This window comes from Chinchilla lanigera, unplaced genomic scaffold (assembly GCF_000276665.1).
Source record: "Chinchilla lanigera isolate Chin_1 unplaced genomic scaffold, ChiLan1.0 scaffold00051, whole genome shotgun sequence".
NCBI classification, from domain to species: Eukaryota; Metazoa; Chordata; class Mammalia; order Rodentia; family Chinchillidae; genus Chinchilla; species Chinchilla lanigera.
In genome coordinates, this window is record NW_004955452.1 from 2,380,085 (window position 1) to 2,444,331 (window position 64,247).

The following is a 64,247-nucleotide window of genomic DNA, read 5'->3' on the forward strand; positions in this document are numbered from 1 at the left end:
AAAAAAAAAAAAAAAAAAAGAGAGAGTGCCCTGCACTCCTGAGCTGGCATGCAGCTCCAGGGAGAGGATGACAAGTACACATCCTGGGGGAGTTGTGGCAGGCCAGGTGCCAGAACCCCTGTGGATGCGTTCGATGCCTCCGGCACTGCGGCCTAGCCCAGAGCAAGGCACCAGAAATGTGCCTTGAGGGAAAGCAAAGCTGCTGTCAGAATCACAGACACCTTGGCCGGGCGCAGTGGCACACGCCTGTAATCTCAGCACTTGGGAGGCTGAAGCAGGAGGATCATTGCAAGTTCGAGGCCAGCCTGGGCTACAAAGTGAGCTCAAGGCCAGCCTGAACTGCATAGCGAGACCCTGTCTCAAAAAGACACACACACAAAAAAGAGTCATAGACACCTAGTCCCAATCTCTTTTACCCTGGCGAGTGTGGGAGCCCAGAATCTCATTTGATGCTCCCAAGTACTTTTAAGGTGGGAGCTACTTCCCCCATTTTCCAGCGGAGGACACCAAGAGAGAGAGGTGACTCAGAGAGGTGACTTGAGGCACCCGAGGTCATTCAGCTAGTAACCGAGGTCATTCAGCTAGTAACCCCTCCGCTTACTAGCTGAATGACCTCGGGTGCCTCCCTCGGTTCCTGGCAGCACAGCTTTCCCCTCTGCCTCGGCCTCCCCTCCCCACTCTTCCTCCTTTCCCCCTCCCCTCTCTCCTCCTCTGTCCCTCACCTCCTCCGCGTCCTCACCTGCCAGCCACTCCTTCCTCCCGATCGGTCTTCCCCACCCTCCCACCCCACCCAGGGCCTTCATGGGCATAGCCCGCTGTGCTGGACCTTGACGATGGAGGTGGCTGCTTCCTCCTAGCAGCCGCCCTCCTCTCAGACCTCACTTTCCTCCGTCACTCCTGGGTTTCCTTTGTTTCTGTATGTAAAGAAGTTTTAAAAGCCCCGACACCCATCAAGGCCCTGCCGTTTGCTGGTGCTGTGCCAAGTGGGGGAGGGGGACATGGTGGTCCTCATCTCCCTGAGTGTGGGCCACGGTGGCCAGTCCCCAGACTGCCGCTCCCATCCCTTCTCTTGGCCGGTGGGTGCCTGTGTCCCCAGCCTCGCCTCCCTGCTGCTGCTCCTCACTCGGCACACTTGCTCTTGATGGTCTCGTCTCTGCTGTAGCCGAAGGATGCCAGCCTCCAGTTTAGCACGCTCCGTAATAAGCTCCAGCCCACCCGACCCCACTGCCTGTGTCTAACTGTGCTCTGGGCTCCGGCTATCCCCCGTCCCTCCGCTTCAGAGTAGCCATGCTCTCCTCCAAGTCACACCACTCTTCTGGGCCTGCTCAGTGGCACAGGGAGGAATCCTTCCACCTGCACAATCCTGCTTATCCACTGAGGCTCTGCCCAGACACCGCTTCCTCCAGCAAGTCCTCCAGATTGATTCTGGGGTCTGCTCTGCTGCCCCCACAAGGGCTCCCCACTGCACTGCGGGGAGCGCCCAGGGCCTGGCACGGAGTGAGACATCGCTGACTGTCCTTGGAGGATGTCCAAGGGGTTGTGAGACTCACAATGTCTTGTTTTACTCACAGGGACATGGAGGCCCGAAGTCTCAGAAGGAATTAGCAGCCAAGCCAGGACTCAGTCGCAAGAGCCAGGATCCCGTTTCAGAGTGTGCCGTCGGAGCCCATGGCCAGGAGGGTGAGTGCAGGCGCCAGGAAAGTGGCCACCGGTGGGCCAGCTTTGGATGTCTGCATGACACCGAGGCTGTCATCTCAGATGCTTCCTCTGATGGGTGCGCTGGGCTCTAAGAGCTTGTCCAGCAAGATGTTCCTCACAGTAAGTAGGGGGGGGGTTCATGAAGGGCCCACTGTGTGCCACGCTTGGCCTGGGGCTTATGCACACCCTGGTGCTTCCCTGGTGTCGGGGGATGGAGGATTTCCTCACAGGAGAGGTCATGGTGGGGCGCTCGGCTCTCCTCCAGTGCGGGGTGCACAGCGTCTGCTCAGGGCAGCCTGCACTGCTCAGGGGCCTGCTAGGGGTGCCCCACGAGCTTGCAGAGCTGAGCCTGGTTAGAGAGCAGTTGGAACCCCTAAAATGTTGCACCCCAGAGCCCAGCCTCCTGCATCACTGGGGCCAGTTGTGCCCACTGCCTCAGCTTCCCCAGGGATCTCCTGACACCCAGGTGCCCTCATCCATGGTTGTTAAGGGACTGAACTGCCTATGCCACCTTGGAGGTGGCTATGTCATTTGAGTTCAGTCTCTTAGTGGCAGAATGAAGATCCTTTATCTCTCCAGCAAATATGACAAAAAGCTTTGAAGGGTCAGATTCATTGTATTCCAGGCCCTGTTCTAACATTTCACATGTGCAGACTCCATTTAATCTTCACAATTACCTTTTGCAGTTAGTACTATTGCAAGCCCCATTTTACAGGTAAGGAAATTGAGGCCCAGAAGGTCCTGGCAAAGTCCTGTAACATGTAGGTGGTAGAGCTAGGATTTGAACCCAGGCCACATGTCTGCACAGTTCATGCTCCTAACTGTCAGACCCTGTGGTCTTGTTGATTAGCTTTGATGGCCATGGGATGAAGTCCCACTTCCTTTCTGTGGCTTGGTAGGGGTCCCGTGTGACCTGGCCCCTGTGTGTCTGTACTGAGCCTCCCTGGTCTGTCCCCTATGTTGTTCCTATACAACTGGTATCCATCAGATACTATTTGCTGGATGAATTAATGAAATATCCAGAGATCTGAAGACATTAGTTTCAAAAATCATTTAGGCTTTATACCACGGCTACTTCTGAAGTTTTTTTGGATTGCATGTAAAAGAGAACATGGTGACAGTAGATAACTAAAGATGGAAAAGCTGCAAAATGCACTGATGTTAGCAGTGGCCTTGTTTGTTAGACATGGTCCCTTAGGACTGTGCAGACCAGTACTGAATTAACAGAGATCATCAACAGTGAGCTCAAAGAGTGACTCAGTTGCCTTATTTACAAAACGCGCATACAATCATGTTCATCCCATAGGGTTGTTGAGAGGATGAAAGGAGTGATCACATGGAAAGGGCTTCAAACAGCGCCTGGCACAGAGTTGCTGCTATGTGAGAAGCTGCTGGTGTTCTTGTTAGTATCAGAGGGCAATCCCACAGGTGTGACTGGCTAGGGCTAGGTATGGCTTGATTCAAGGAAGGAGTTCAAAAGAGGACAGGGGAACTATCTAGGTTTGACCAAAGACTAGCAGAAGGCAACTACATTCAAGACACGAGTTTTGTCCTGTCTTGTCCTTTGATTGGCAGTGAGCTCAGTTCCTGGCTGTTCTTCTGTGTGCCTCATCTCGGGGCGGTGGGAACTCGCCCTTCCCAGGAGGCTGGCTCCTGCTCACACTGGGGATCCTGGAAGCCTCTCCACTGTCTAGACAGGGTTCATTGCAGCCCCAGCCTTGACAGCTGGCCCGGGGACAGGTGGGGGCCAGGAGTTTTGCAGGGGAGAAGAGGCAGAGCTGATCCACAGTGGCTCTGCTCCTGTTCAGCTTCAGCCTGTTTGGTTGAGCAGGAGACCTGCTGGGCATCTGGGCAGGTTGAGGGTGGCCCTTCCACAGCCAGCAGTTTCTGTCAGGCTCTGTCTGTCCTGGTGTTTGGGGGGCTGCTGAGTCCTGGACAGTGGTGGACACTAGTGGGATGGGCTGTAGAAGATGGTTTTTTTGGTTTTTGGTTTTTTTTCCGGTACCGGGAATTGAACTCACAACCTTGCGCTTGCCAGGCAGGCGCTGTGCCGCTGAGCTAAATCCCCAGCCCCATGGGCGGTAGAAGATGGGATAAGGATGGCAGGAGGAGTTGGCCTGGCCAGAGCTGTACCTTTGGGAGTTGGGTTCTTCTCCAACTGTGCCCACTAACCTTGGGAAAATCACCTCCCCCCCTGAGCTGTTGCTTTGTCCCTAAAATGGAGATCATAGCCCTGTCCTCTTAGGATCCTTGTGAAATGCCACAGGAGCACAGAGGTGGGAGCAAGAGCAGCATCTAGACCACAGTAAGCCTGGGACAAGGCTACTGTTGCTATGGTTCATACTGAGGCTCTTGCTGAGTTACCCAGCATGCTGGATGTGCATCTCCAGGAAATGGGCACAAGACCAGGCCTGGCCAATCAGGGAACTCCATCCCTCTGACCACAGAGATTGGCTCAGTCTGTACATGACACCCAAGTTTGTCCAATAAAATTCCATTCTCAGAATTTTGTGGGAGGGGCTGGGGATTTAGCTCAGCAGCAAAGCGCCTGCCTGGCAAGCGCAAGGTCATGAGTTCAGTTCCCGGTACTGGAGAACCCCCCCCCCCCGCAAAAAAAAAGAATTTTGTGGGAACTCCTAGGAAAAGAAGCCTTTTTTTTTTTTTTTTTTTTTTTACTTGTTCTGAATTGGTCCTGAGTAATGAAGGTCAATTTAAGGTCACAATAAGGCTGGTAGATTTTGTCCAGAAATGCTTAGTTCTGGGGAGTGGAGAGACACACGTAGTAGGGGCTGGGGATTTAGCTCAGTGGCATAGCACCTGCCTGGCAAGTGTGAGGTTGTGAGTTCGATTCCTGGTACTGGAAAAAAAAAAACACCAAAAAGAAAAAGAGACACACTTAGTAGATGAGTCCAAAAATTTCCTTTTGAAGAGTGGGGTTAGGCTCCATGAGGGTCACATGAGACAGTAGACAATGACTGTGCACATAGCCATGGAATCCATCTGTTCATGTGACCTTCAAGAGTACTTATGGAACACCTGCTCCGTGGCAGATGGGGTGGAGCAAGTCTGTGTTGGCAAGGAGCCCAATATGGGGAAGTGTGTACAGGAGGTGAAGACAACAGTCCCTCCTAGGAGGTGAGGACAGTACAGAGTGTCACTGGGGAGAAAGGTGGGTGTCACAGGGTTGGGAGAGGATTTTCTGATGAAGCAATATTTAAACTGATACTGGAAAGAGAAGAGTTGTCTGGGGAGGGGTCTAGTGGTCAGAGAGCAAACACTGAGTCCATTAAGCTGTGCCCCTACAGCACTTCTGGTGGTGACAGCTCCCACGGCTTCTTTCTTGGGGTTGCTCTGCTCCCTTCTTGCGGTTTTCCTCAGACAATCCATATTCAGTACCAGAGAAATTCCTTGGGATTGGGTTCAGAGTGCTCAGCAATCCAGGCACTCAACTCCTACAGCCAAAAGACAGATAAACCTGGCTACTTCTCCAGCTCACAGCAGACCTTATGATGATCCACATGGCACTGGTTTTAGGCCCATGAAGAGTGCAATAGCTGTGGGGTCAGGAAGGCTTCTGCTGAGATTTCAGAAGGCCTGGGAGGCCAGGCAGTGTGCCCCTGGGAGGGCAGTGTGTGAAGCTGTGAGGGTGAAGCTCATTGGAGACCCCAGAAGTTTGGAGAAGACAGGAGTGTGGATCATCTGGCAGAGCCATTCAAGCCCTTTGGAGTTCACACCTTGCCACAGATTGACTTGGATGCTGTCCCTGGAATTATAGGATTTAATGTTTGCTCTGCTGGATTTTGGACTTGCTTTGGTCTCATTTCTTGCTATCCCCCTGTTTGTAACTTTTGAGATGGAAATGTCTATCTTGTGCCATTGAATGTTGGAAGTGTTTAACTTTCTTTTCATTTGTACAGGGGCTCACACATAAGAGTTTGCCTTAAATCTCAGAAAAGACTTTGGACTTGGACTTTGTAGCAATGCTGAAACTGTTAGGACTTTGGCAATTAGAGATGGACTAAATGCCTTATGCACAAAGGGATGTGCATGAGCCTTTGAGGGGCCAGAGGTGGAATGTTATGGCTTGTGTCTTGATGTCCCTCCAAAACTTCATGTGGGCCCAGGTGGTGCTTTTTCAGAGGTGGCTGGATCTAGAATGTGTGATGCTGGGATTGATTCATGGTGTGGTGCTAGGCTCAAGGGCACTAGGATTAAGGGTGTGAGTGCTACCTGCCCTAACTAGTCTGGATAAGATAGAAGGGACAGAAAGTGCTGTGGTCACCCTTTGTTACTTTGTTACCTTCTGTCCACCATCAACTGCTTCTCCTCTGTGATGCCTGTCTGCCATGCCACCCTGCCTTGGAACCAGCCAACTATTGACTGAAATCTCTACAAAGTGTGGGCCAAATAAACCTTCCCCCTTTAACTTTGAGTGTTGGGTATTTTGTCTCAGCATCAAGAAAAGCAACCAAGACACTGGTGGTTGTCAGTTTTGGGGTGTTTGAATGATACAGCTAAGAACATGCTTGCGGGTGACTTTGGCGGCACATGATTACTCATTTCTGTTGGGTTTAAACCTACAAATGGGATAACTGGGTCGTGGAGTAGGGATATTTTAGTAAATTCTGCCAGTTGTTCACACTGATTCTCCACCAACAGTGTAGGGGATTTCTGGTTGCTCCACATCCCTACCAGTACTTCACTGTCAGTGTTCTCATTTTAGTTATTATTGTGTACTTGAAACAGTATCCCACTGTGATTTTGATATGGCCATTGATTGCCTCTTAGGTGAAGTACTTGTCCATTTCGTCTGCCCATTTCTATATTGGGTTGTTTTTTTCTTATTGATTTGTAGAGTTCTTTGTATATTCTTGATATAAGCCCATTGCCAACTATATGTATTACAAATATTTTCACCCCACTCTTTTTTCTTTTTCTTTTTTTTTTTTTTAGGTCTTTTTGAGACAAGGTCTTGCTATGCAGTTCAGGCTGGCCTTGAGCTCACTTTGTAGCCCAGGCTGGTCTCAAACTTGCAATGATCCTCCTGCCTCAGCCTCCCAAGTGCTGGGATTACAGGTGTGCGCCACCAGGCCCAGCCACTCACCCCACTCTGTAGCTTGTCCTTCTATTTGCTTAATGTTACTGCTTAGTGAGTGGAAGTTCTAAATCTTCATGTGCCCAAATGGATTAATTCTTTTCCTTTATGGCTAGTGCTTTCTGCTTTCTGTTCAGGAGCTCTTTGCCAACCCAGAGGTCATGAAGATATTCTGTTGTATTTAGGGGCTTTGGTGCTTTACCTTTTGCATTCAGATCTACTCTTTACCTGGAATAATTTTGTGCATGGAGTGTGAAGTAGGGGTCAATTCCTTTTTCTCTCATGTTGATCTGCTTGTTACAAAGTCAACTTTTCCCTCAAAACACTATAATGTCACCTTGGGATACATAAATATGGCCCATGTGTGTCTATTCTTCACCTCTCCACACTGTTCTATTGGTCTGTCTTTCTGTGTACCAATACCAAACTCTTTTAATTGTTATAACCTTACAACTGTCTTGGTATCTAGAAGTATAAGTCCTTTAGTTTGTTCTTCAAGTGTAACTGGGCTGTATTCTTAGTTCCTCCAGGCATACTTTATAATCATCTTGTCATGCCCCCTCCCCCCACCAAAATGCTAGTTTTTCTTTTTTTTCTTTTTTCTTTCTTTCTTCCTTCTTTCTTTCTTTCTTTCTTTCTTTCTTTCTTTCTTTCTTTCTTTCTTTCTTTTTGTCTTTTTGAGATAGGGTCTCACTATGCAGTTCAGGCTGGCCTTGAGCTCACTTTGTAGCCTAGGCTGGTCTTGAACTCACAAAGATCCTCCTGTCTCAGCCTCCTGAGTGCTGGGATTATAGGCATGCACCACCATACCCGGCTTAGGAGTTTTTATATTGTGATTGCATTACATCAATTCAAGGAGAATTTGACAACTTTATGGCATTGAATCTTTTGACTCCATCTTATATTTTGTTTAGAAAAATAGCTTACTGTTTATATTTTCCTTTATAGAAGTAATAAGGAAGAAAAATTGGAAATGAAGATGTGTAGGACGAAGTCATTTTCTTTCACAATCAGTTAATGCTCACACCTCCCGGTGTGGATCATTTTCCTACAGGTTTTCCTTTACATAGCTGGGGGGTCACACCTAGCGGGAAGGTGGGCACTCCATCTTACACTTAACTTTGTTCATTTATGGTGCTGGCGATCTACTTCATGCTAAGTATGCACTCACCCATTGAGTTATATCCCAACCCTAACTTAATTTGAGCGGATACCTTTTCCTTGCTATTTCAATGACTAGAAAGTCACTTATGAGTTGGTACCCTAGAGTTCACCCATATTGTTGGACACTAAGGTTGTTTCCACACATTTGCTTGATGAGTGACAGTGGGGACACCTTGGCTCTGGAGCTGTCCTTTGCATTCTGACTATGCAAGACTCCCAGAAACACAACAATGGAGTCAAAGATGAGGACATTTTAAGGCTCTCGGTCCTTCTCCTAGCGCCAGCCAGTGGCAGTGCCAGGACCCTCAGGTCTCCTTCCTTCAGACCCCAGGCTTGTCCCACAGAGTGAACATGACAGCCAATATAACCACACCCAGGGCATAGGATAGAATTGCTTTCGCTCGCAGATTGGGAAGCTCACAGATCACAGTGAGCCCTGCAGGTCTGGGGCTCAAGGACAGCAGTCTTCCATGATTTCCTGAGCTCTCTCATGTGCTGGGCAGTGTGGGGTCAGAGGGCCGGGGATGAGTTCTTTTCATGGTATCCTCTCTAACTGCACCTGAGGTGATTTCAGCTCTGTGAACCTTGGTTGCCTCCTCTGTTAAAAGGGGGACACATGCACCCCCTTTAGAACTGTTAAGAGCTGAAGATGAATTGAAAGACAGTGGCTCAGGCCAGGAGCGTGGACATAGATATTCATGGGACAGAATGCTTACTTAGAGCTAAAGGACAGTCTTAGATGGTGTTCTCATTTTTCCCTGTTGCTTGGCCCTGCCCTCCTTGGGCTAGCACCAGGGTCTTCGGCCATGGTTCCTTCCACTTTTAGAATTCCTTGTGGTTTTCTAACCAGGAATCAGATGGCCATGTGTCCCCCAACCCCGGTGACTCACAACTCTTGGAAGAGTCTTAGGACCCCTGGTCAGCATCTTGGTGGGGCTCGACAGCCATCCTGAGGGTTTCCTGTCTTTTTCTCTAAGACCAGCTTCATGGTTAACCCTCAGGACAATGATCCTCTGTCCTGTACTGGTTTCTGCACAGAAGTGGTCTCGGCAATTCCCCTGGCAGATGTCAGCTCTCCACGAGTGGAGCCTTTGGTCCTGGCCAGGATGGAGGATGACGGTTGGGCTGATGCCATTGAGATCCCCCTCAGTCACAGGCTCTCAGGCTGGAGAAAGTGGGAGAGGCAATGTTTATGCTCACACTCCATCTTTTTGGTCTACTTGGTGCCATGGTAACTAGGGCAAAGCTCAAATCTCCCGCTCTAAGCTGCCTTTCTGTCCTACACATCAACTCATCTCTTGTGACAGAACCAACGGGACAGGGACAGACTTCTGCAGCCATCTCCTGGGTCTCCTGTGGGTGGAAGGTGAGCAGGGGTGAGCAGGAGGAGCTCCACAATGTCCTCCTGCAGAGCAGGCTGAGCATGGGCCACAGGCTCCTGCACTGGTCCACACAAGGACCCTGAGGCAGGCATGTGGGTGGGAGGTTGCTGAGCAGGGACTCAAATGTCTGCACCATTCCAAGGACGGTTAGGTTCTGGGCACCACACCCGGAGAGTTCTCTGGCCACCTGTCCACTAATCAAACTTGACCCTGTCTCTTGGCAGCTGTGTGACCTTGAACAGTGCATGCAACTTCCTTAAGCTTTCATTTCCTCTCCCATAAAAAGAGGACATAGAAAATATCCCTCCTTAAAATGAGGGTGACAATATCTCTATAAAATAAGGGTAATGCAAATCTGTCCCTATAGAGGGTTTTCTTTAAAATGAATAGGTTAGTCTTTGGAACTGTTTCAGGTTTGTAGAAAAATTGAGAAACAGTACAGAGAGTGCCCCTGCACCCTCCCAGCACACACACACACACACACACACACACACACACACACACACACACAGAGTTTCCTCTTTTATTAACATCTTGCATTAGTGTGGTACATTTGTTATAATTGATGGCAATGCTGATTTATTATTAACTAACATGGATAGTTGACGTTAGGCTTTGCTCTTTGTACTGTACGGTTATGTGGGTGTTGACGAATGTATCAGGTCATGCATCCTGTAGCACGTAGAATAATTTTACTGCCCCAAAGTCCCTGTGCTTTGTATTCATCCTCCTTACCCACCCCTAACATGAAAACCCTTCCAGCCACTGACTTTTTTTCCAGCGTTGGAGATTGAACCCAGGGCCTTATGCAGCCAGGCAACTGTCTACCCATGAGCTGCGTCTTCCTAGTTTTGCCTTTCCCAGAATGCCGTACACGCGGAATCATACAGTGTCCACACCGGCTCCTTTCACTTAGAAGCAGGCGTTTAAGGCTCCCCCATGTCTTTGGTGGCTTAATTGTCATTTCTTTTTATTGCTGAATGTTTTCATTCTTTGCTTATCCATCCACATTTTGAGGGGCACTGTTTGTTTCTAGTTTGGGAGTTATGAGTAACAGAGCCTCTGTAAACACTTGTGTGCAGGTTTTTTATGTGGCCGTGTTCTCAGCCCATTTGGGTAAATACCTGGGAACACAACTGTATGGTAGACTTTGGCTTTGTGAACAACTGCCATCTTCCATCGCTCCCAGCGGTGACGGGGAGCACCTGGCACTCTGCATTCTCACCAGCACTTAGTGTTGTCAGAGTTTTGGATTTTTGTGGTTCTAATGGGTGTATGGTGGGGGTATCTCATTGTTATTTTCATTTGTAATGCTGTAGTGGTGTCATACGGAGCATCTTTTCATATGACTATTTACTATCTGTCTCTACTCTTTGGTGAGGCGTCTTTCAGACCTTTTGTCTGTTTTTTAAAATTGGGTTTTGTTTTCTTACTGTTGGGTTTCAGAGTTCTTGAAATAATTTGGAGATCAGTCATCTAATTTGTATAAATAAATACATATATATTATATCTACATATTTTCTTCTAATCTGTGAGGTTTTTTCCCTCTTTTATTGGTGGGTTTTTTTTTTTGTTTGTTTGTTTGTTTTTTGTATTTTTGAGACAGGGTCTCACCATGCAGTTCAGGCTGGCCTTGAGGTCACTTTGTAGCCGAGACTGGTCTCAAACTCACAACGATCCTCCTACCTCAGCCTTCTGAGAGCTGGGATTATAGGCATGCACCACCATGCCCAGCTAGCTTATTAGTGTTTTCTATGGACTAGAAAAGTTTAACTTTTTTTGGGGACAGTGTCTTGCTATGTAGTTCAGGCTCGCCCTGAACTCATTATGTAGCATAGGCTGACCTTGAATGCACAGCAATCTTCCTGCCTCAGCCTTCGAGTGCTAGGATTATAGGTGGTGCCTCTATGCCTAGTGAAATGTTTATTTTATTTTATTTTTTTTTTTGGTTTTTCTCCGGTACTGGGAACCGAACTCACGACCTTGCGCTTGCCAAGCAGGCACTTTTGCCTCTGAGCTAAATCCCCAGCCCCGAAATGTTTAATTTTAATGATGTCCACCTTGTCAGTTTCTTCCCTAATGGGTCATGCTTCTGGTATGGCAACTAAAAACTCATCTCCAAGCTCAAGGTCATATGCAGGGCAGAAAGACGTTTGACAAAACCTAATATCCATTAAACTGGAGATAGAGGGAAACTTCTTCAATCTGATACAGCCTATAGCCAACATCATACAAAAAGCTGAGAAACTAGGTGCTTTCACACTAGGTGCTTTTCAAGACTGAGAGCAAAGCAAGCTGGCCTGTCTTGCGGCCCTACTTAATACTATACTGGAAGACCTAGCTCAGGTAATAAGATAAGAAAAGGAACTAAAATGTATGTAGATTGGGAAGAAAGAAATAAAAACTTTCTATTAATGACATGACTTTCTATTAATGACATGACTATTTTTGTAGAAAATTCCAAAGAACGGATATGAGAAAAACTCCTGGAACTAATTATAGCAAGAGAGTATAGCAAGATTGCAGGGTACAAAGTTAATATACAAAAGTCAATTGCCCTTATAAATGCCAGAGAACAAGCGGAATTTGAAGTTAAACACATAGTATCATTTACATTTGGCCCATAAAATGAAATGCTTAGGTATAAGAGTGTTATGGTTTGTGTCTGGATGTTCCCCCAAAGCCTCATGCAGTCATGGGGTGGGCTTCTAGAGTTTATGATTGATTCATGGTCCACTGCTGGGGTTATGGGTGTGAGTGCTACACCCACCCTGGGGCCGGGAGCCTGCATACAATATAAGGAAGGAAAAGAGGCTTGCTCTCTGCCCCTCCTCTATTTTGCTCTTGTTGCTTTGACTGTTTTGTACCACCTTGTTGGTTTTGCTGTTTTTCCACTGCCATGAAGGGTTGCCCTCTGCCATGTGCCACCCTGCCTTGGAGCCAGCTGAGTATGGACTGAAACCTCCACAAACTGTGAGGTAAATAAACCTTTTCTTCCTTAATTTTTGGTGTCAGTTATTTTGTCCCAGCAACAAGAGAAAAGTAATCAAGACAAAGAGCTATACGAAGAAAACTAAAGAGCTTATGAAAGAACTCTAAGAAGATCTAAACACATGGAGGGATAGTCTATGTTCATGAATAGGAATACTCAATAATGCTAAGTGTCAGGTTCTTTCCAAACTTGTCGTATAGATTCGATGCAATCCTGATTATAATCATAGCAAATTATTTTCTGGATATCAACAAACTGATTATGTAGTTTGTATGGAAAGGCAAATGATTCAGAGTAGTCAGCACAATAATAGCGGGAGAGCAAAATCAGAGGACTGATAGTACCCAACTTCAAGACCTAGCATAGTGCTACAGTAATCAAGACCAGGTGATATTTGTTGGAGAACAAATAGATCAATTGAACAGGATAGAGATCCCCCCCAGTTAACCCACACACATATAGTTAGTTAATTTTTGGTGAAAGAACAAAGCAATTCAATAGAGAAAGAGTGGTCTTTTTAACAAATGGTGCTGGAACAACTGGTCATCCACATACAAAAAAGGATAAAAATAAGTTTAGACACAGACCTTACTTACACTTTTCACAAAAATTAATTCAAAGTGGGTCATAGACATAAATGTAAACACAAAACTATAAAACTCCAGGGTCCAGTCCCTTTGTCTACCTCTTTTAGCATCCTGGTCATGAAGTGAGTGGCTATGCTCTATCACATGCTCCTACCATGATCTACTTAGTAGCTTAAAAGGCCCCAAGACAACAGGGCCAACGAATCATGAGCTGGAACCTGCCAAAGTGGGAACTAAACCTAACCTTTTCTCTTTGTAAGTTGATTGGCTGGGGTATTTTGTTATAGTGATGGAGTGCTGACTAACACAGAAGTTGCTGGAGTGTCTAGCTCCTAGGGCATAAGGCTGAACCAGGGCAGAGCTTATAGTATGGGTAAGAGGGAACAGTATGTAGCAAGAAGAATAGATAGGACCTGGTGACATATTAGAGGAAGGGGAGATGAGGAAGAATCAAAGACTTGATGAGGGCATGGTTCAACCAGAAGGGTTGGCCAAATCTGGCCCATAACTTATTTTGTAAATAACATTTTATTGGAAGACGGCCATGTCTGATAGATGGATGTGCTAACCACTGAGCCAAGCAGTTGCTCATTTCAGTAAATCTTTAAAAAATCAGTTAAAGTAGTATGATAGCTTAGGCTGTTGTTGCTATTCACTCATTCATTCATTCGGTTTCTTTTTCCTAGCCCTTGCTGGTGCCAGCCTGCCTGCTTGTGTGGTGAGGTTGATCTGGTTACTGTGGGCAGCAGCCTCAGGAGGCAGGTGCCTGCTTCCACACAATGATGGCGGTGGGATCTGCAGCACATCTGGCTGATGCTGTTACTGGCCCAGATGTGGAGACTGCTTGCGCCAAGCTGGCCTCTGGGGCTGGGCTGTTCGAGCTGATGGGTCTTCTGGGGTAATCACATTTACCCGAAGCTGCTCTCAGACATGGTGTCATTTACTCCGAATGGCAGTCCCTGGAGCTCAGCACTACTGCACCTCCATGCGCAGAACAAGACGGGGACCTGGAGAAGAGATTTGTTCCAGACAAAGGAAGAAGCAGGCCGACATCCTCTGGATCCCAGCTGAAGATCCAGCAGAGGTGACTCGCAGCCTCCGATCCTTCTCCCCTGAGGACCTAGGAGCAGGACAGGAGCGTCCACAGGCTTGAACCCTTGGACCTCCCGGCCATCTGGCACCTTTTCTGTGAGGGTCCCAACCAGGGGTTACAGATGTGAGCTGGACAGTGTGGGAATGCAGCTTCGAAGCAGCAATTAGTTTATTCCTGAGGTCAGCAGTATAAATAGTAGAAAAATGTATTTCCTGTTCCAAGCCAAATAAGCAAGTGGCAGCCAGTTGGCCAGGGGCCATTGATGGGATTTCAGCCATGCGTGTGCCTTGCCCTTGGCCACGAGCTTGGGCGGGGAGCAGGAGGGGGAAACGCCGCTACACAGGCCTCAGCCTGTCATTGACTGGGGACCCACTGGGAAGGTCCAGTAGCCTGCTGTGCACCCAGGTGCGTCTCTCTTGTGATCATGACCAGCCAGGGTGGATGGGCACATAGAGAGAGGTAGCCCCAGAGCTGGCCTATGCCACCGGCAATCACGCTGGTGCCTGGCACACTTTCTGGAGTGTGGCTGACGATCAAGAGATGCTTCTGCGTGAGCGAAGGAGGGGGATGGTGCCCCAGCTTTTTGAGTAGAAGGGAACTGGATGTGGGTCAGCGATCTCATCAGTGGACAAGGGGACAGAGCCATAGTCTCCTTCCTGGGCTCTGTTGAAGACAGAAGCCAGAGCTTTGGGCTGTTCCACATGGTACTGAAATGGCTGGATGGCTGGGTCCACCACACAAGGCGTTCACTGTTCCCCAGGTATGTGGGTGCTTTATCTGCAGTGTGCATTCTGCGTCCCTGCCTGCTTTGCTCGTGTGCTTGTCTGTCTCTCTGTTATCCATTCTTTCACTCCTTCAGCAGAGGTGTTTCCTGCTGGTGAGAAGTGAGGGAAGTTAGCGGGAAGATGCTTCACGACTTTGCAGATGTCGAGCCCTCCCTAGATCTCTTCTGACCACCCTCGCTTTGCTTGGCCACCTCTTCGTCTTTCCAGCAGCGGCTTTCAAGATGCATTGTTCACGCCCCCTCCCCCACTGTGCTCTGGAGGAGCTTCCATCGCCCCAGAAGGTCCTGGAATGCCTGTTTCTCTTCTCTGTCACGTCTGCCTTCAGTAGGAGTTCCGTAAATAACTGCTACATGACTGAATGAATGATGAGTGAATGAATGAATGACAGATCCTACACTCCCAACCCACAGCTTCCATCCCATTCTTAAAACCCTAATAAACAAATGCCACCATTTCAGCATTATAGGGAGAGACCACTCTCTTTGTCTTGAATATAGCTCATCAAGCCCTTTATGAAGGGCATTTACCTCCATAGGGCAAGAGAGCCCTTCTTAGTTTTTCTTTTCCTTTGTATTTTTCTCCCAGGGAATTAAAAGCCCAGAGAAATGAGCAGTTCACCTAAGCTCGCACAGCCAGATTAGAATTCAGGGGAAAGCTGGAGCCCTGGGGATCATTCTCAGTGTGGGAGCTGGAAATTCAGGGAGCTTCGGTGGAGGATGGGACAGACACTCTGGATGCTGGGACCTCTCCTCTGCGACCAGGGTGTGTGACACGGTCCCTCTCCTGCCTGAGCGCATGCTACCTGTGACTCCCTGGTCCCGCTTGCTTGTGAGCAGAGCTGGATATTTTTTGCACAAGCCCAAGATGATGTGACTCAAGCTCCAGCAGAGATGTTCTAGAAAGCTCATGGCCCAACAGGTCCCGGAGGAAGGGGCTTTCCTTGCTCTCCCTCTGCCGTGTGGGCAGGCTGCCTTCTTCCCCAGCCCTTCCAGAATCCCTGGAGCCTAGGGTGACTTTCTGCACTCTATGTGGTGGCGCTTAGCTAGGATTCTCTTTTAGAGTCTTCTCCCTGGTGTCCACCCAGCCTTCTTTCCTGCGTCTGAGAACCCATGGAGTTCTAGTCCAGGACCTTGGGCCTTTCCACCTTGATCTTGGTGAAGGTGCAGCCCCCGTGTCTATGTGTGGGACCATTAAAGAGGTGGACACCAATTTGTTGCTTCTCTTTCTTCTGCAGTCAAGATATATGGTTGCCTGTGCACCTGAGTAGGTCTGCGGAGCCTGAAATACAGAGTAACTGAAACCGCCCCCGGTTTCGTCTCTCTGCCGCCTCGCTTCCCGCTCCCATCCACATGGCTGTGCCGTAAATTGTGGTTGGGGCTCCTGCGGGGGCCGTGTCAGAGGCAAAGCAAACAGGGGCTGCAGGCGAGCAGGCTGGGCCCTCCCTGCCCCCCGCTGTCCAGTCTGTTCCTGAGGACTTTGCTAGGGAAGCAGCTGCCCAGAGCCAGACGTGGGGAGCAGCCTCCTGAGTCCCTTTTCCCACCGCTCTCCCGGGGGCGGTCACAGCGTGTCCAGCGTGTGGCTCTGAGCCAGGCCTGGGGCCCGTGCAGGTGGGCTTGTGTGTTGGCTCTGGCACCTGGGAGAAGGCTGTGTACCGTGTCTGTTTCCGTCCCTTGTCTACTGTAGCCCAGGGCGCGTCTCTCCCTAGCTCCTGCCCTGAGACCCTAGCCAGGCAGGGTGCCCCTCACACCCAGGCCGTGGGAAGCGCTGTGCTGAGCCCTCGGCCACGGAGAGACACAGACATCCCACTGTCTGGCATCTCCTGATCCCAGAGGAATTCGCCCGGAGAACAGGGCTTGGGCAGCTGGTGTGCTGTGTGCTTAGCTGTAACCGAGATGCAGCTGGCTGGCACGAGCGGAGGCTGCTGATCGGGCCGCCATGTGTCGAGGCTCCAAATCCTCGGCTCCTCTTGAACAACCAGGAATTCAGGACGCTGATCCCGGGGAGGATGGAAAGACCGTGGGCTCCCAGACACTCACGACTCCCTGGTGTCAGCAGAAGCTGCCCGGAGGCGGGGAGCAGGCTGGGCTGGGGGCAGGTCCTCAGCCCGGGCAGCCTGGGCTACCTGTGCAGGTTGGGAGGGAGCAGGGAGGGAGACTAAGGCCGGAGGGGCGATGGTTACAGGGTGCCAGCTGCCGCCTATCCTGATGCACTGCACTTGCTGATGTTTTTCCTTTACAGACTCATTTAATCCTACAGTCTCCTCTCCAAGTAGGTTTTATTAACTTTCCCTCCTTTCTTCCCTCCTTTCTTTTTTCTTTTCTTTTCTTTTCTTTTCTTTTCTTTTCTTTTCTTTTCTTTTCTTTTCTTTTCTCTTCTCTTCTCCTCTCCTCTCTTCTCTTTTTCCCTTCCCTTCTCCTTTCTCCTTCCCTTCCTCTCTCCTTTTCTTCCTTTCTTCTTCCCTTTCTTTTTCAGTACTGGAGATCAAATCCAGGGGTGCGATACCACTGAGCTACATCCCTGGACCTTCTTATTTTTTATGTTGAGTCAGGGTCTCACTAAATTGCACAGGCTGTGCTTGAACCTGTGATCCTCCTGCTTCAGCCTCCCAAGTATCTGTGATTACAGGCAGACACCAATGCACCTGGCTCAGTTTTACTTTCTGTGGAAGAAACTGCAGCCAGGAGGAGATGTGCTTGTCTGAAGGCCCTGGAGGGGCAGGGACCTGTCTCCTCTCCAGGCCAGCCTCCCCTCAAAGCTCCTTAATGCAGACATGCTGTGCATCCTATCCTCCTCCCACCTCCCCAGCTCTCCCAGGATTGTGACAAATTGAAAATCCTATTAGTGTTAAATTAATGGGCTTTTCTTGTAGGGCAGCCGGCTGGAACGGCAGGGCGGCTGGGGCTGAGCGTCTTCGCGGCGGAGGGCGTGGGCCGCCGGCCTGGTGGGCCAGCTTTCCAGAGCCCCCTCGGTCCTTTATTAACCAGCTCATCTCTCCAGCGGAGCAGCCTTTTATCTGCAAAGGGGCAAAGGCGCTTTGAACCTTGGAATTAAAATCTACTGGGGCCTGGGACAAAGGATGAGCCCTGAGACTGCTGCCCCTCCTCCACTAGCCAACCTGGGCCCTCTGAGGGCTTTGGGGCCCCAAGGGCAGGGGCCATGTGCCCAGCAGGGGGTCGGGGTGGGTGTTGTGCTTTTCCAGGCTGTAGAGGCCTCAGCTGCAGCACAGGCTACTGAGCTGGCACCGAGAGGGTTCTGTCCGGGATTCTGCACTGTGACGCATGCAGCCCTTGTGTGTTTGTGGAGGGTCTGGGGACCCAGCCGCGAGCTGGGCGCAGTGTGAAAGCCAAGAGGCCGGAGTGGCCAGGGCCAAGGGAGCCGAGGAGGGGGAGAGCGGACCACGGGCCCTTCTGTCCCTTCGCATCTTAGCGGGATGGCGGAGAGGAGGCGTCATCTAGCTCCCTACTTCATAGTTCATAAAGCAGCACTGGGTGTGGGAAGGCATCACTCAAAGCTATGCAGCTAGGACCAGAGCTGGGCCTCTCGAGGCCTCTGCAGCCGGCAATGGGGTGAAAACAATGAACACATCCTGCACCCTGCCAGGGTCTTTGCTGACTGGCTCGTAGGTTGTGTATTCTATGTCACTGGTGCTGAGAAAAGGCTGTGTGCCCATTGTACAGATGCAGAAGCTGGAGCAACTTGTGAGACCACTGGGCAGGCACCAGCACAGCTGAAAGTAGGCTGTCTGGCTGCGGAGCCACGACATTCCAGGCTCCCGGGAATCCGGGCTGAGGAAGCAGGTGGGTCCGTCCTGCTACAGCACAGGGCCCCCTGGAGTTCTATGCATGAGTTCATCCGTCATGCGCCCAACCAGAACACAGACCCCTGGAAGGCAGGAGCTACTCTCTCTGCCCCGATGCCTGGTGCCAGCGTCTTGGCTGGAAGTTGCCGTGAGGAATTGCAGTGAGACGTGGGGGCTGCTCTGGGGCGTCCTGGGCACCATTCCTGTCCCTCTGCTCCCCTTGCTGCCCCACCTCGGCCCCAGCCAGGAAAGGTGATGGGGAAGGAGCAGCATTACCACATCCACCTCTGGCGTCCCTGCCCTGGCCTATCTTCCACTTGACACTCAGTGGCCGTGGGTTGTGTGCGCTCCGGGGCGGGGATGGGCACAGAGGAGAAAGGAGAGGAGGCCAGGGGAGACCAAAGACGGGGCCTTTGGGCCAAGCGGAGTCGGGGGAAAGGTCGGGGATGAGCCAGACGTGGAGAGGACAGGGAAGGATGAACGGAGGCAGAGCTGCAGGAGGCCAGGGGAGGCAGGCACACGGGGGGCTATGGGGCAGAGCACGGGGCTTCCAGTGCAGAGGACCTGCAGCCAAGCTTTTCCGTGAGACTGAGGTGTGGCCAGGAAACAGCAGGGACAGGCTGGGCAGGAAGCGCGCAGAAGCGGAGCGTGGGGTGTGTTTGGGGGAAGACGTGTGGCCGGCCGTGCGGGAGCGGGAGGCAGAGTGGGTGGTATGCAGGATGGAGCCAGAAGCGCGGATTTCTGTGCCCAACTTTTATCCTCCTGGGCCACTAGGGCGGGGAGGGTGCCCCAAGGTCCTCTGGCCCCTGCAAGACCTAGCGCCATGCAGAGCATAGAGGGCTGTGATGAGGACCCGTGGATGCTCTGACTTCTTGTCTGACCCCGTGCCCTGATGGACAGCACGGCTGCCAGGGTCAGCGCCACTGTCTCCCTATCCTTCCATGCCCCAGCCCACCTCTCTCCTCTGTTCTCCTTACTGCTCAGGTTCCACATGCCCCACTTCTGTTCCAAGCATCCCCAACCGCTCCCTGTATCTGGCAGTCTCCCTCAATCCAGCCAGAAGTATTTTCCTAAAGCAACAGCTGACCCTGCTGCTTCGAGACTGTCTAGAACCTTCAGTGGCTCCCTACTCCTGTGTGACTCAGCCTTGTCCACCCCATCTGCCCCAGTCCCACTCCTCCCCAGCCTCAGACTTCTGCTATGGCTGTGCTGAATTGCAGCTCTGCTCTGTCCTAGCACACTGCTCCTACAGACTGTCCTTCCCTGTGTCACCTCCTGGGACCTTCTAGCCATACTTCAAGACACTGGTCTGCTGCCTGTTCCTCCGGGGGGGTGCCTCCGCAATGCCCCTTCTGTCCCTGCCACCCCCATCCTCCCCGAGGTGGCATTCGGCCATTGATAGCATCACGAGTGGGTACCTGTTGCTTCAGGTACCAGAACCTGGGAAGAGCAGGACCTTGAGTTATTTACTCTGAGAAAGCGCTTGCATGCATGGAGTCCGCTCGGCTGCGGGCGCCTGGCAGGGAGCTCTGGGCCTGGCTCGGGCTTGTGGGGTCCTGGGGCGCCCATGTTGGGCACTGTTATGGGCCAGGCAGAGCTCAGGCTGCCCCCGGAAGGTTATTTTGGTCATGGCAAATAAACCCCTTTGGAAAATGTGAGCAGTTTCCGATCCCCTGGTCTTTGGCCCTGACGCCCTCCTTTCAGTGCGGAACGAAGGCCGCGCCTCTGTTAATAAAGAGCAATTATGGGCGGGATTAGAGAGATTATCAGAACAGGTGGAGCCTGGCCGCGGCCAGGACGAGCTTACACTCTCCCTCTCTCCAGGAGGATGTGTCACGGCCCGCCCGCCCCGCTGAGTGGGGAGGGGGAGCTCCAAGGAACCCAACACAGTGGTGGGCGGCTTCCTTCCCAGTCCTATTCCAGGAGGCGGGCGGGAAGATGGGATGGGAAAGGGGCCTCGCCTGTGTGGCCTGTCCTGACTCAGCCCCTGGCCCACTGAGGCCACTGCTCCTATCTCCGGGCTTCTGCTTCCTCATCTGTTCAACGAGGCAGCAGGACTCCTTAACTGGCCTCTGTAGAAATCAGCTGCAGCTTTTTAATATACAAGGATAAAACTCACAGTAGAAGTCCCATGACCTTTTTTCTTTTTTAATTAAACTTTTTTTTTTTTTTTTGAGACAGGATCTCCTAAGTTCCCCAGGTTGGCTTTGAACTTGAGATCTTCCTGCCTCAGCCTCCGAAGTGCTAGGATTATAAGTGCGGGCCGATGTGCCCGACTCCATGATACTTTTTTTGCCAGAGAACTTGGAGAGGAGAAAAGCAGACAAAAGGAGAAAGGACTGATGAGGAATTCAGCTCAGTTGTCCCTAACTACGAGCTAGGCAAAGGTTTTAAGATAGTGAGACCAGGTGTGGTGGTGCACACCTGTCATCCTAGCACTCAGGAGGCTGAGGCAGGAAGATCGCTGTGAGTTCGAGGCCAGCCTGGGCTACAAAGTGAGCTCAAGGCCAGCCTGAACTGCATAGTGAGACCCTGTCTCAAAAAGGTGTGAGAGAGAGAGAGGTACTGAGGGACAGAACAAAACCTTCAGGATTGAAAGAAACTATATGAAAATCACAAGTGACAAACATTGGGAGGGAACAGGGGAAAGAAGAAACAAAGCAATATAAATGCACATAGATTTCCTTGCCTTTTATAGCTGGAGGGTGAAGATATAACTTAAATATGAAATCAGTAGACATGTAATTTATTACAGATATGAAGACAAACACTGAGAAACATAAAATAATAAATTTGTGTCATGGGAAGGGAAGGAAAAGGAATCAATGAATTTCATTGTTGCCCCTAATAATCGTTCTGTTTTCAATACAAGAAATTAAAAACAAAATGACAAATTTTATCCCATTCTCTTGTGTCAAAAAGGATATCAACACAAGTTACAGCAACTCAGAAAATTGAGATACTAATATGAATCCATATCAGGATAAGGGATACTGTTAAAGCAGAGCTCAGGCAAAAATCCATAGCTCTAAATACTTTTATTAATAAGTAATAAAGATTGAAGCTGAGTGTGATAGCACATGCCTGTAATCCCAGCACTCTTGGAGGCTGAGGCAGAAGGATCACAAGTTCAAGCCCAGCCTGAGAAACTTAGTGATTTAGTGAGACTCTGTCTCAAATAAAATAAAATAAAATACAAAAGGGCTAGGGATGTAGAAAAGAGACCGAACGTACATCAACTGAATCTAAGAAGTTAGAAAAACAGCAGTAAGGTAAACCTGAAGAAATTCAGTGGAAGACATATATTTATAAAGACACAAGTGGATATTAATAAATTAAGAATTGGAAAAATACTAGAACTAATGCTACTAATACTAGAATTAGTCTTAGAATTTTAAATTTATTTTAAAAATAAAAATTTAAAAACAAAATAAAATATGGATTTAATTTAATTTAATTAATTAATTTTTTAAAACATTTTTTTCCGGTACTGGGAATAGAACTGACAACCTCGCGCTTGCCAGGCAGGTGCTGTACCGCTGACCTAAATCCCCAGCCCCAGGATTTTATTTTATTTTTGAGACAGGGTCTCACTATGCAGTTCAGGCTGGCCTTGAGATCTCTCTGTAGCCCAGGCTGGTTTTGAACTCACAGGGATCCTTCTGCCTTAGCTTCCTGAGTACTGGGATTACAGGCGTGCATCAGCACGCTCGGCTCAGATTTAATCATTAAAGAGCTCTGGAAGGAACATTACAGTTCCTTTCCTGCATGTGGTTAACGGAGAAATCTTGGGCTGATGTCTCCCTAGGACACTGAGATCGACCTGTGTATGGAAGAGACTTTGAAGGCTGTGTAGAGGAACCTGAGCCTTCAACTGACAACTGGAGTTACAACCAGCCCTCAGGAACCCATTGAGTTCCTAAGTCAAGGGTCCACTGTAGTTACTCTTTAAAAAATCGCTAGGCTCAGACGGCATCCCAGGGCAAGTCTACTCAACATCTGGGGCACTATTTAAATGATTTAAAGCATTATTTAAATTGGTCTGGGGCTAGCTTCCTTCATATATAAAGAGCATCTGTAAATCAAAAAGGAATAGGTGATGACTCAGTAGAAAAATAGATGAAAACACACGAACAGATCATTCACAGAGAAGGAAAACAAGTGGATCTTTCAAAAAATATGAAAAAAGATCAGTCCTACTCAAAATAAGAAAGCTGCTGGCCAAACCAACCAATAGTGTGATGCCCCTGTTTACTGTCTGAAAAGTGAGCTTGGATTGATCCCTGGCTCAGTGAGCACATGGGAAATGGAAACTCTTGGGCAGTGCTGGTGCAGGGGGAAGGGCACACCCTCCACAGAAAGCCGCCTGGCAGACTTTGACCCAATAATCTGCATTCTAGGAATTTTCCCCAGAAATAAACTCACACCTGTGTGGCGTGATATTTCTCGTGGTAGCATGTTATCTGTGGTAGCAAGAGATGGGAAACACCCTCCAATCCCCCAGAAGCAGGAACAGATGTATAGCTGCTTTGGTGGAACATTAGGCAGCCAGTAACAAGGAAGAAGCAGCTCTTTGTAGAGTAAAGGAGACAGTTGCCAAATACATTGTTAGCTGAAAAAAATTAAGCATGATGTGATTACCTGTGTAAAGAAGGAGAGAGGCAGGGAAAGGCTCCCTCGTCCAGGACCTGTCAGGCTATGAGCTTTCCAGAACACCGCTGCTTGAGCCTGGAATTCATGTGGGCGCACACCTAAGAAACTAGGGAGATGGTTTTTCTTTGGGGTGATGATCTGGATGGCTGGGGACGGTGGCTGGTGTTCTGGGGTATTTTTATACCTTTTGAAGTGTGCATCGTGTGTGTGTGGAAGCATTAAGGAATTTAAGGGCCAGAGATGTAGCTCAGTGGCACAGTGCCTGCCTGGCAAGTGCAAGGTCGTGCGTTCGATTCCTGGCACCAGAAAAAAAAAAAAAAAAAAAAAAAAAAAAAAAAAGAAAAAAAAAGGAATTTAAATATAAGTATGTGTGAGTTGAGTAGAAAGTCACATGCAGAGCTACTCACACTTACTGGTAGGAGAAAAACACAAATTAAACACATTTTTTGTTGTTTTGACTCAGTTTGGCAAAAGTGAAATGATTCTAAGCCTTCAGCGTAGAGCAGAGAGCCTCAGCGCAGAGCGGAGAGACCCGGCCCTTTGACCAGCGGGAGGCTAGTGGGGCGCAGGCCCTGGGGGCGGAGGGAGAGGGAGAGGGAGAGGGAGAGGCTGAGGCGGGCGCAGGATGCTGGGAGGAGGTCGTGTGCTCACCCAGGCAGCACACAGGCACCGGGGCACAGGCAGGGCCAGCGGGCTGGAGAGGAGAGGGCGGCTGGGAGACTTTGGGGAGGGGAAATGGAGGGCGGTGGACAGGGAGGTGGAGGAGGAGGCTGCCCGGGGCCTTTGCCACGATTCCCTGCTGTGGGTTGAGGTTGGCCAGGCGCTTGAGAGACTCTGGAGCCAGGCCTGAGATTGCTGACCCCGGGGACAGGCCACCACCTCGCCGCTCCTAGACGTCTCTTCCAAGTCACCAAAGTATATTTGTTCCACCCACCGCGCCCATGATGCTGCTGAAGCTGGGGCTGGTGCCCCTACTCCGAAGAGCAAGCCGGGGCTCCGAGGGAGTACGGGGCATCTAGAGGCACCCAGCTGACCTCAGCCAGGTTCTGCCCGGAACCTTCCTATCTGCCCAGGCTTCACTCCTTGTCCTCTGCACCCAGACAGGTTAGGACTAGAGGCTACATCAGGTGTCCCCCAGAGCCCAGAGCTGATGCCTGGGGGTCACTCCAAGTTGCCAGGTCTTAGGAGTCTCCCAGACTAGGAAAACGACTACTAGGTCATGGCCCCTGGGCCTCAAGTTCCGTAGGCTGAGCCAAGGCATCAGCTGGGCTGGGCATTGTCACCAGGCGCTGGAGAGAATCTGCCTCTAGCTCATTCTGGTCAGTAGCCCTAGCCAGCACCTTACGGCTGCAGGACTGAGGTCCGTGTCTTGCTGGCCGGTGGCGGGTCTTTTAGGGGCTGCAGGCTCCCTCAGTCTTAGCGAGGGAGAAGGTTTTCCCTTGTGTCAACCCCTCAATCTGCCCGAATCTCTGACTTTCGCCCAGCACCAGAAAAACTTCCCCCAAGTGGCCCGCGTGAGTAAAATGTGGCCCCGGGGCTGAGCCCCCTCTTGCATAGCATGGGACCTAACGCGGGTGAGACCTCTGCTCGTGCTGACCGGCCCACCTCACTGGCCTGGCCTGTGTGTCTACAAGGGTCACTGCGATCATTCTGAGAATCCTACGCGTACACCCTGGTCCCTGTGTTTATGAAAGGTGCTCAGTTCCAGACCCTTCTGTGTTAGAGCTGTCACTCGGGCCCCACAAGGACGCATGGTGCTTACCTCTGTACCATGTTATCACCCTCAGGGTACAGATAAAGAAATGGGGCTCACAGATCAGAGAGCTTGCCCAGGGTGACCTCATGAGAAAGGGGTGAGGCTGACCTTGAAGCCGGGTCTGTGTCACACACATATACAAGGAGGACCACGGCCACACACACACACACACACCATGTCATCCTGCCGGTTTCCAGAATTAATGAAGATGCCCTGGGAGCCCACATGGAGCAGCATGGGCAGAGATGAAAGGCAGGTGGGGCCAGGTGTGGTGGTGCTCCCTTGAAACCCCAGCACTCGGGAGGCTGAGGCAGGAGGAGTGCCAGGAGTTCGAGGCCAGCCTGGGCTACATAGTAAATTTAAGACCTGGCCTGAATTGCCTAGTGAGACTGCCTCAAAAAACAAAAAACAAACACAAATGGCAGGTGGGGTGCATGCACCGCTCCCTGGATCCAGTTACCCACGGCCGTGGCTTCTTAACCGGGTGATTAATGGCCCGCATCACCTTGCTGGGCAGCTCCCAAGGCCTCCTGCCCCCTTAGTAAAAACATCCCTGATGTCAACCTGCTCTGGAGATCAACGGAGTGGCAGGGGTGGGGCTGCCAGTGCAGGGGCCTCCCGGTGTCAGCTGGGAGCTTGGTGCCCAGCTCCCTGGGACTGGCCAGGCTGATGTTCCCAGAGAGGCCTCCAGGCTGGTCCTGCAGCAGGGTCAGTGTCCCTGTGCAGCTGGTGGCCAGAGGACGGGAGCTTATGGCTGGCAGCGAGAGGGATCTGGAGTCCTCCGAGCCCAGCCCTCGGCTGCATGTCATGGTATCAGCCCTCTCGGGTGTGACCTGGACTTCCCAGGACCTCTGGGCCCGCCTGTGTAAGGTGGAGTGAAGGGGCTCTCTTGGAGGCCTGGAAGACCCTGCCCCGGCCCTGTCCCTCCAGCCACACCATCTCCGCTTCTGTCCTCACTTTCTGCCCATGTAGCCAGGAGCTTGGGCTCCGGAGCCAGGATGCCACCGCTCATTAGCCAAGCGACCCCAGGCAAGTGGCCTCGCCTCCCAAGCCCTGCGTTCCTCATCTCCAGAGTGAGGCCGCCCTGCCACCTTCCTGGGCGGCTTCTCAGTGAGCTCAGCTCTCACCAGGCCCTGCTCTGCGCCCCACCTCAGGGCCACCCCCGCCCCCCTAGTCCTCAGCTGAAAGCCATGGCCTCAGCCCTCCTTCCTCTGTCGCCAGTGCCTGCCAGGCCAATGGCCCCCAGCACCTCTAGAATTGTGCACCCCTACCCGTGTCTGGCTACTGCCTGTGTCCAGGCCCTCGTTTCTGTCACCGGGTGAAGTAGTCACTCCCTAGTGGACTCTGCTCCCATTCCCTCTCCACTTACCCGACAGACACTTGCTCACCATCATGTCACTCCAGTGCCCTCATGAACACTCTCCAAGGTATTTCTGTGGTTCTTGGGCAAGAATGCAAATTCCCTGACATTCTGTGCATCCCCAGCTTCAGGGCCCAGCCCCTCTCTGCCATCTTTCCCTTCTTTCTACTCCAGGCCAGCAGGAAGCCTGTGCTCCTGCCCCTGGGCCTTTGCATGTGTACTCTGGTGGCATGAGGCTCTCTGGGCCTGATCTGTATGATCATAGACTGGCCATTTATTTCTATTTTTTTATTTTTAAAATTTTTTTGGTACCGGGAATTGAACTTAGGACCTTGTACTTGCCAGGCAGGCACTTATGCCACTAAGCTAAATCCCCAGCCCCAGACTGGCTGTTTAGAAGCTGTCTAAAGCCCTTCTGTCCTGGCAGTCTCTGACTCCCACTGGGTAGTGGCAGGCCAGTCTGATCCAGATAGCACACAGACTGAATCCACCACTTCTTAGCTGTGTGGCTTGGGCAAGCCATGTACCCCTCTAAGCCTCACTTGTACCATCTGTAGATTGGGGCTGATGTCAGCAGCTATGACCGTGGAGAAGATGGCATGAGCTCAACCTGTGACACGGTTAGCACTCAGTGGCCAGGGAAAGTGCTTAGGAGTAGGGATGGGGGTGATGACTATTTGAACCACAACCCTTTATGCTGGGCGGGGGAACATCATACATTGGGCGTAGACCTGACCATGGCCACTTCTTTGCTTTTCCCTGGAACCCTGGGAGGCAGGGAGGGTTACCTAGGAAATGTAGAAGGGTAAACTGAGGCCGGCCACCTGCTTTCTCGGTCTGGGAAGCTCCGAGTGAGTCCAGTGCTCCCTGGAGAGAGACAGCCTCTGACACCCGCTCCCCTGTGCTCAGTCCTTCTGCCCATAACGCCGACATAATAAAGTACCCGCCTTGCCGCATGCTGTCTCAAGGGCTTTTTCATTTTTAGGGTCCACTTACACACATGTTAAACAGCAAAACCTGGGAGGGTGGTGTCAGGATCCCCACGTCACAGTAAGTTAGCTGAGGCCCAGGAAGGCTAAGCCACTTGTTCGAGGATGCGCAGCTCCCTGGGGGCTGTAGTTCTCCTCCAATCCCTGGCCAGCCTTTCCCCACCCCGGCCACCCGGCCCAGGGTGTCCCTGCCTCCCTGGGCCGCGCCTCTTGCTGCAGGTGGGTTTGACAGCATTCAGTGCGGGGAGGGGAGCATGGCGGTGTCTGTGTCCACGCGAGCGCCTTTCTTTCCGAGGCCGCTGTTCTCGTTTTTGGAGGGTTGCCCACGCCGCGGCTGGGAAGGCTCCACCCGCGGGAGTGATGCAAACCCTTCACGTTGCCTCCGTCGCCCTCTCCCCTGTCCCTTCTCTCAGGCTGTGGTCTGGTCCTATGTGCTTCTACGACAGTTTTGGCGCTAATTCGGGGTACAGAGGTGCACATACGTGCACACACAGGTCAGCACACACGGGCTGTGATTTCATGGGCACGGGGTGAAAGCAAGCCTCGATGCGTGTGGCCCTGGTCAGTTCCCGTGGTGTGGATATCGACACTGCCGCCAGGGTCTACTCCCACCCACCAATGAGAAGCTGCCGACGCGAGATCAGCCCCTGCGAATGGGGCAGTCAGAGTCTGCAGCCTGCGCCCTTTTTCACTCCTGTCTCGCTGTCACCTGGCTCGGGAACCAGTGTGACATTCTCGTGTGCCCGTCTGTCAGACGCACACGCCTGCAGGGCAACGCCTCCTGCCAGTTCGCCCTGGCCCGATTGCCGTCTTCCTCACACCTGTGGACACGCAGAATCAGCCATAGCACTTGTTCTCAGTGAGTTCCCATGGACACACGCTCACTCTTGCACACGTTCATTTTCATACACTCCTGCCGTGGCACACCCGGGGACACCGTGGACCGTGGTCGCTGGTGTGCACCAAAGCCCATTCTCCAAAGAGAGTGCAGGGTGTGCACAGACCTGGCGTGCACGCTGCTGCTCGTCCTAGGGACAAGTGTGAGCTGAGCCCCAGGCTCCTCACTTTTGCACGGGCACACTGGGTGCATGTGTGTGTGTGAGTGTGCATGCGTGTGGCACACTGGCTCATTCAGCACCCTCCCCCTGTCCCCGGTCCCCTGCAGGTGTCTCCCCCGCCCGCCTGCCTGCCATAACCAGGGAAGCCGGCGGGCTGGGCTGGAGGGTGTGGTGCTGGGAGGCAGAGAGGAATTCCAGGCGGCCCCCCCTGCTCCCCTGGCCCACGTTAAGTGCCTTCAGACTGAAAAGAACCGTCCCGAGAGGCTTTTCCGGCTAGAGATTAATGTCACTGAAAAATGTGGGTCCCGAGCGATTAATGCAGCCTCTTTTGCCACACATTATGTGAGTGCACTAAAGCGAGAGGGGCTCATTTTTGGCGTGTTTTTAACCTGCTTGGCTCAGAGTGAAAGAAGAAAGGAAGAAGAGCCTGGGGCCCGGGAAGCTGAGGGTGGGGCTTCGTGGGCAAGAGGGTGCCCCGGAGGCCAGGGAGGGGAAGGCTGGGTCAACAGGGCCAGGGCCAGGTGGCGCGGGGGGTCCCAGCCAACTCATCTCAAGATGTTGTGGGAAGCAGTAGTGGACTCACCCCGTCTCCGAGCTCCGGGATGGTGCCAAGTTCCAGGAGCTCTGGGTTCAGCGCCCAGCTCCGCCAGTGACCTAGGGCACGTGACTCCGGCTGCCGGGCCTCCACTTTGGCGTCCTGCAGGGCCTCCTCCCTGGCATGCAATGAGGATGACACGCAACACTCCTGGCGAGCTTCAGAGCACCAGAAACGCCAGAAGCAGCGTGGAGTCCAGCGTCCTTGTGAGGGATGGCGGCAGGATGTGCCCAGTGTGTGAGGGAGCACACGCATGTGCCACGGGCTGACGCTTCAAAGAGGTGAACCTGGGCTCCCGTCCCGTCGTGTGACCCTGAGCAAATACGATTGTCTCCCTGTCCCTTGGTTTCTTCGCGCTCAAGTTGCGGTTAAGTGACACCCCTGGCCCCGGATTCTTGCGTGGATCCGAGCCAAGCGTCTGCACAGAGCACCTGGCTCTGTGGCCAGTGCCTTAGGGGCCCTAAACTGTGACAGAGATGCTGAGGGCTACCGACGGCATCTGTCCGGATGACCTCTGTGTGGCGGTGACCCCGGTGCGGCCTGACAGCGGCTGGCCGCCAGGTTGGTCACGTTCACATGGCCCCTCTCACCCTCGGACCCCGAGAGCTGGTGAGGAGCGTAGGGGAGGAAGAAGCCACGGGGGTCAACGCTGGTGGGTGGGAAGAGAGCGGTCCATGATGACGTCCCCGGATTCTGAGGGCTGGCAGGGCAGCCTGGTGGGGGCGCTGCCAAGCCCTGTCCCCCGCGAAGCAGGCCGTGTGCCAGGCACTGGGCAGGTGCACAGCCTCTGCCCTCATCCACTCCAGTGGAAAACCCAGCAGGTTTGATCTTCCCTGCAGGGAAAATTGAGGCCCAGGGTGGGAAAGCCAGCTGGCTCGGGCCTCACAGCCAGGCAGTGCGCAACCCAGGCCCCTTCGGAGTGGGGTCTCCCGGGCTAGGAAGGAGGGGCCACCAGATTGAGGGGAGCTGGGAAGGCCCTAAAGAGTGTGTTCCCTACATGTTTAAAAACAAAGTGCCTTACGTTATTTCTTGGCTTACAACTTGTCTGCGTGTCCGTAATCCCAGCACAGAGGGAGGCTGAGGCAGATACCTGGGTACCTTAGCAACTTAATGAGACCTTGTCTCAAAATAAAAATAAAACTAAAAAAAAAAAGAATTAAAGAAAAGAAAAAAGAAAGGAAGGGCTGGGTGTGTAGCTCAGTTTCAGTCCCCAGTTAAAGAAAAAAAAAAAAAAGAACCTAAAAATTCAGCAGCAGCCTCCCCGGCCCCGAGGGCAGCACCCCGCCTGACAGTGGAGAGCTCTGGGCCTTCTCTGGCCTTGGGCAGCGGGACAAGGGCTCTCGAATTCTGCTGACCCCTCCGTGGGCTTCACCCCTCAGAGCCCAGTTCCGTCCCTTACCACTTGCAAAGCGGGTGCCCTGGTGTAGCCTCCCAGCCCTGTGCTCGGCCCTGACTTCGACCGTCACTGTGTAGAGCGCTGTGTTCTTCACGGCTCACCCATTCTGCCGGCCAGGCACTCTGAGGTGGAGCCATGTTCCAGGACCATGGCACGGAGGCCCTGTGCGCAGGGCCCCAGGTGCCCAGAACACAGTCACAGGTGACCATGTCTCTGTCCACACCCTGCTGGGATGCAGGGAACACGCAAGGCTTAGCAGAGAAGTTTCCCCATCTTCCCAATCTCCCAATCTCCCTGCCCTAGACCCCTCGCTGAGGTCACAGGACGAGTGATCAGACAGCCACGTACAGGGATGGGGCGTCTTAGGTAAAATTCCATCCCCTGAAGGGCCTCAGAGCCTGCGCTGGAGCCACTCAGCACAGCTGCAGCTGGGGTCCTGACCTATAGAAACTAGGAGATGGTGAATGCTTGTCGTTGTGATGGAGTTCCTTTGTCTGGGGATCACTTGTTACACAGCAGTAGATCACAGCTACACTCCCTCTGGAGGAAAGTGCTCCAGCTTATCCACAGACACAGTGCAGTCCAGGGTGGAATATTACACAGCACTGAGAGGGAGCAAGTTATCCCTGCAAGGCTGCAGCAGCCCAGTCCCACACGAGCTGGCTGAAGGAGGCCAGACAAAACAGCATGGGCTGTGACTGAGCACACAGGCAGCGCACAGGCTGCAAAGCCAATCCACAGTGACCAAAGTCAAGACAGCAGTGAGCCTTGGGTGGACAGGGTGGGGTTAGCAGGAGAGGGTGGAAGTGGGTTGTGGAAGTTTCTCACGTGGGTGTGTGCAGTGTGTGCAAACCCATTGAGGGGCACATTTGTGACTCAGACTTGCTTTTGTACAGTAGTCCTTAGAGGAGGTTAATGCACAGAGGCTTCCCCAGGAGTAGGATTGTGCAGTGTGGAACAGGGTGAACGGGACTGAACGCGGTTGGAGGCTCTGGCTTGGAGTTTTCTGAGCAGGTCATGGGGGAGAAAGAAGAGTTGGGACCTCCCACTCTCCAGGGCTTCGGCCAGGGGTCTTGCCTCCATAGCCCTCTTCACTGGTGGACAGGAAGGGACAAGGGCTTAGCCCCCAAACAGGGTGAGTTCAGCCGAGGGGGCTTTCCAGGCCGGCGGCCCGGGCAGGGAAAGCGCTGCCTGGCTAAGCGCTGTGGGGATTTGTCCTAATCCCACCCCTGCCCTGCAGCGTCTAATCCCCAGCCCTGGGGCCGAGCCTGTTCAGGCTGGGACTGTCTCGGAGGCTCCCCAAGGGGCCGCACGCCTCTGCGCATCCCTGCTCCGAGGAGGGAGCCATTGCTCCTCACGCCGGGAAAAACGACTCAGCAGCTTCTCCACATCTGGGAAAAGCCCTCTGTGTGTGGCCCACTTCCCAGGAGGAGGCTTTGGGCTCTGGCCTGTGGGCTCTGGGTCTTGGGGTGCTACCAGGGAAGCGGGTGAAGATTTGGGATGGAATGAAGGTGATGGGGAGCTTAGTGGCCTCCAGGGCCCCATGTGTGCTTCCTCAGACCTCACTGTTACTTGACTATCTCTAGCCCCAACAAGCCTTTCGTTCAAACCCTCAAGCTGGTCTCTGCCCCAGGACCTTTGCACAGACTGCTTCTGCTTGGTGTGTTTCTGCTTTGATCCCTGCATGGCTGCTGTGGAGTTCTCAGCTCCCCCAAGAGAGCTTCCCAGGGGCCCCATATCCCATCCTGTCTCGGTCTTATTTTCTGCCTTTCCCTGTTCCCCCTGCCTAGAATGTGAGGCCCTGAAGGGCAGGAGTCTCAACTCTTGGGCTCCTGCCATCCCCATTTAGCCCAAGCCCAGAGTTCAGCACAGAGTGCTGGAGCAAGAGGAGCTCTTGGAAGAGGCAACCCTGCCAAGCCTGTGGACCACATCTGTGATTTCCTAACTCCGAGAGCTGCCCCTGGGAACCAGGACGAACACCCCTCAGTTACAGAAAAGGGGACCAGCGGAGCAAGGTGCTTGACAACTGGGCCAAGGCCACACAGCCCATAAGCGGTAATTTATCTTGTCCAGTGCCAACAGCCTCTGTGACAGAGGGCAGACAGCTAGGTGAAGAATCTTTGCTGGCCTTGAATTTTGCTCTGCTGGCCTTGAAATTTCCGGCACCTGAGATTTCACTCTCGGCGTATGTTCCTTTTGCTCAGACACCACCATCTTGAAACTCCCATCTTTCCGCCTTTTCTCTCAGTAGCAGCAAAATGTTGCTTGAATATCACCTATGCAGCGCAAGGTGCTTATGGAAGGAATGTCAGGGGCTGTGTCCTAACCGGCTCATTTTACAAGGGGAAATACTGAGGCCGAAAAAGCAGGAATCATTAGTCTCAAACTCACCCACTAAGCGCTCTTTGATCGAATCAATCCGACCACGTACATGTGTTGTGGACAAGGCAGCCTGGCTTGTTTGCCAAATCCCAGGTCTCTCTAGTGAGTGCGCAGCGCTGGCGGGCATCCACAGGCACCTTTAATTACACAATGTTATTCCCATTTGACAGGTGGGGAAAGTGAGACCCAGAAAGGTAGAGTCCAAGGTCACACAGTGACTTAAGAGAAAGTGTTGGAATCGGAACTTAGCTCTTGTGTAAGTTCCTTGGCTTCTTTTGGAGCTCCAGCAGAGGGCTCAACAGTGTATGTCCCTTCCTAGCGGGCTGGTGCCTGGGGACATTGGCCCAGCAGGGCTGGGCTTAAGTATGCTCAGCTGTGTGTGTGTCTGTGTGTGTGTGTGCGCACACACACACATGTGTGTGCTCCTGCGTGTGTGTGCATACATGAAAAGTTGGCAGCCACATTCCTGCTCTCCAGAGGAGAAGGAGGAGGAAGGGGAGGAGGAGAAGAAGAGAAGGAGAAGGTTCTGGCAGCTGTAGCCGTGACTGGTGCGGGGCACAGGCTGCCCAGCAGTGTCTGGATCCCCACCTGGCCAGCTGCCACCACCTCCCTCCCTGTTCCGGGCAGGCGGGCAGGCCCTGTGCTGGGACTTGCCGGGGCATTTGTCAGGCAGAGCTGCAGGTACACCCCCACTCCTCCCTCGGCAGCGGGGGGCCCGTGCTAAGGAATTCTCTGCACGTGGGCTACTATTCAGGAGAACGCCATTCTGCCAGAGAAACGTGGAGGCATCAGGTTGGGCCCTCTGCCCCGCAGCCCTGCTCTGCCCCCTGCTGAGTGTCACAGAGGCTCTGGGAGGCTCCCTGGGCTCACGTGTGCCAGAGCTTCCAGAGCCGTGAGTCTCCCTAGAGCGGGCAGAGGGGCTGGCAGCCAGGCCTCCCGGAGCAGGACTCTGCCCCTGCGCTGTCAGGCTGGTGTCCCCAGGGGCGCGGGCGCTGGGTGAGCACCAGGCCCAGGAGTTCCCTCTTGGCGACCTGGCTCCCAGAGACACCACCTGCTTGGGCAAAGATTGTCTTGGCCTCACACCCTGGACGGAGGGAGCAGAAAGCCATCGGTGGGCATCTGCCGGGCACTCTGCCTGCCTGGTGTTCCCGAATGCACACGTCAGAGCCAGTGGTGGCCATTTTCACCTCCACTTCAGGCTGGTGGAATGCGAGCAGGCTCAGCAAAGGAGGTGCTTCGGCCGCGGCCACACGGAGGGCGGAGGTCACCGCAGGAATGACCCCGGGTCCCCTTGGCCAAGTCCCAGTTTCTCCCTCCTTCCTGCTTTCTCGGGATACTGCAGAGGTACTGGGTCAGTTCTCTGGGCCTCAGCTTCCCCGCATGGAAGGTGCAGTGTGTGAGGGAACAAATTAGTAGTTCCCTAACCTGGCTGGGCCCACCCCACACCTGCTGCCGCCAAATCTGGAATCTGGGGCCCAGGACCCTGTATTTCTACCAGGCCCATGGGGCAGGGGAAGCCCTGTCTGTCCCTGCTGCGCTGGCTGTGGGTGGGGCTCCTGAAGCCACCGACAGCTTGAGACTGGGGTTACGGCTGACCAGCCCAAGGGTGATGGTGAAGTTGGGGGAGAAGGGGCCGCTGAGGGAAATGGCCAGCCTCCTCTCAGCTTGTGTGGCCCTTGGTGACCGGGCTCAGGGCCCTGGAGGCTGTCTTCATCGTGGCCCCATCCTTGGGCCACCAGGGTCCTTCCTTCCCTGAGCTCCCAGGGCACCTCAGCCCCTGAGCAGAGCTGAGTCCCCCAGGCTCATGGTTCCCATTGCCTCACATCCTCAACAATGGCGACGCTGCTCTCCTCCTGTCACACACGGTGTCACACACGTGGCGGCCGCACCTCTTGCGTTTTCTCTTTCTCTTCACAGAAGCCCCAGGAAGTGGGTTCTGGTTGTGTCCCTAATAGAAGGGTAAATAGAGCCACCCAGCGAGGTGTAGCTGGACGGGGGCACACAGTGAGACTGTGGGAAGCTAGGATTTGATTCTCGTCTCCCCCGCCCACCGTGGCTGGGACCCAACCCCTCATTTCCATCTTCGGGGAGTTCCTGGGGCAAGGACTTGGCTGCCCTTCTCTCTGCACCTTCAGCACCAGCAAGACACGGGGCACAGGGAGACCCTGCGACTCCCCACCGTGGGTCTGCGGCAGATGCTCAATGATGATACCCACTTTATAGATGAGGCGACGGAAGCACAGGAACTGGATGACTTGGCCGAGACTCTAGGTGGGTGGCAGAAGCGTTATCTTAAGTCTGGTCCCCGGAAGCAGACCTGAGCCAAGGATCTGAGAGCAGGCGGTGCGTGCGGGGATTCTTGGATGTGCAGTGAGAGAAGTCGGGAAATGGGACAGGGGCGAGCAGCCCACAGATGGCGTGTCGGGGGCCGGTGAGCAAGTGGCCACCGGGACTTGGTTCCCCTGAGGACCTCAGGACAGCGAGGGGAGCAAGCCTCGGAGTTGTCCTTCTACAGGATGAGGAGCTTCAGACATTTGCCCTTCAGCTCCTGTCTGTGTTTGGCAAAGGCTGTGCTGGACCCCCTGGCACAGCATGTTCCGTGGCTAGGGAGGCGGAGCCATAGGATCTACAGTAAAAGCTCATGGGAGGTGTGTATATAGGTAGGACATGGATAGCTGCTGCCGCAGAAGTGTCCATAACCGGAATTTTCAGAATCCAAATCTGTCCAATCCACTTGCCCATCATCCATCCACCCACCCTCCCACCCATTCATCATCCATCCACCCATCATCTGCTCACCCATCCATCCTTCCATCCACCCATCCATCCTTCCATCCATCCATCCTCCCATCCATCCATCCATCCATCCATCTACCCATCCACCCATCCTCTCATCATCCAACCACCCGTCCATCCCACCCATCATCCACTCACCCAACCATCTATCCATCCATCCCTTCATTCATCCATCCATCCTTCCGTTCATCTTTCTGTCCGTCCATCCCCTTCTAGGTGCTCCTTAGTGCTACATCCACACCTCCAGAGACGCCCGCCCAGACTCCTTGCTGTCACCCCCTTCCTCTGATGGAGCTGTACTTCCGGCTTGCTGGGAGGTGACCAGGGAGGGTGATGGTGGATAGGCTGGTACTTGTGGCTTTTCCAAGCCAGGATGTCTCAGCTCCTGGCTCCCCAGCTCCGCAGAAGCTCCCGGAGATAGCCAGTGCTACTGTCATTCCAGGAAGCCCCTCAAAGGACACAGAGTCCCATTCACAGGCTGGCAGGCCCAGGGTTGAATCCAGGCCTTACCTGCTCTCCTGCCCCTGCACTGGTGGGGCTCTGCGCCTGCCTCCCCTGCCAGGACCAGCCTGTGGGGACATATGTCTGGTGCTGGCCAGTGACAGCCCCTGGGGCTTTGCTGAGCAGCCTTGGAAGCTGGGGCAGGGCCATGGAAGTTACTGGCACCTTTCTGCCATCATGGTGCCCAGAGACACCACCTGCTCGGGCAAAGATTGTCTTGGCCTCACATCCTGGATAGAAGAGGCAAAAAGCCATCACTGGACACCTGCTGGGTGCCGGGCACTCTGCCTGCCTGGTGGCCCTGAATGCCCATGGCAGTGCAAGAAATGGCCCTTTTCACCTCTACTGCAGGCTCGAAGAATTCGAGCAAGCTCAGAGACGGAGGTGCCTCAGCAGAGGCCACACAGCAGGTGGAGGTCATTCCAGCAGTGAGCCCCAGACCCCTTGGCTGAGTCCCGGCTTCTCTCTCCCGCTGCAAGCATGACACAGAGGTCCTGGGCCTGGTTTTGCTCATCGTTTCCTTCCTCCCCAGCGTTACTGTCACCGTCACTGTCATCATCACTCAGACAGGCTGAATGGCTCCTTCCTTCCCCCAGGACAGTCGTGACCTCCCACCAGGTCACAACAGAGAATGTCGGTGGCACAGGCGACCTGCCAAAGGTCACAGCTGTCACCCCAGAGAGGAGCGCTGGTCTGGAGTGGGACAGAGCTGGGATCTGGCCTCAGCCCTACTTCTTCCTTGAGGTGTGGCCTGGTGAGTCACCTGCCTTTCTCTGCTTCCTCCTGTGGGTGGGAGGAGCACACCTGTCCCACAGGGGGAGGGAAGGGAATGGGGCAAAGTGCGCAGCACACCCTGGGACCTGGGCCAGCTCAAAGATGCAGCACGAAGCTGGCCGAGGCCCAGCGGAGGGACAATTCTCTGTGCTGTGTGCTTTCTAGGAGGAGCTAGCTACAGGCTGTGTCTTTATTATTATTATTATTATTATTATTTTTTTTTGTGTGTGTGTGTGTGTGTGTGTGTGTCTTGTGGATGGGACCCAGGGTCTTGCACATTCGAGGCAAGTGGTTTACCACTGAACCACACCCCCAGCCCTCAACCGGTGTCAATGAATCTTTAAAATGCTCTCCTCCCACCCACCAGGGAGACCTGCTGGCCTGGTGGCCTGCCCAGAGTTTGGGGCACAGGCTTCCACCTCCCAAGGGCACACCTGCAGTTTCAAAAACTGAGCGGCGGGGCTGGGGATTTAGCTCAGCGGCACAGCGCCTGCCTGGCAAGCACCAAGTCGTGAGTTCGATTCCCAGTACCGGGAAAACAAAAACTGAGCAGCAACAGCAGACAGGGCTCTGAAACCAGGATGCCATTGTGTCTCTTGGGTTCCCCTAACCCCCAGGGGTACCTCCTTGGGAGACTTTTGAGGACCCGAGGCCCCAGGTGGCACCTCATGAGGCTCCTGGGGCCCAGCCCTCGGAACGCGGTGTGGAGAGGAGCGGTTGGCTTGGCAGGTGTGCGGGGGCTCCCCAGACCGACAGGGCGTGCGCGCACATGTGTGCACGTGTGTGCTGTGCTCGGGCCTGGTGGCAGCAGGGGCTATGTCGCTGCCTGCTCGTTCCTGCTCCCTGCATCCTCCTCGCCCTGCCCACGGGTCATCCCTGGGTTTTATAAGATGATTTAGAAACCACTGAATGGTGGTGGGAGTCCCCCCCCGCGGGGTAGGAAGTCCCCGGCTCACCTCTCGTTCCACCCCCACCAGTGGCCGGGTGGAGCTCCCACTTTGTCAGAGGGCTCCGCCCCATCACCCCTGCCAGAGGGGGAGGGGAGGTCCAGGGAAGGGGACCTGCTTCATTCTCACAAAGCCTCAGTGCCAGCGCGGGGCTTGGGGATGAGAGGCCAGGTCTGTACTGGCAAAGGGAGGCCCAGCTATGGTGGCATAGATCTCAAATCCGGGGGTTCACTGGGGCAGGGGCCCTGTAATGGAGGTTCAGGGATCATTTATGGGGGCACCTCTGTTCCTTCAACAAGTCCCCGAGCCCTGCTGTCCTTGATCCCTGGGCTTGGGGCTAAGGATGCAGAAACAGGGCACCTTCCCGCCGTAGCCTGTGGTCCAGAAGGGCCAGCACATGGGGTAGGGCCAGACTGCGGTCTCCCACTGCGGCGCTGCAAGTCCCTGGGAGCACCGTGAGCTCTTTGTCATGGTTTCCTCGCCTATCCAGTGCAACTGTGGGCATACAGGTGTCCTAATGCCACCGTGAGGCAGAGGGTACAGAGGACAGTGTGAAGCCCAGAGCATGGTGCTGTGCCTGGCCACGAGCTCTGTGGGGACTGCTGCCATCAGGACTGCGACCACTTGGAGAGTCTGCTCTGCCCAGATATTTTGGGTGCCACCTGTGTGTTTCACTATAATTCTGAGCTGGAGCTTGCAGAAGGTACTTTTTTTTTTGTACCAGAAATCAAACTCAGGACCTTGCACTTGCCAGGTAGGTGCTTATGCCACTGAGCTATATCCCCAGCCCCTGAGCTTGCAGAAGGGAAAACTGAGGCTCAGGCTGGGAGCTGTCATGCTTGAGGTCCCACTTCCGGAGGCTGGGCTGGGTTGGAAGCTGGTTCTGTCAGACACGCCCCACTGGCTTCCCTGAATCATCTGCCCAGCCGAGCAGAGCCCTGAAGGCAGACGGGCCTTCCTGGGGCAGACTTCAGGAACTGCTGGGATTCCAGGGGTGGGTGGGCTGGGGTCTTCCCTGGCCCACCGCCTCCCCCACCGCCTCCCCGTGGCACTGTGCGTGGTGACTGCCTGGGCCTGCCTTCCCCTCCTCCCTCATAGCTTACATTCCTCTGGAAGTTTCTCCCCGGCTGACAGAGGGTCAAGCCTCTGCGCACACAGGCGCATAGCCCTCCCCACCCCAGTACTTGGCAGTGGGTCCCCCGGCTCCCCTGGCTCCTGGGCCCGTCCTCCTGCCTCTACCGGCCCATCCCTGGGGCCTCCCCGGGCTCCTGCATGCAGGCTGCTCATCTGGGACAACACGTGGCCTGGAGACGGAGGCCCAAGGTTGGGCGGGGGGATAACAGGAAAGTAGGTGGGCTTGGGAATGGTGCAGGTGGTAACCCCCTGGCCTGTCTGTCCCCAGCGAGGAAGGTCAACATTTAACTGACAGCCCTTGCCAAGCCTTGGTTTCCTCATCTGAAAAGCATGAACATCTGCCTCTCAGAATCATGAGAGATCCATGAGACTGTGAGGATGCTCACAGGTGTCTTCCAAGGGGATTAAACAATCAGAGGTCTAGACGACAGCGGGACAGTGAGAGTGTGCCGAGAGCAAAGGGACAGCAGCAAGGACTTCCCAGCGGGGGGACAGCTTGTGCAGGGCCCGGAGGTGCGACAGGCACGAGCAGGAGGCTGACTGGGCCGGCCCCGCCTGTGCCATCTTGCAAAAGCCGGTGTAAACAGCCGCTGGCGCACACCGGCTCATGCTTATCAAACCAGTCGGGGAGCCAGGCTGTCCTTTGTCAGGCACCCCGGCCGCCATGTCTGCTCTTCCACACTGCTGAGGTTGGCGCTGTCACTATCCCCACTTAACGTTTGTGGAAGCTGAGGCACAAGAGAGCTGAAGTCATTTGCTGAGAGTCACACAGTGGGCAGCGGAAGCAGGACGTGATCCTGGGGAGGGGTCTGGGTGACAGTGTGACAGTCTGACCTTTCCTGTACCCTCTTCTCCCCACAGCGGCGGCTGGGCCTGACCTCTGTGTTATGGAGCGGGAGAGCCGCAGAGGTGGCCTGAGTGTTCCTCTGCGGCAGCCCTGCCCTCACCTCACGGCTGGACTCCGCCAGGGTGGGGACGGCTCCGAGGGGTGGCACCTGCCTGTCTGCAGCAGCCCTGGAGGTCCACCGCTCGGACGGTGCCCCCTGGAGGCGCCGACAGAGGCAGCTCGGAAGCCCACCTGCCAGTGCGCTTGGCAGCCTCCCGGGGCTGCGGTGTGGCGGCGGCGGCGGGTTTGTAAATACACGTGTCTTTGGCACCTTCTCCTCATTAAGCCGAGTAATGGTTTTGCCCCAAACCCAGTCACCAGGGCCCAGCTGGGGGCTCCCAGGGTGAGGCCTGAGCCCCTCTGGGGCAGTGCCTCCCTTGCCTAGGCTCTGGGCATGGGGACCCAGTGGAGTCTGAGCCCAACAGAGCCCTACTGTGTGCAGCAGCAGGCCCGGTCCGAGAGGAGTGGTGGGTGGAGGTTCGGAATCCGGCCAGGAGCTCACCCACCCGGCCGGCAGCTGTGGCCTGGGGTTCGCCTGTGAGGCAGCCCTGTGCAGCTCCCTGCAGGGCGTCGGGAGGAGCGAATGAGGTCCCTGTGCTGACCTCAGAGGGACTGCACACGCGGGGGAGAGCAGACTCCTTTCCATCTTGCAGATTTTTTAACGGAGGTGCAGAGAAAAGCCCTTGCCTGAGCCTCTTTCAGCCCTGGGTCACAGACTTCTCTCTCATAGCCACTGGTCTCAAAGTGGGTTCCTTCTGAGGAGGAATAGGAGGGGAATCTTCATCGTTTAAAATTGACAAGCGTGGAACTAACCTCTTCTCTAGGCTTGCAAGCGGTGCTGTGTGTGGGTATGGAAGTCAGGGCAGAACGGAGGCTCAGAGAGGGTCAGTGACGTGCTCCTGGTCACACAGCGGGAAAGGACTAGTCCGATAGGTGAAGAGTGCCAGCCTTGGGGAGGCTAAGCTTGAGAGACCCAGATCCTGGCCTTTCTAGGGGGTCTGGGGCAGATATCTTCTCCTCTTTGGACGTTGGGCGCCTTTGGAGTTGGCAGCGTGCCAGGCAGAGATTAGAACGGAGCCCGTTGTTGCTGATGGTAGGCAAGAACTCAGAGCTGGGAGTCTGGGTGGGGTGGGGATGGTGCTGCGACCCTCCTGGCCGTAGACCAGGCACAGGTGTATAGACCTGCACACGGCTCTGGACAGGTCCCCTCAAATACCAATGCACATGTCTGAGGTCACAAGTCTCAAGTGAATGCACACACAGACCCCAACCACACGTGTGTTGCTTCCGGGCAGACTCCTCTGCACACAGGCTCACATGAATGCTCATACATGCACCTGGTAAACACATGTTTTTCCTTCATCCCAGCAAAATATGCCACTTGGTGGCCATTGGTTTGCCCCTTCTGTACCCCTACCCCCCGAGATTTCCAGGGAAATAATCCAAACCTGAAAGAGAAAGGAGGGATACTAAGAGAGGGTGTTGAAAGCAGAGTCTTCTGGAATGTCTTTGTCACAGCAAGTAAATGCTCAGTTTAGCCTTTGAGTTTCCTAGGGGCCAAGGTAAAAAGGGGTTGGGGGGATTTTTTTATCCCCCTTCAATGGTAGGGCTGTGACAAGAACCGTGGAAGCTCTTGGATATGAAAGCAACTTGGGGTCTTCAGGCCTGTGTCAAGATAGCATGAGAGTGACGGTCATTAACGGTGTCTGATTTCACGGCTGGGACTCAGGCTGATGTGTCAAACCTGCCGCTGTGCTGAAGCCCTCTGCAGCTCCATCTCTTGCTGTCGTTCCTCACCCAGCACAGGGGGCTCCAGGCCTCTGTCTGAGCTGTGCCCTTGGCCCGTGGTAGCTCTGTGCGCTCTCCTGCAGCAAGCCTCCCTGGGCCGCCCAGCCTTCTCGGAGCTCCTGGATCGCCTGCACAAACTGCACTGGGTTGAAGCCATCTCTGCCAGAGCCCCCAAGGGCAGGGGTGGGACTGTTGGTTTTGGCAGCCCCAGTGCCTGGCCTAGGCCTTGGCACGGAGTTAGTGCCTAGAAGGGGTTTGCTGAATGAATACATGTCGTTAAGAAGCCCACACCCATCCTCCCTCTGCACCTGTCCCCGGCAGGCAGAGCACCTGGAGTTCTGGGGCGTCGCCTCCCTGGGAGTGCCGGCTTCCCCAGGCCTGCCCTTGCCCGCCCAGGAGGGTGGGGCCTGACACCCAGATGTCTCCCACCTCATCAAGCTGCCAAGACTGGGCGAGGGCTGGAGCTCAGAACTCTCTGGGGCCTTGGCTGGTGGGGACTGGCCAGGCAGGACCAGGACAGAGGGAGGGCTCCTGACCAGCCCTCTTCGGCATTCATTTATGCACACACTCATTTGCTGCTGAATTCCTCTCCTGCTTCTGGCCTTTCCCTCCTGTTGGTGTCCCATAGCAGCTCATTTGGTGGGAGCTAGTCTGTTCCCATTGCACAGATGTGGAAACTAAGGCTCAGAGGATTTTCTCTTCCAGCCTTCTCAGTTTGTAAGAGGAAGCCAGGGAGTGGAATCTGAACTCTGAATGGTCACAGCCCAAGTACAGGGAGAAACACAAATGCAGGAGGTGATTGGGCAGGTCTGAAGGGTGACAGCCACTTGGGGAGGAGCAGAGGACATTGAGTGTGCCCCCTTGCTGCACACCTGTGGTCACACTTACACCACTTGCATGCACACTCATCTGGGTCCGCTGTGGCTCCCGAGCTGAGGCGGTGCAGTGAAGCCTTGGTCCCAGCATGCTCTGCACTGCAAACCCACACCCCACCCACAGGTGCCACCCACACACAGGACACACCAGACACAGGCTCACCAAGCCTGCAGCCCTTCCTCGTCACCGTTCCGCACCTATATCCTTTGCGGCACATGGAAACCCAGTGCTCACATACCAGAGCACACCAGTGCACACCCTGCACACAGCTGCATCCCCTCTGCAGCCACATCCCCTCTGCATCCTCTCTCACACCTGGCAATCCCTGCTCCAGTTGCCACCCCCAGGGGTATGGCCTCAGGCACAGGGTGACTCCAGCCAGCCCGGTGAGCAGGTGTTCCCAGCCGCCCAGGCTCTCCTGGGGTGGGGTGTGGCCCTGGCCCGGGATGCAGGGCCAGGCAGTGCTATGGGTGCAAGGCGGGGATGCTCACACCTGTGCAGACCTGTCTGGGGTGGGTGCCTCTACCCCACAGCCTACCGGAGGGCAACCGCTGGCAGGTGGGGACACTGGTCTCGTGTTCCTGGAGTGTCAGGGAAGCCTCGAAGTGGGGTTTGGCAGGCAGGCCTGGGCCAGGCTGCTGTCTGATTTCAAAGCCCGGATTCCTAGCTGCTTTTTCTCAGTCGGCAGGTTCTGCACCTCAGCCCGCCCCTCTGTAAAATGGGTGTGCAGGCAGCCCTCCCAGCAGGGCTGCTGGGAGACTTAGGAAGCTGTGAATCCCACATCTAGGATTCTACCAGGAGAGACTGTGGATGCTGCGGCTTTCCTGCAGCCCCCTCTTCCCCACTCCCCCGCTTGCTGTGCTTTTGTATACCTTGACTGAACGGTAATTTATAATTCACGCACTGGATGTTTCACCTGTTTAAAGGGTGCAGTTTGATGGCTTTTAGTACATTCACAGGTACTCGCGCCAGCCCCGCAATCCTAGAATGCTTTCATCACTGAAAAGAAGAGATCCCAGGTCCTTTAGCTGTCACTGAGCTGCACCCCCGGCCTTACTAAAGTTTTCTTTCCATCTGTGTAAGTTGCCTGTTCTGTGTTTTTTTTTGTTGTTATTGTTTGTTTGTTTGTTTTTGTCTTTTTGAGACAGGGTCTTGCTATGCAGTTCAGACTGGCCTTGAGCTCACTTTGTATTCCAGGCTGGTCTTGAACTCACAGTGGTCCTCCTGCCTCAGCCTCCCGAGTGCTGGTATTACAGGCGTGCGCCACCACGCCCGGCTTTTGAGTTGCCTGTTCTGGACGTTGTATGTACATGGAGTTACATACTGTATGGCCTGTGTGCCTATCTTCACCACTCTGTCCTGTTTCAGGGCTCATCCCTGCTGCAGAGTGTGGCAGAACTTTCCTTTTTATGGTTGAATTGTGGACCGTTATATGGACCGAACACCTTCTATGTACCGGCTTGTCTGGTGACGGCGGTTTCAGTGGTCAGTGAGAAGGGCCGCTGTGAAGTTCATGGCGTATCTGCTTCCCACTTCCTTCTGCCTGACCCGATCATGTTGGCCCATGACCTCTCCATTATGTGGGGAGCAGAAAGGCCAGGGTGGGTGGGCGGGTGGATAGACAGGGGCTCCATCTCTGAGGCTGGGACTCTGGACGCTGCGGGCAGGAGGTGGCCAGCCTCAGCGGGGGAGGGACCGCCCTGTAGTTCCCATCCAGTGCCTCTGGATACCACCCTCTCCTTCTTCCTGTCCGCTCGCCACTGACAGCCAAGGTAGAGGCTTTGAAGATTGGCGGGCTGACGCAACACAGTGCGGGGCTCATACGCACGGAACACCTAAGGGTCCTAAAGCAAGTACAGCGCAAGTGAGGTGGGTATTTTTTACACAAACACCTTATAGACAGGGAAACTGAGGCTCAGGTCGTTGGGTAGCTTTGCCAAACACGCAACTGCTAAACTAGATTTGAAACCAGACGTACCCAGTCCTTGGGGAACCTGATGTGAACCCCCTTCCTTCCTGTCCGTGCCACTACCTTGGCTCTCTGTTCTGCCCCGGTGCCACACTGCTGATTCAATCCAGCCCCATCCAATTCCTCTGTGCCCAGGCGCGTGCCAGGCCAGGGCCCAGGAGGGTCCGGGTGGTGTGGTGGCAGGACCTTGTGCAGATTTATTATGTGCCAACCCTGGCTCGAGCCCCGGAATCCAGATCTGAACAAGACACCGTCCTGGAGGCTGGAAGCCAGGGTGAGGGAGGTGCGCATTAAGGCAGGGGTGATACAGAGAATGGAGACCTAGTTATGGCCGGCAGGGCTGGAGCGGAACCCGACCCAGCCTGGGTGGGGAGGGAATGTTCCTGGGAGGGAACTGGATCTAGACAGCTCCTGTGCTCTGGCGGAGGAAATGGCATGAGCAGAGGCCTGGGGAAGAGGAAGAAGGACACGGGACGAAGTGGGTTTGTCTAGAGTATCCTGTGGAGCTCAGAGTGAGTGAGACTAGGTTCAGGGTGGAGGGGGGTTCCATCCTCCAGGGCCCAGAATGCTTTTAAGGCTCGAACCTTCTGTGGACAATGAGGAGGCACTGGGGATCCTAGCAGAGTGACTTGTGCCTTCAGAAAGCTGCTCTGGAACGGAGCTAGAGTGGCCAGGGGAGGGGTTGGACGAGCAGCAGTGGGAGGCGGGGTCAGAGGTGGCTGCGGCGGGCGGGAGGAGGGGCTGACATGGGACGGGAGGTGAAAGCCGGGGAGTGGATCGAGGATTTGAAAGATCCAGGTGAATCTGAAGGACTGAAAGTGTAGGAGACCAGAATCCTGAGAGGACCTGAGGGCTTGCAAACTTCACTGGATTCTGTCCCCCGCAGACACCTGGGTCTCCCACACCCACATGGTGCTCCTGCAGATGTTATCCTGAGCGCAGAGGACAGGCCTGACCATCGGATTCTGAGACCAGGAGCTGTAGCACAGACAAAACAGATCCATGGGGCAGGAGGCAGATCTGTGGCTGCCCTGGGGGTGGGAGTTGGCAGGAGAAGGGCAGGAGGGAAACTTCTTGGGGCAGCAAGAATATTCTGTGTCTTGATCATGGTGCTACCCGGGTCCCTCTAGCGTTAGTGAAACCCATCCAACTGTACAGTTAAGATCTGGGCATTTTACCGTGTGTAGATGACACCTCATTGGAAAAGGGAAACAACTTAGTAATTTAAAAACTGGTAAAACAGAAAGATCCCTGGAGAGAGGCAAAACTGGGGGTGACTCTGCTCTCTCCACTGCCAGAACCAGCCTGGAGCTGGCCCAGGGCACCCAGCAGCCTCAGGCACCTCTCTTGGTCTCCTGGCCCAGGAAACCCCCGCTGAACCAGAAAAGCAGGAGGCTCCGCAGCTGCCTTCTTTTCCCGTTGTTCCCAAGTGTCCCCTACCAGCAGCGCCCACCTGCCCCGCTCAGGTTGCGCCCGCAGGGAGGGACGCTGGGCTGTCCCCGCTGCAAATCCTGAATTAATGAATCGCAGGAATCTGCCGCCGGTGAGCAGCCTCTTCTTGGGGGTTTTGGTGAGAAGGACGGGGATTAGGGCCTGGCAGGAGGGGGACCTCCTCCCCGGGGGGCTCAGTTTTCACCCCAGGAGAAATCCAAACTGTCCCTCAGCCCCCCACTCCTGTGTTCCCTTTGCAACAATCCCTTGTTCTGACAAGAGGCATTATCTGCCTAATCCCTGCCCGCCCCGGCTGGCTCCTGGGGTGCAGGAGTGCATGGGGGCTCTGCTGCCCCCACCTGGCTGCCCCTGCCCTGGGTGCCCGGGGGCGACCCCCGCTCAGTCCTTCTGGACAAGGCAGCTGGCCCATGGGGAGAAGTAGAGATGGCGGACCATGGAGGGGACCCTTGTCCATGCTCACACGTGCACACGCACAAGCTCACACTCGCTCTTACGCAGCACGCACTGTTGGGGGTCCTTGGCCTCGGCTGGTGTGAGTGGGGTGAGTGGGGACTCGTGCCTCTCTGCCCCACTGATAGCTGCAGAGAAGGGCAGGACCGATGTGCCCGTGCTGGGTGGGACTGCTGGGTGGGAGCATCCTCTGTCCCTGCTGGAGGAGTCGTGGGCCAGACCGACCTGGCCTGGAATCCGAGCTCCACCACTTAGGGCCATGGGACCTTGGGCAGTTTCCCTATCTATAAAATGGGAGTGAGGGGAGAGTTTTACCCAAAGGGGAGGCAGGTGAAACGGTGAGGCAGCTTTGGGGCACAGCTCTTGGAGGACAGACTCCACCTGGTGACAGGTTACTGTGAGTAAACAATGACGCAGTGCTGCCTCTGCTCTCCCGGCCACGCCCTGGTCCAGCGGGCCCCACCGGAGGTCCCCTTACTTGCACACAGGAGCCCAGATATCCCCATCCCTGGCCCAGCACTGCCCTGTTCAGGAGGGGACCTGCTTCTTGTCCCTTGAAGCCTCCTGGTGCCCCCTGAGCCTTCTCTGAGACGCTGCACGGTCACCTGACTGCCCAAGCACAGAGCGCGTGTAGGTGGCGGTGAGACGAGGGGCTCAGCAGCAGGACCCCTGAGAGGGGCGAGGCGCTGTCCCCGTTTAGCCCGAGCCGAGGGCTCAGGGACGATGGATGGGGAGAACCCTGCGAGGAGGTGGCTCTGACTCTGGCTGGGCCGGGCTGGCCCGGGTGGAGAGGATGCTGTTCTGGACCTTGAGGGATGGCCCTGCTCTGGAGGTGCAGGGGGACAATGGGAGGCCCGGGCAATGGGCTCCCGGAAGCTCAGTTCAGCCCTGCCCTCCTGTGGGCAAGGCCCGTCCTTCCTGCTGTCTGGGAAGCCCCTGGGAGTTCTCCAACCCTCTCAGGTGTCAGCTCCCACAGCCTCAGGTCCGATGTCCAGGCCTGGAGCCTGGCTTGCCTTTGGGCCCCTCCTGGAGCCACAGAGGCTGGGCTTGGGAGCCAGGAGGCCCAGAGCGTTGTCACAGGTCTGCCTCTGCCCTGCGGTGTCTTCCCAGCTCCGTCAAGCTCTCCGGGCTCAGTGTCTTGTCTCTGGGGTTGCTGTCAGCGATGTGAGCGGGGCTCTACAATCCCCGCTGTCCTTTCTCCTTCTGCGACCCTGCTCTGAGGCCCAGGGCCAGGAGAGAGGACACTTGGTGGCCAGATGCTGGCCGTGGGAGCCGTGGTTGGGAGTCGTGTGCCTGGGTGCAGGCCCTGCCTCCTGGGCCTCAGTTTCCTCTCTGTGAGCAGAGGAGGCCAGGGTCTGCGCTGGGATGCTGGGGCCATCAGGGTACGGGGAAGGCAGGGAGAGAGGAGAGCGGCAGGGCGGGGCGGGACGGGAGTGGCCCTTGCACGGGGCACACAAAGGGGCCATGTGTCCTCGGTGGGCAGTCAGGGGCGGGCCGGGCGTCGCTCTGGGGATGGGGATTTGGCTTCAGAGCAGGCTTTATTATGTTTCCTTTTTAATTATAATGGTCCCGGCTCCCACAAGGGCAGCTTTTGTCCCATCGGCTTAGGAGAGGGAGGGCGGTAGGGCTGGCCAGTCTGGGCTGGCGGGGCGAGGAGGCCAGGGCTGTGCTCACCATCCCCCTGCGAGGGCAGGCACGGGGACACACACGGGAGGTGACAGTTTAGTGTCAGGGGTGCGGCTGAGTCCGAGTGGAACAGACAGGACTCCCTGTTCCTTTGCTTGCTGCGCTGGACCGTGACATCTCCACTGCTGGCGCCCCCTCCTTGGGGTGGTTCATGGGAACCTCAAATTCAGCCCCCACCTCTCCCAAGACTGCTTCTGAATTCTGGGTTCTTCATCCCACTCATTGACTGATTCATTCACTCAGCACACACTCACTGAGTACCCGCTCGGCGACAGAGCGTGCCTAGGGGCTTGGGCACATCGGCCAGTGAGCACATGGACTCCGCTCCGGCCTGCATTTGTCCTCCTGGCTTCCAGGAAGGCAGCTTTGCAGCGAGCCCGCCCGGCCTGGTGCACAGTGGCTCTTTTTAGGAATTCATCTGCTGTGTAGAAGGAAAGACTCACCCAGGAGGCAGGGAGAGGCTGCGGGTCAGGAGGAAGTGTAGAGGGAGACGGCCCAGGGGCCAGCAGCAGCGCGGAAAGAGGACCAACTGGCCTGCAGGCAGCTCGCACCACTAGGCCTTTGTTATCTTGTGTTTTGAAAAAGCAAAAGGAGATTGTCAGACGAAGAAGAGGTTAAATAATCAACTCCTATAATCACCACCACAACAAAGTACAACTTTCTTCCCCTCAAAAGAAAACATAATGTTGGGATGCAGGCAGCCAGCTTAGGCTTCCGGGTGAGCAGCCCCCGCAGGACCGAGCTCCCGGGCTCCGCGTCCCCACTGCACCTTCTCAGGGCTGCGAGGGCTCCCTGCGGGGCTGACCCTGAAGGTCTGGGGCTGTGTGTGAGCGGCTCCCAGGGCCCTGGAGCCGCCCCTACTAGGAAGGAGCCCTCACTGCGAGACCCCGCAGCTCTCACCTACCGCAGGCTCTGGTGTCACAGAGCCCCAGTCCTGTGATGCAGGGGCGCCCCAGGCTGGGTGCAGTGCTCCTGGGCAGCCAGCTCCTGCTCCCCGGCCTCTGTGGGCCCTAACTGAGGGACCCAGGTGTTTCTGAGTCCTAGGGGCTATGGGACTGAGGTGGGGCAGGGTGGGGGCTGCTTGCAGCAGAAATCTCAACTCTGCTGCTGGAGCCCAGGGGAAGTGTATGACTCTGAGGATTCCCTCTCTATCTCCCCACCCTCTAATGTGGGGGAGGTGGGTGCTCAATCTCCAGTCTAAATGCAGTGGCACTGTCCCAGTAGCCCTGGCAAGCGGTACATGGACCATGGGCACAAAGGCTAGAACCCGACCCCAGGACCAGCACTTGTTGAGCCCAGGAGTGGGAACTCCTGGAGGAGGGGACTTTGGTCTGTTAGCTTCTACGTCTCACCCCTTGGATGGGCCAGAGCACTTCCCCCATTTTACAGACAGGGAAACTGAGGTTCAGAACAGGCAAGTGACTCTCCTAGGGTCACACAGCAGCTCCATGGTGGAACCCTGAAGCACTCTTCAATCTGGGACCCTCCCAGCATTTTTTCTGTTCATAATAATCACTTCCTGAGCTGTCCCCAGCACCAGGCACCTGGCCCAGATGCCCTGTCCCCAAGTCTCCAGAAAGGCTGTGTCCTCCAGAGGGAGGTTGTGATTTAAGGCTCAGCCCAAGTGCTGACGTGTGAGGGGGTGCAGGAGGGGCAGTGAGGGGGAGGCGCTGCCTCCTACGGGGCGCCCCATCTGGACAGCAAGGCTGCAACCCGATATGAGAGCTAGAGACCTGGGCTATTTTGGGGGTGGCACTGGAGGCCCAGGCACCTTGACTGCGGAAGAGGTGCCTGCTGCCCTGGCTGTGGTTTGGGACACAGGCCCTGGTGCGTGGGTCGTTCCGGAGGGCTGGGGGGCGTGGGCTGGGAAGTTCTCCTGGCACTGGGCGGGCAGGCTTGGAGGGCACACTAGGATCTCAGAGGAAGTCTTTCTTGCTCCAGGGGCTGGAGGCTGCTGAGCCACAGGCATGGACAGAAAAACCTCACACTGGGATCCTCGCCTCAGCCCTGCCACCCTCATGCTGTGTGACCTTGGGCAAATCACTCTCCTTCTCTGGGCCTTGGTTTCCTCCTTTTATCATGTGCAGACACTCAGGTCTTACCTAGCTCTGGGTTTTCGTTATCTTGGCCAAAAGGGAAGAAGAAAAACATCCTTCTTCTCCAAGGTTTTAGGGACAGAGGGCATGGTGCAGACATTCTAAGATGCGTGGAAGATTTCTCATTTAGAGGACCCTGAGTAAACCCCTTCAGAGACGGCAGTGAGCTCGTTACCGTCACTTTGGTGGTCTGGCAGGTGCGTTGCCCTGGAGCACAGCCCGTGGCAGTGGGACCCCTCAGAGTCCGGAGAGAGGGTGGGCAGTCGGCTGGGTCCGGGAGAATCAGCGGCAGTCACGACGGGCACCAATAGGCCCCAAGGGAGCCTGTCCACAGCCCCGCAGACACTGTGGAGAAGTCAGACCCTGCCTGGCTGCCGCGGGGCTGCTGCTGGCCGTGCCGGAGCTCAGAGTGCAAGGTGAGTTTGTCCTGGGAGCCTGAGGGCAGCTGGGCTCCAATAGCTCATACAGATTCCCAGGCAGGTGCTGCCCTCCTTGCCGTGGCCTGGCTGCGGAGAAACACATCCTGTGCCGTGCAGCCCACCCCACACCCCGGACGCGTGGCTCGGCCCTCTCCTGCCTCCGAGTTACCTGGGACGAAGGGCGGATGTACTGCGCAAGTCCAGCGGCCACAGGGTAGAAACAGGACATGGGGGAAGGACTCGGGGCTTGCGGGGGGAGGAGGAGCGGCTCCCCAGGGAGGCACCTTCCAAGGAAGCCAGGCCGGTGCTCCCAGAGTCTTTAAAAAGGAAGCCCCCCACCATTTATGAGTCAATGAGCAACCAGATCCCAGGGCAGAAGAAGGGGTGAAGGTGCCATTCCAGGCCCGGAGGCTTGGGGAAGACTGGCCTCTCCTCAGGCAATGCGAGGTGATGCTGGCCACCTGTGAGCCCCGGAATGTCTCGGGGCCACCTTATTCATGGGTGTGTGTGTGTGTGTGTGTGTGTGGTATGTGTGACCTCCTGGCGTCATTGTGGAAAATCTAACGTGAACTCTTCAGCCATCTGGGGAGGCTCCTGGCTCTGTGGAAAGTGAATGAAGTATGAGCAAGCTCCCTCCCCCCACCTCTGAACCTCAGTTTCCGCATCTGGAAGTTGGGGAGAGTAGTTTCTGCCTCACTGCTGTGCTGTGGGGCTCAGAGGACCCAGTGTTTGCAAGGCGCCTGGTCCGGCTCTTGGCACAGGGATAGTGTCCCAGTGGAGGCACGGACCCTCGGAGCTGTGCTGCCCATTCGTGCTGGATTTCTGGGGAATGCGTCCTCCGACAGGCTTCCGGCGGGAGCCTGTGGGAACAGGACCAGCCTGGAGCCCTGAGGCCGGGCGCCTGGGTGGGCTTGGGGAACCACAGGAAGTGCAGGCAGAGCCCTGAGGATGAGAGGGAGGGAGGTGGTATTGAGGCTGGGCTTGCAGTATTTCCCTCTAAATGGCAAAAGGAGTGGAAGAGGGAGAGGAAGAGGGTGGAACAAGAAACCTTAGAGTACCTACATATTCTTAAATCCCCCCCAGACCCTGTGCATGAGCAATCCACTTTACAGATGTGGAAACTGAGGCCCGTGAGACTCAGGCAATCATTCATGCTGAGGATCAGACATGGGTGGGAGAGAACCAGGCAGAGTAGCTTTGCCTGATGTATTTCAAGCTTGGGGTGCTTGTATGGGGCTTTGTCACCAGCAAAAATTAGATCAAAAGCTCCCCTACAAAACCACGATCAAATCAAGATTTAAAATAATTTTTAAAAAAGGAATTCGGGAGAGCCGAGGTGACCAGGTTGAGGTGGCCTAGCTAAACTGACATAGCAAGGACCCCTCCGTTCCTCCTTGGGAGACCTGAGCAGGGGCCTCCTCCTCAGGGATGCATCCCACCCCAAGGCCCCCTCCTCGGACTTTATTGGGTCCCTCATGGGCTCTCCGAGACCTGGCACCTGCCTCCTTCTCTGTTCTAATAAAAGGCGGATGCCCTGGGGGTGGACGGGGTGGCGTGTGGGGGGCGCTGGCTCCTGGCCACACTGGGCGACACATTCCTGGGCTTTGACTCACAGGGAAACGTCTTCGTGTCTCCTCAGCGCTTTTGGACCCTGCAGCTGTGGTCACATTCCTCTTCTTGGTCCCCTCCCTCCTGCAGGAGCTGCAGCACAGGGCCGGGGAGGGCCAAACCGCGAGAGGGGACTCTCGCTGGAGGGGCGCTCTGTCCTGGGGGGAGCCCTTGCCCTGGTGACTTGCCTCGCCATGGATATTTGGCATCGTCTGAAACACCTTTGGTTGTCACAGCTGGCAGTGTGCGTGTGCCCTGCTGTGCTACTGACGTTTAGAGGGCAGTGGCCGGGGACGTCACGGGTCTCCCTACCCCACAGGATGTTGAGAAGCACCCCAGTCCTTGAGCGGGAACCTGGCTCAGTGCCCCCAGGTGTCGGGCAGGAGAGGGGCTCAGAGTCTCCCTGTCACTCGCTGTGGCAGTCCCTGGGCCGGACACCTGACACGCCAAGAGGATGGTTTTAGAGCCTGCAGCCCCAGGCAGGAGACAGTCAAGGACCTGGTTTGCTACCAGTCATGCAAAGAAGGGACTCTGGAAGGGGCGCGCGGGAGGCCACTTCTCTTGTGCTTGGAAGACGGACCCACAGTGCCGAGAAAAGCGCTAGACAAGCAGTCCACAGAAAACGCCACTGCCAGGCCACGTCTTGTCACTGGCTCTCAGGGTGGACCTCTAACCAGTGCTGAGCAGAGAGCTCTCCTCGTAGGGCCTTGCGAGCTCCGGGGTCCTGGACTCAGTACTTTGCAGTGATACCCAGAGGCTGAGAGCTTCAAGCCAAAGCAGACTGTGTCTGGTTTTGTAGAAAGGTGTCTCTGGCACCCACCCCGCCGTTTGTGCCTTGTCTATGGCCACATTAGAGGAGTCCGGTCTGGTACCTGCAGCAGAGACTCTCTGACCCTTGGACTCTAAAGTTTTTCAGCTGGGCCTACAGGACGTGTCAGCTGACCCCTGCACTAAGTAGGGGACAATTGTGGGCTAAAGTCATGGAACATTTGGGCACAGCTGGAAGGTCACTTCTTTGGGTCGGTGGAGGAGTGGGAGAGATTTTTTTTTGATGGTGGTATGGTGGGGATTGAACCCAAGGCTTTCACACTGAGCTACGTCTCCCTCTTCTTATCTGTTTTTAAAATTTTGAGACAGCGTCTCACTAAGTCACTAAGCTGCCCAGTCTCAGCTCAAACTTGTGATCCTCCTGCCTCAGCCTCCCAGTGTGCTGGGATTACAGCTGTGTGCTACCATGCCTGGAGGAAGGGCATGTCTTAAAGGACATTCTGTCTACTTCACAGGTCAGAGTCTCAAACCAGGATTCCTCTCTTCAGCCTCACTTTCCCTATGTATAAGTGTAAGCCGCCATGCCCGTCTGGCAGGGTAGTGCCGTGGCCCATGATGGGGTGGCTAAGGAGAGAGAGTCTCGTGCCCAGGCCAGGCTGACTGAGCTGGGTTATTTATGGGTTTCCGCCGGGAGGGGGCTGCGGGCCTCAGGCTGTGTCTGACCTGAATTCTCACACTTACAGGAAATTAGAGCCCTTGGAAGCAGGTGCGCTGGTGATCCCAGCACTCGGGTGGCCGAGAGGGTGAGACGTGGCTCAGGCTTTGGGGAGGGGGGCCAGCCGGGGGCTGGAGGAGGGGCCCGCGAGGAGACAGGCTCCTCTCCTCCTCCCTGCAGTGGTGACTGCTCCTGTAAGCTGGCTTCTTGCTCTGTGCTTTGCCTGTGTTTGCTCAATTAGGCCCCCCCTGTGCCTGTGAGGAAAAGATTATCTCTCCCACTTTACAGATGGGGAAACTGAGGCTCAAGGAGGTACGCTCACTTACCCATGAGCAGAGTCGGGATTGGAATCCAGGAAGGCTGTGCAATTCCAATTTTCATATCCTCTTCTCAACACTGGCCACCCTGGGGCAATGAGGAAGTCTCCAGGGAAATTCCAGAAGGTTCCACGGGTTTGGTGGTCACCTGCTGCTGGGGCGGCAGTGGGTGTGCAGGTCTGTGGTGCTGGAGGGGCGGGACTGAAACAGGAGGGTGCGTGATGAGCGATCGTGTTTCTCAAGTGCTGGACGCACTGTGCAGGGCAGGTGCCTGCAGCCACAGCTCAAACGGGACCTGCAGCCAGGGGCCGGGGCTGCCTCCGTGCAGCGGGGCGGGAGGGGGCGTGTGTGACGCTGTCTCTGGCTGACAAGAATCTGTGGGGACAGGAATGCATGTGCAGTAACATGAGTGAGCAAGAAGTGGGTCACAGTGAATGCCTGGGTGTTGCAGGGATGACTTGGGTTTGGTGAGGGTGAAATGTGTTCAATTTTGAAGACCCTCTTTGTGAAAAAGAACAAAATGGCAAATACTGTGCTTTACCTGTAATCCCAGAATTCAGGAGGCTGAGGCAGGAGGATTGCTGCAAGTTCAAGGCCAGCCTGGGCGACATAGTGAGTTCAAGGCCAGTCTGTACTACATATTGAGATCCTGTCTCAAAAAGAAAAAAAAAAAAAAAAAAAAAAGAAAGAGAGAAAGAATGAAAGAGAAAAAAGAAAGAAAGGAAACCACAACAAATTACACAATTCTAAGCTGACAAATACCACAAACATGACCAAACCCAGAAAAATATCATCATGTTTTTATTAATTAGCTCCCTGGCATGCTGTGCCACTGATTTCCATCCCCATTTTTGGCTTTGGCTTTCATGTGAACCAGTTGCTGGGGGCTTGGAAGGATCCTGCGGTGTAAGTGTCGGGGTGTGAACTGTGGGTTGGCTGAAAGTGTATGTGAGTGCCAGAGGGTGCACAATTGCACAGGGCTGAGTTTCACAGGAGAGTGGGAGGAGAGTGATACCAACACAGCAGACTCGCTCCATGGACGTTTGTTGAGGGACTAACATAGAACATTGCATACATGTGTAGGACATATGTGAGTTTGGGTGTGTGGCCTTGTGAATACCTGACCGTGCAGTCCTATCTGTGAGAAGGAGTACATGTCTGCATGATTCCTTGGTGTCTTTTGGCGTTCTAGTTTTGGGGGTCTCCTCCTGGCTGTACCTCCACTCCCACCCTACACCCTGCCCAGAGGCAGGTGTGCACAGACACACCACGGCATTTAGTCCAGGCCTTTCGGGGACAGGCGCGGTGTATGGAATTCACAGCTCCTTCCCCTGCCCCGCCTCCCTCCCTCCCTCTGATGACATGTTGGTAATCCAACCCTGGAGAAGCTCAGCGTCCTGCTGAGAGGCTGGCATAGGTGTGCATGCGTGCGTGCGTGCGTGTGTGTTGCTCACACCCGTCCGTGTGCAAGTGGGGAAGCTGAAGCTCAGGGGCAGCGAGGGAGTATTTGAACAAATTAGCTGGACCTGATTGGGGCCAGGGTTCCCACTGGAGTGACAGTCGCTGGGCAGTACGGGGGACAAACCCCAGGCCAGGACCTGCCAAGGGGGTGGGCGGAACGCACCTGTCCTGTGCCGCTTCTAGAAAAGCAGAGGACCGTGCGGGGTCCTGGGGCCGCGTGAGGAGGGCCTGAGGGGAAGCTTGCCTCGCTCTGAGCAGGCCGGGTGGGCGGGTGCAGCCTTGGCTTTCAGGACAACCTGGCTTCTGTGGGAGATGAGGGGCTTCCGGGACCTAGGACCACCAAGGAGGCCAGTGCTCCAGGGGCTGGTGGGGTGAGGTGGGGTGGCCGAGCCGAGGTAATGCCAGCCTCTGTCCTTTTTCCTGGCCCAGCCGTGCCTGTGAGGGGCATCCTTTTGTCCAAGGGGAGGCGGGCAGGGCCGGGCAGAGGCAGAGCCTGGCTGCCTGGGTTCCCACGCTGCCCTCTGGTGCGCCACTTAACCTCTTTGGTCTGCAGACTCCCTATCCAGGGATGACAACGGGGACAACCTTAGAGCATCGCTCAGCACTCATGAGTAAAAGCCTCGCCTGGCTGGTGTCCAGCGCTGGGAATCGCGCCAGGATGGACGTTTCCACCTGGGAGGCTTCCTGCAGCTAGCAGAACCCTGGACCAGAGAGAAGAAGCTGGCGCTGGGCGGAGAGCACGGCTGGGAGCCTTGCCTGGTGCCTGGTCTGCCCTGAATGAACCACGGCCAGGCGGACAGGTGAGTGCCACCACCGCAGTCAGCCTTGGGCACCCTGGGGATCAGCGCTCGGGCCCTCGCTCCATCCTGGTGGCCCAGGGAGGCGGTCACCTCTTGAGCTCACAGCTTGGAAGGGCTGAACCCAGGTCTGACTCCCTGAGTGACCTTAAGTGATGAGCTTTGCTGTCCCTGGCCCGTCCTGAGTGTTCGGTACAAGCTGTTATTGCTGAGGAGGTGTGACTGGTGTAGACTGTGGGGAACAGGTTTCCCCAGGGGAGCCCCATGGAGGCCCAGGCTGAGCAGAGGCTGGGAGAGTTCAGGGTCTAGTCCCTCAGTGGCCCGGGCTTTTTATCTGTGCAAGGGCAGAGCTTGGCATCCCCGTGCTTCCTCCCCCAGGGAGCAGGACCACGTGCTGCCGGCGTCTGTGGGACGCGTTAGGTCAAGGCTAAGGAACAAGTGTTAAGTCCCTGGGAGGCCCCACTCACATTTTACCCATGGAAGGACAGTCCTGAGGGCCTGTGAGATCCGCTTGCCCCTCCAGACACTGCCCTGTCCCTACCTGTTCTGGCGCTGGGTCCTAATGACCGTCACCAGGGTGCTCTGGCTGAGGATGCCATAGGGCTCACACAGTGTGCACCTCCAGTTCCCTCTGGGCTGTCTCCAGGGGCCACCTTGGTCCTTCTGCAGCTCTTGCAGAGCCCCCCTCTGGGTTCTCGGGGCTGCTCCTTCCCTTCTCCCTTAAGGCTTCAGGGTGCTAATAGCTCCCCACCCTTGCTGGTCCCTGGGCGCAGCCCTGTCTCCCGGTCTGTTATTGGCTTCCTATCCATACCCTGGGAAGTCCCTTTCCCGTTACCTCCTTTGTGTCTGCTTCCTGCTGGGGCCCTGAGCATCTCTCCAGCCTGTCCCCAGCTGCCTCTCCCTTCAAGCTCCCCTGTGGCTCCTGCCCTGCTGTTAGCTGGGTCAGGAATGCCACTTTCAAGTTCTCAGTGGGAGGAGAGTCCCAGAGTCATTTCAACAAACACCAAGCCCAGCAGCCATGGCGCTAAACAAATAAGATCTGGCTGAGGGTGGGGGACTTGCTCAGCCCCTCGGGCTTCAAGCAGGGGTTCGCTGCTGTCTGACCAGGCTGGACTGGTCACACCAGGAGCTCATCCACGTTCTGGGGTCTGCAGCTTTCTAGGGCTCCTGGGCCCACCCTATGCCCAGGCCTTGCAGCAGCTGAAGCCTGGCTGCTTGGCAGCTTTCCAGAGGGAGAACATGATAAGGATGCCTCTTTCATGCAATCAGGAAGTTCTTCCCGCATCTGACCACCTCCTCTCATGCTTTCTGGCTATTTCCTAGGGTTTCTGTGGTGATGGCAGGTACAAACATGCTGGCTTTTCTGAAGAGATGGTAATGCGCAAGGGTTGAAGAAGGGGGCCAGTCAGGATGCCACCAAAATGCTCCAGCCAGGATCATGGGGCCTGGACCAGGGTGATAACAGCAGGTGAAAAGGACTGGTTGGGTTCAGAAATCCTCCCATTTCAGCCAGGTGTGGCGGCACACACCTGCAATCCCAGCCTTCAGAGGCTGAGGCAGGAGAATCGCTGTGAGTTCAAGGCCAGCCTAGGCTACAAAGTGAGTTCAAGGCCAGCCTGAACTACATAGCGAGACCCTGTCTCAAAAAACAAACAAACAAACAAACAAAAACCAAGAAAGAAATCCTCCCATTTCAGCACAGACTCCATGCAAGAAACACCCCAGGACCTCTTGGTTGGACTCAGGCTCCTAAGTTTGGGTTCTGAATTTTACATCCTGGTGCTATGTTTCTCTGTGGTCAGTGGGTGGACTGAGGTCAGGGAGGGCTGCCGGGTGTGCCGCCACTTGGTGCCTACATATTGATCACTCTATGTTGTGCCATGGCATGGCTCCCCACCACTGCCAGCTCTTGGAGTATTGCTGATCACCACAGAGAGCTTTCTCCCTGGCCCTGTTTTCATGTTTGCCTTCTGCGAGGGATCTCAAGAGTGTGCAAGGTGTGGGCAGAGTCCATAATAATCAGCTCCCCTGTGTCAGGCATGTGTCACCCACTGAATCTCCCATCCGCTTGAGAACTGGGGGGCCTTTTGGCACTGTGACTGCAGAATACAGAGGTCCAAGGGCAGGAGGATCCATCACTGGGTAGTGGCAGAGCTGGGATTTGAACCCAGGCCTGCCTGACTCCCGGCCCTGGCCCTGTTCTCTCCGGATCTGCTCCCTTCCTCCCAGCCCCTTCTCCCCTCCTGCCAAGTGGGGCTGAGCCAAACTGGGGTTCCAAAGACTTCTCCTTCTCCTCCAGAGATAAATATTTGTTTCTCCCAGTGTAAATACCCCTTCGTGGTTAATGAGGCGATCGGGCCATTTCCTGACGCGGCTCAGTTCCCAAAACTCTCTTTCACTCAGGGGGAACAGGCCTAGGAGGAAAACCGCGCAAAGGGACTCAGAATCTCTCGGCAATTCCTCCCATGCACGGACAGGAAACTGCAGCTCAGAGAAGGCAGCTGACCCATCTGAGGTCACACAGCCGAGGTTCAAGCCCAGGCGGTCCAGCTCTAGGCTCTGTGGCCCTTTGCAGCTTCTCGTCGGTCCTGGACACTTTGCTAGGCCTCCAACAGCTGTGCTATGACTGCAGGCGGTGAGCACAGAGACTCTGCCCTCCCCCTCCCTTGGCATCTTAGTGTGGCACTCACAGCGCCCCCCAGGCATGGACCCCCTCCTGCCATCCCCACTTAAAGTGATACTTTAATAAATTATGCTTTTATGTTATTACACGTGGAGCTATAAAAGCAGAGAGTGTGCAGTGGGGCTGAGGTAAGGCGCCCTCAACTTTGCAATTTCCTGGTCTGGCCCGGCTCTGCTCTGCGCTGTGAAGTTTTCATTAATGTGCACAGGTGACGCCACAGGGCAGCCTCGGGCCAGGTACACTCCCACGGTGGGGCTCAGCCCTCCTGGACTTCGCCCGGCTGGACTCAGGCCGGCGCAGGGGTTCACACCAGCAATTAGAAATACGTCCCTCCGGGTCCGATCAAGCTAGGAACTGGAACAGCAAGCAGGGTGGGATGAAGGAACAGGCATCTACGGGCCCCACTCCAGGCCCGTGTGGGACCCTGGGCCCGGCACTGGGCACGTATGACTCCTGTTCACCCTCAGGAAGCCGTGCACTAGTGCCGGGAGCCCTAGTGACAGACAGGGAGAGGGGTGCTCTATGAGCAGGTGGTAGTGTGGGCCTTGAACTGGCCTTCTGATTCTAGAACCTGCTTTCCCGGCAGCTGGGCTGCACTCATTTAAGCCTCTGCCTCCAATCTCTGACACTTTCTGGGTGTCATAGTTACAAAGGCAATGGGTGCAATGGACGGAGAGTAGAAAACAAAAGCAAAAAACAACTTGGAGTCTGTGGGGAAGGCAGCCTTCTAGATTCTGGAACTTCTCTGTCCAGAGTGTCCGTGTGCCCGTCTGTGAAGCGGGGTCAAGCTCTCTTGCCTGCTGCCTTGTGGGTCTTCTTCAGGGAAAGCGCTGCCCTGGGGACCATGTGCCCCCTGCTCTCACCGTGGGCCTAGATGCCTCCTTGGACTGGCCAGGCATTCACAGAGCACAGGGAAACAGGACCTGCAGAGCTCCATTGAGGCTCTATGTGCTTCTTGAAAGATTCTAGAAGGTTCCAGCATGAGACGGGCAGCAAGAAGGCAGGAGTCCTGGGTGGGCAAGTGGACAACTTGGACGCTCGTCTGTAAAGTTGGTGCAGTGATCTTCGTGGGGGTCAGATGAGAACCCCCACCCACACACACTCATACCAGGCACAGGCCTGGAGTGTCCAGCTCCTGGCTCTTTTGGGAATTCATTCCCCGGGAGCTGAGGACAAAACTGAGGCTGGAATTAACTCCCACAGTTCTGTGGAAGCGAGGCCGCCCTCAAGCTGCTGGCTCTCATGCCAGGCCAGACGCAAACACGAAGCCACAGGGGTGGCCGGGCCTCTCGCACAGCGCCAGCGGGATTAGCTGAGAACCGGAGCTCAGCAGATGTCCCCTCTCTGCACTCGGTGACTCACTTGCCTCCCCAATTGGGAGAGGGATCCAGCCGGCCTGAGCCTCGCTGGCTGGTGGGCAGCTAGACGCAGGGCAGAGGTCGGGGTAAACACAGCAGTCGTGGCGGGAGGTAGGATGAGGGTGGGGACAGGGAGGACAGACATTTCCGCTCCGCAGGAGGAAAGGCTTGGAGGCTGCCTGCAGAGGGGGTGAGGCCCCGTCATGCAAGCTGGGCAGTCTTTGAAAGCAGGAGAAATCCAGACAGCACCTAGGGGGCCCAGGTGGGAACCCGTTGGGGTCCTCCAGCACACGCTGTCCTGGGAACCGGTGAGCACTTTCCGGAAAGGGCCAGGTAGTAAATAAGTTTGGGTTGTACAGGTCGTACTGTCTCAGTGCAGAGTGTTTAGCCCTGCTGCCGCATCCTGAGGGCAGCTCCTGACAATGTACATGTGAACAGGTGGCTGTGTTTCAACAAAACTTTATTCAAACAGACAAGCAGTGGGTCAAGTTTGGTTCGTGAGCCACAGTCTGCCAACCTTATAGAGCCTGTGGTCTGGGGCTTGCGGAGGGCTGGGGACTCTCCCGGAAGCTTGTGGGCAGGAGGGCACTGACCTGCTTTCTGTACTTGATTTTGCTGCTGGTGCCCCTCCACCTGGATATAGGGTGGCTCTTTCCTTTCCCCTCCCTCTCGCTCCCTCTCTCTTCTCTCTTCCCCCTTCCCACTCTCTCTCTGGCCCTCTTTCCTCCCCTTCTCTCCCCGTCCCCCTTCCTCACAACCTCTTCCCATCCATCCACTCACTGATGCATCTCTTCGTCCCTTTACTTCACTGCTCCAGCACAGCCCTGCTTAGGGTTTTAGCTAATGTGTTTGCTCACCAGCTCATTCTGTTCTGGGAGCTCGGGGTCCTATCAGCTGCAAAAGGAAGCCCAGAAGGAACTGGGATTGTTTATCTGGAGAGGTTGTGGGAAAACACAGGACTTGATTCTGGTCTTGGGCTCTGTGAAATCTCCAAAACAGGAACTGAGCAGCTCCTCACTTGTTCAGCCAGCCCCGCCTGTGCTTAGCCCACCACCTCCTCTGCTAAGGTCCTCGTTAGGAATGCGCGAGCACAGACTGTCCTCCAAGGGCCGGTGTTCCATCGCAGGTCAGACTCATGACCCTAGGGGAGCCAGAGTGAAGAATGTTCCAGAAACAAATTCAGCTTGGAGCCCAGTGTGTGTGTGTGTTTGTGTGTGCGTGAGCTTGCTGGTACACAACAGGTGTGAGAAGGGGGCTGGGTGTGGCTTGGGGAACTTGGCCTTCACCCCGAGAGCAGTGGGGAGCCCCAGTGCACGGCAATAGGCAGGGAGGGCAGGGAGGCTGGGATTTTGGAAGTATCACTCTGGACCCCTGTAGAGATGGATGGGTCATTTAGGTGTGGGTGGAAGGTGGCTTGGGGAGGCTTCCTGGGGAAGGGGCCTTACAGTTGGGCTCAGACAGGGAGCACGGGCCCTTTCTAGTGTTGACCTCTTCCCGCTGTGGACCTTGCCCACCTTGGGCCACCCAGGTGGAGGCTTTCTGGAAGTCCAGGCAGGGGCTGGAGGGAGGTGGGGGAAATGCCCCTCCCCCGCCTTCCCTCCTTCCTTCCCTCCCTCTACAGCAGTTCTGTCCTAGGCCCCTGGTGTCACCATCTTCATCTTTTTCCTGCCTCCTGGGACTCTCGCCCTGGGCCAGGGCTGGGTCAGTGCTGTTAGTCCTTATATGGTCAGCCTCAGGACCCCTGCACTGTCATGGCACAAGCAGGCAGCTCTAACACCAGCTCCCTGTGTGCTCCTAGGGAGCCTCTGGCCCCACAGGGCCTCGGTTTCCTCACCCATGTCACAGTTGTGATCTCAGAGGGCTGGCCAAAGATTGCAGACCCCCTGGGTATGGCCCTTGCTAGTTAGGTCCAAGAGCTAATAAATATTAGTTACTAATGATTGTTATTCATAATTTTTATCAGATGAATTTAAAAGATGAGGCCCTAGGTGAAGACAGTGGTGTTGGAGGTTAGGATGGAGCATGGGGAGAAGCTGGAAATCTGTGACGAGTTCAGCCAAAGAGCAGTATTGCAACCTTCTGCTAGCCACTTACAAGTCATGCTATTTGGGGGAACTCCAAATGCAGATGACAGGGTTGGCTGTGGTAGAGCACTTCTATAATCCCAGCCCTTTGGGAGGCTGAGTCAGGAGGATCGCAAGTTCGAGCCCAGCCTGGGTAGCTTAGCAAGATCCTGCCTTGAAAACAAAACAAACAAACAAACAAAAAAAGTGTTGGGATGCAGCTCAGTGCAAAGGCCCTGGGTTCAATCCCCAGCCACCCCCTCCCCCAAAAGCAGATGCTAACGAGGCCACATCTCCTGCTGCTGTGTACAGCGAGTGAGAACAATGTATGTGAAGACTTGTCCTCAGCTGAGTGCACACCAATATCCTGTGATCCTTGCTGACTGGTGTCCTCACAACTGTTGCCGTGGTTCACACTTGGCAGAAGAGGAGACCGAGGCTCAGAGAAGTGGAGCGCTGCACCCCAGGTCACACAGCCAGCTGGGGCTTGGTCTGCGTAAGGTGGGAGTGGAGATAGAGGACCATGAGGACTCCCGCCTGTGTGCAGTCTCAGGCCTTGAGTTTCAATCCCTCCCACCACTGCCCGGAATCCCTGTCTGTTCCCACGCCCTCTGGCCTGCCCTTCCCGCCCCACTGGGCTCCCGGTGCCCTGAGTCTGGAAAGTTCCCGAGCCTGGAGAGATAAGGGACGCTTGCCCAGGCCCGTGGGCAGCTCCTGCCTGCGGCCCCTTTGATCACAGACCAGATGGTGTGCGGAGGCAGGCGGCAGCGATAGAGGCCGCCCAGGGATGGCCAGGCCATATCAGCCACCTGGAGGGGCACCTCCCTCTGCCACCGTCCCTGCAGACAGGAAGCTGTCCCTATGCCGGTGCCAGGACACGAAGAGGGGTCAGAGGCCTGGCCCTTTCATCCTCCGGAGGAGTGGCTGGGGACAGGACCTGTTTCCTTGGTGGAATGGGAGTGGGACACAGCAGCCATGACCCCAAACCACACAGATACCCAAGTCTTGCCTGAGGATCGATATGGGGAACCTTCCCCAGGCAGTTTGGTTTCACCAGCCCAGGGGCAGGGCATGGCTTTTCTAGGTCAGGTCCAAGCTAGATGCTTTGATTCTGGTTCCCTGCTGCCTCTCAAGTGTGGTGGCATCAGGGCCGGGCTGCCTGTGGCTTGGGGCCTGGTGCTCAGGACTTCTCAAGCCCACTTAGAGCCTTAGACCTTAGAGCCCTCAGACCTGCAGAGGGCCGTGAGAACAGGTCGCATTTCCTTACCGGTAAAGCGGGGCTCCAGACTCTCTCTCACAGGGCCGTGTGAGGACTCAGGAGCCACCCAGGGAATGGAACACATCCAGAGCTGCAGCAATGCAGACCTCACAGGGAGCGCCCCCCGCCCCCCGCCCAAGCCCCAGCACCAGTGCCATCTCCCAAGCCGCGTAGGCTGTGAAGGCGCAGCAGGCTCCTGGGGGTAGTCCTGGGTGCCCCAGCCTGAGTGGGCACCTTCCCTGCTGTCCTCAGCTCACCCTTCCGTTTACGTGAGGCAGCAGGCATCCATCCCAACGTCCTCTGCTTCTGGAGCTCAGAGGGAGCTCAGTTTGGCCTTGTAGAACTTGGGGAATCTCAGACAAATTGTTCTCTTGGTGACCCTGTTGGTTTCTAGCAACCAGCGTGGGGACAGCAGCATAGGATGGTCACTGGGGTCATCTTGGACCCTGTCACAGTCTTCTCTGGTGGCCAGTGAGGTATGGGAGTCGCCCTTCCTCCCTCAGCCCGTCCTTCCTGCTGTCCACAGCACAGAGCTTCTGGGATGGGCAGGTTCCCTCTGGGAAGTGAAGGGGGGAAGAGGGAAGGACAGAGCTGTGTTTTGGAGGAGAGAGAGAGAGCGAGAGAGCGCGTGTGTATGAGTGTGTGTGTGTGTGTGTGCGTG

General features: G+C 55.2%; 1 protein-coding gene and 1 long non-coding RNA gene across 4 annotated transcripts; one reads left to right on the forward strand and one right to left on the reverse strand.

Moving 5' to 3' along the window:
- Positions 1-14,353: 14,353 nt before the first annotated feature.
- LOC102007080 lies at positions 14,354-58,990 on the forward strand. Of its 3 annotated transcripts, XM_005394736.2 has the most exons (6): positions 14,354-14,771; positions 36,678-36,835; positions 39,798-40,066; positions 55,981-56,227; positions 57,548-57,692; positions 58,628-58,990. In XM_005394736.2, exons 1-4 carry the CDS (start codon positions 14,614-14,616, stop codon positions 56,119-56,121), a joined length of 726 nt encoding a protein of 241 aa, XP_005394793.1. In that variant the 5' UTR covers positions 14,354-14,613; the 3' UTR covers positions 56,122-56,227; positions 57,548-57,692; positions 58,628-58,990. The 3 variants fall into 3 exon arrangements, 2 of the variants coding, with proteins under 2 accessions (XP_005394793.1, XP_005394794.1); XM_005394737.2 differs by lacking the exon at positions 57,548-57,692; XR_001236123.1 differs by lacking the exons at positions 14,354-14,771; positions 36,678-36,835; positions 39,798-40,066; positions 57,548-57,692 and adding exons at positions 53,676-53,737; positions 53,938-54,143.
- A 1,718-nt stretch (positions 58,991-60,708) lies between these two features.
- Positions 60,709-64,216, reverse strand: LOC102007618. The gene is made up of 3 exons (XR_262640.2): positions 62,689-64,216; positions 62,360-62,502; positions 60,709-61,406 (listed from the first exon to the last, which is right to left on the reverse strand). It is a non-coding gene; the product is annotated as an uncharacterized LOC102007618 (long non-coding RNA).
- Between the last annotated feature and the right edge of the window lie 31 nt (positions 64,217-64,247).

Coding starts and splice junctions, on each gene's coding strand:
- LOC102007080 (XM_005394736.2), top strand. CDS start 14,614: ATGTGGGTCAGCGATCTCATCAGTGGACAAGGGGACAGAGCCATAGTC. Junction 14,772..36,677: donor AGGCGTTCACTGTTCCCCAG/GTATGTGGGTGC, acceptor TCCTTCCCCCAG/GACAGTCGTGACCTCCCACC. Junction 36,836..39,797: donor CTTCCTTGAGGTGTGGCCTG/GTGAGTCACCTG, acceptor TTCTCCCCACAG/CGGCGGCTGGGCCTGACCTC.